The sequence below is a fragment of the Notamacropus eugenii genome, chromosome 1, assembly GCF_028372415.1.
Source record: "Notamacropus eugenii isolate mMacEug1 chromosome 1, mMacEug1.pri_v2, whole genome shotgun sequence".
NCBI lineage: Eukaryota > Metazoa > Chordata > Mammalia > Diprotodontia > Macropodidae > Notamacropus > Notamacropus eugenii.
The window spans coordinates 195,867,132-195,939,220 of record NC_092872.1 but is presented as its reverse complement, the minus strand read 5'-3'; the positions used below and the strand labels follow the sequence as shown (position 1 = coordinate 195,939,220).

At 37.1% G+C, this 72,089-nt stretch overlaps 1 protein-coding gene across 1 annotated transcript; it reads right to left on the bottom strand.

Annotated features, from left to right (window-relative positions):
* Positions 1 to 19,558: 19,558 nt before the first annotated feature.
* On the bottom strand, positions 19,559 to 68,330 carry LOC140510826 (inactive pancreatic lipase-related protein 1-like). Its single transcript, XM_072619718.1, has 13 exons — positions 67,953 to 68,330; positions 41,366 to 41,414; positions 40,766 to 40,920; positions 37,735 to 37,860; positions 36,004 to 36,138; positions 34,888 to 34,996; positions 28,950 to 29,069; positions 28,657 to 28,776; positions 27,096 to 27,214; positions 25,210 to 25,339; positions 23,622 to 23,730; positions 21,555 to 21,719; positions 19,559 to 19,683 (listed from the first exon to the last, which is right to left on the bottom strand). Exons 1-13 carry the CDS (start codon positions 68,328 to 68,330, stop codon positions 19,620 to 19,622), a joined length of 1,779 nt encoding a protein of 592 aa, XP_072475819.1. The 3' UTR covers positions 19,559 to 19,619.
* Between the last annotated feature and the right edge of the window lie 3,759 nt (positions 68,331 to 72,089).

Sequence of the window (72,089 nt, the reverse complement as noted above, 5' to 3'; positions counted from 1 at the left end):
TTCCTTTTCCAGCCCATTTTACAGGTAAAGAACAGAGGCAAACAGGATCAAGTGACTTGTCCAGGGTCACATAGCTAGTAAATGTCTGAGGCCAGATTTTGAACTCAGATCTTCCTGATTCTAGGGCCAGCACTCTATATACTATGCCACTTAGCTTCGCATATGCTACAAATATTTTGGCATAATTGCTTGTAAATTGGATCATAAATTTCAAGCTGAAAGAGACCTCTGAGGTCATCTAGTTCAAACCCTTCATTTTACAAAAGAGGAAACAGGCCCAGACTAACTTTCACAACTATTTCATCTATTGCCTATTATAGCCTAGGGCTTCTCTGATTATAGTACTAACATTTAAAAAGTAATTTACTAGAATGATTGAACAAGTTTTAGTATCTACTGTATTTTACCTGTTATGGAAGAGAGATTTAAGGTGGAACCTTTCGTGGCGTTAGGCAATTTTGCTGCTTCGGGCAGAATCATCACAATAGTGCCACTACCTTCTCTTTCCCACCTACTCCCCAATTTGTCTACAGTTTTCTAGACCAAATAGCCAATGAACGTTTGGTCCCACATACCTACATAGTGTGGTACTCTGGGTCTGGCATCAGGAAGACATGTTCAAATCTGAACTCAAACACTAACTAGCTTTGTGACCCTGGGCAAGTCACTTAACCTCTCTTTGTCTCACTTTCCTTATCTGTAAACTCCTCCAGTTATTGTGAGGATCAAATGAGATAATTGTTAAGTGCTTAACATGGTTCTGGCAAATAGTAGGGGAAGTGTTGTATATTATTATTATTCACATGACTATAAATTCCAGGGATAGGGAAAATGAAAGAAAATTCCAAATATCTGCCCCTACTCCTTTAAGGATCGCCATCTCCCCAAATCAAGGGAGATCATGGATCCTATCTTGGCAACCAACCTGTTTGACATTACCAGTAGTACCAGATAACCCTAGAAGAGCAGAATAAGCCTCACTTCACTATTGATTTAGCTGTCACATCGCCTTGAGTATCAGAAGGTCCTTGAGACTTTGACAGTCTCCTGGTACAAGGTGGGAAGAAAGAGAAGGTCAACACCTGTGAGAATAGTCATTAATCTATCACATAGAAGGCTTATCTTAATCTATTATAAAACTATTTTTTCCAGAAATAGCCAAAACCAATAATGTTAGGAGAAAGAAATCACACAAAATAAAAATCTTATGTTCTTCCCTCCAAAACAAACAGAGTTTGTCTATTTCACAGAATCTGAGTTGGATGGGACCTCAGATATTCAGTCCAACCTTTGCATTAAGCAGGAACATTCCTGATGAGGGGTCATCAGTCTCTGCTTGATGATCTCAAGATATGAGGCACTCACCACCCGCCCCCCTCACCCAAGGCAGTCCATTCCTCCAATTCTGAGGAAGATTTTGGTTTTGGTTTTTGAATGTGTAATCTTTCACTGAGTTGTAATTTGCTTCCCTGTACTTTTATACACTGGTCCTTTATGCCTGGAAACACTCTCCTCTTCACCTCTGCCTCCTGGGCTTCCTGGCCTCTTTCAAGATTCAGCCCAAATATTACCCTTTGTAGAAGGCCTTTTCTACCCCCCACCCCCCATTATCTTTGCCCTATCTCATTCTCAATGCCTTCCCTCAAGAGGTCATCTTCCATTTTTACTCTCCATGTAGTGTATCTACAATCATGTGCATGTTGTCTCCCCAGAATGTGATTCTCTTGAGGGGAGGGGCCTATGTCTTTGCCTTTTTATATCCCTATTGCTTAGCCTGGTGTTTGGCATATAATCAGTCAGTCAATTAACATTTCTTAAGCACTTATTATGTGCCAGGCACTAGGGATTAAAAAAATGTGATAAAGCAAAATACAGTCCCTCAAGGAGTTCACAATCGAGTGGGAAAGACCATATGCAAACAAATATATACAAACAAGCTAAATGCTGAGTAAATAGAAAATATTTTAAAGAAGAAAGGCACTGGAATAGAGAGGGGCTAACATCTGTTAATCCTTCTTTCCCATGATACTCCTTCAGATATGTGAAAATTGCAATCTTGTTCCCTTTTCTTTTCAGGTCTTTCTTTTCCCTTCCACCATCACCTGTTCACCATAGCCTTGAGCACCACTCACCTTCCTCCACGCCCCATTCCCTTCTTTTGAAAAGCATTTAAATGTAATTCCTAAAATGAGGTTCCCAGAGCTCAATCAAGTACTTCAGATGTGGTCACTATCACTCTAGTGTCACCTCATTCTCCACCAGTACTGAAGCTACAGAGCTTGGGCTATTATCAAAAATTCTACCAGAACCACCATATTTACAAAATCAGCTGATTGGTCAGATTTCTGAAGTATAAAATAAACACCATGAAATTACCCTGAAATCTATATTAACAAATCTTGAACACATATGGGAAGCCAACCATTACTACTATGCTTTGACTGGAAGATCCTTTCAGGGCAATTGACGATACCTCTGCAACATGATGATATAGATCAACAAGGAAGTAGATGTGAAAATAACACACAAGCAAACAAAATAGATAGTGATATGTTAAAGCTATACTAACTTCTTCTGGAGGGATCCTTTTGTCATTATTCCCTCCCAACCACCCTCAAAATAATAAAAGACCAAAATTATTCTCAGAGAGAGGCAGAGAGAATCTTTTCCATAGTCGAAAGTAGAAATAGACTATATTTAAATTTTAAATTGGTTTTATGTTCATATATTTTCTATGCCTGCGATGCCTCTACCCCCACCCCACCCCCAATACTCAAATGCCACCTCTTTCATGAAACATTCCCTATTTACTTCTATTGGATGTGATACTTACTTTATCTGATCTCATATCACTTTCATTTCCTCTTTTAAACTTACAATAATATTCTAATTTCTATTGTATTTATATCCTCACATCTTCTGTCTCTTCCATCTCCCACTAGATTTTAAGGTCCTTGAAACAGAGGATGTATTTCATTAATTCTTATCTCTTTCTCCTGCTCCATCTCTGTGCCTACCATCACAGTGCTTATCAGGTACCTGTTAGGTCAGTAATGTTTCTTGAGCAAATGAATAAATAAAATATAAATGATAAGACATACATTATTGACATTAGCTAGGCAATTCTAAATTGAAAATATTTTATCAATATGCTAGATATAGATGAGAGAAAAAGATAAAGAGAGACAGAGAAACAGAGATAAAATACAGAAAAGAGAGGCCCTTCTAGATCAGGTGACCAATAAGATGGAGAGCTTGGCCTTTTCTTCAATCCTTACAACCTCTCTAGTCTCTCCAGTGTAAGAATTATATAGAAGAGATAAACTAATTCCCATTATCTCTATGTTCTAGTCTACCAAGAACCCAATGAGGTAAAAACCTGATGAACTAACAATAGGAAAGTGTAATAGTTACTAAGTCTTAAGAAGCTGAGTCAGCATGGTCTCCCCCAGTACCTACCACACTCTCAGGAAGCAGGACTACACAAGCTAACCCAGGTACTTGAAGTAGAACTAGATTCCGTCACTACCATGCCCCAACCAGTGTAGGAGAAAGTCAAATAGGAGAAGTGTGCTCAGGCTGGTCTGGGGCAAGACCAAGCACTCTGTGCCCCAACAGAGCTCAGCCAGCTGATGCCCAGCTCAAATAGTTGAAGAACATCAGGAAATGGGATAGGACACCTATGAATGGCTAGGGGGCATTCTGCTAAGCCTAATGGTAAGAGCCCAGCATTGGCCAGCTCAGTCCACACAAAAGTCACCCAGGCTGGTGAACTACAAATTAGTTGCCCAGAGTAGAGAAGAGACTGAGATGTTTTGAAATTCAGCCCTGAGGACAACTGCCCTCAAAGCAGAGTCAAGGGTGATCAACCAAGGGAAACTAAGGGGAAAAAAAGGACTGAAATTACCTAAGATCTCAGTAGGAAGAAAACTCCAAGCATAAGCACGTAAACCAACTGGGAAGATGTTAACAGCAGAAGAAAATTTAGCCTCCATGTCTTGTAAAAGAACTCAAATATCTATGCATAAATACTACAGGACAAAGGAAAATTATTTGATCTTTAAGGAAACAGAGGACCCTGTGAATTTCAAAGAAAGTACAGAACCACAGCACACTGTTCCTGAACTGATTAAAAGAGAAACAAAATAATTGTGAGAGAAGAATATATGGCCTTCAGGATATATAATTGGCAGAATAGAAAAATGTAAATCCACGATGGCTGGTCTCACCAATGAAACAAGAGACAATAACTAATTGGGAATGCAAATACATAGAACTGAAGAACATCTGGGAGAAGAGAAGAAGTGATATTATTCTAAGGAATACTTTATCCCATAGGTGTGTCTGTTTTACAGTTTGCAAACAAGCATTGCCTGAAACAGTAGTACTGCAATCTGGAATGCCTCTAAATCAATGTTTGTCTTGAGGCACTGACCAGCATTTCAGCATTCTATATTTTCAGCTTATTGACACGAAATAGGAAACTCTTGCCTATATATTTTCCTATTGTTAGTCTATCTATTTTTAAAATGTTGACCTGAATCAATCTTGTCCTAGGTAGGTTAAGAAAACAAGCCCATCTTACCTGTCCTACTTCCAACCACCTCCCTCACATATATTTTTATGTTTGTCCTTCATTGCTGAAGAAGACCATACCATCAGAGAAATGATGACATGACTTGCACATGACTTTGTTTTGAGTGAGGGAGGGCTGTGCAAGGTCACCAGTCTCACTTCTCCTCCAGAGTCATCTGAATGCAATGACTAGATACTCATCAAGATGACTGGAGATGGCCCAGGATGCACTGGGAGACCTTGGGCCCTTTAGGCCAAGGTCTTTGCAGGTACTCAGCTAGGGTAAGGTAACACCTATTCATAGGAGTGATTTCTAACCTGAAACCTTTATTTTTAGACTAAATGAAATCTTCTCAGGGAAGGGTCAAATCTTAAGCTCTCAGTCATTTTCCCTTTAGAATATGAATGACTCTTGGCTTCTTTCTTAACAGTAAATTTTGAAAGAGGAAAATAAAAGCTTAAGAATGAATGAGTGAAAAAATTTACTATGTGCAAACCTGTTCTATGTGCTGGTCATAAAAACAGAAAAGCAAGGCAGCCCCAGCTCTCAAGGAGCTCACCTTCTAATTAGGGGAGACAACACATATAAACAGGTGTCAGCTGCAGGTCTGATGGAAAGACCTCATGATTGCTGCAGGTGAGCAGGTGGTAAGGCATTTTCTTTAATGTGATTTTCATTAATAAAATCCTGTCTGTTTATGATGTTGAACCATTTGATAGTGCCAAGAACTTTAGTATCAAGAACTTTCTGGGTCTTTAGTAGTTGTGGATGATGTAGGAGGAGGGGAGAGCTACAGTTCCGGCAGAAGAAGTGATCAGGCTATATATATCTGCAATGATGTCCTTGGACTATGGTTTAAGTGACAGGTTGAAAGTAGGGCTGGTGGTCTGAGAGGTGCTGCTAATCTCAGGGCTCTTGGACTTTTGCCTTCTTGTCAGTGGCAGTTGGCCAATGGGTGATGCTGGTGGAAATGGAGAACCCATTTTTCAGAAAAGTTGTTCCCCTTGAAGATAGTGGCAAAGGTTGAGCTAGAAGAAGAGCTGGTGGTCTGGAAAAATATGTCATTTCTTTTTTAAAATACTTCTTTATATATTTTTAGTTTTCAACATTCACTTTTATAAGATTTTATAAGATTTTTTTCTCCCTCCTTTACCTCTCCCCACCCCAAGACAGTGTGCAATCTGATATAAGCCATACATATGTAATTGTATTATACATAGTTCTACATCAGCCATCTTATAAAGAAGAGTTAGAACCAAGGGGAAAAACCATGAGAAAGGGGAAAAAAAAGGAAAACTAGTATGCTACCATAAGCATTCAGATTCTACCGTTCTTTCTCTGAATATGGATGGCATTTTCCATCATGAGTCTTTCGGAGTTTTCTTGGATCTTTGCATAGCTGAGAAGAGCTAAGTCTATCAAAGTCCATCATCAAAGATTGTGCCTGTTAATGTGAACAATGTTCTGCTTGCTCTGCTCACTTCACTCAGCATCAGTTCATGTAAGTCCACCTTATGTAAGTTCATGTAAGTCACATAAGTCAGGTTTTTCTGAAGTCTCCCTGTTCATCATTTCTTATAGCACAATAGTATTCCATTACATCCATATACCACAACTTGTTCAACCATTCCCCTATTAATGGGCATCCCCTTGATTTCCAGTTCTTGGCCACCACAGGAAGAACTGCTATAAACATTTTTGTACATGTGGGTCCTTTTGCCATTTGTATGATCTCTTTGGGATACAGACCTATGAGTGCTATTACTGGGTCAAAGGGGTATGCACATTTTTATAGCCCCTTGGGCATAGTTTCAAATTACTCTCCAGAATGGCTGGATCAATTCACAACCCCACCAACAATGCATTAGTATTCCAATTTTCTCCAACATTTATTATTTTCCTGTTTTGCCATGTTGGCCAATCTGATAGGTGTAAGGTGGTACCTCAGAGTTGTTTTAATTTGCAATGTCTCATCAATAGTGATTTAGAGCATTTTTTCATGTGCCTATAGATAAATTTAATTTCTTCATCTGAAAATTGCCTGTTCATATCCTTTTATCATCGATCAACTGGGTAATGACTTGTAGATGTATAAATTTAACTCAGTTCTCTTTGTATTTTAAAAAATGATGCTTTCATCAGAGATACTCACTGTAAAAATTGTTCCCTAGCTTTCTGCTTTCCTTCTAATCTTGGTTACATTGGATTTGTTGGTGCAGAAACTTTTGATTTAATGTAATCAAAATTATTCATTTTCATTTCATACTGTTCTTTCTCTCTTGTTTGGTCATAAAGTATTCCCTTCTCCATAGATCTGACAGGGAAACTATATCTTGCTCTGCTAATCTGTTTACAGTATCACCCTTTATGTCTAAATCATGTGCCCATTTTGACTTTTTTTAATTCCTTTATTTGTTATACAGCATACGATGTTGGTCTATAGTCTATGCCTAGTTTCTGCAATACTGCAATATTATTTTATAGTTTTCCCTGCAGTTTTTATCAAATAGTGAGTTCTTATCCCAGAAGCTGGATTCTTTGAGTTTATCAGAAGTAGGTTACTAGAGTCACTGACTACTGCATCTTGTGTACCTAACCTATTCCATGGATCTACCACTCTACTTCTTAGCCAGTACCAAGTAGTTTTGATGGTTGCTGCTTTATAATACAATTTTAGACCTGGTAAGGCCAGACCACCTTCCCTTGCATTTCTTTTCATTAATTTCCTTGATTTTCTGTAATTTTTGTTCTTCCAGATGAATTTTGTTATTATTATTTCTAGTTCTATAAAATAATTTTTTGTAGTTTGATTTGTATGGTACTGAACATGTAAATTAATTTAAGTAGAATTGTCCTTTTTATTATATTAGCTTGGCCTACCCATGAGCAACTGATCTTTTTTCGATTATTTAGATCTGACTATGTTTGTGTGAAAAGTGTTTTACAATTGTGTTCATATAGTTCCTGGAATTGTTTTGGCAGATAGACTCCCAAATATTTTCTATTGTCTACAGTTTTTAAAGGGAATTTCTCTTTCTGTCTCTTGCTCTTGGGCTAACAACATGCCATTTCTTTGGCTCTTGGGGTCAGGATCTTGGTCTATCTTCATAAGTGTCTGGGGAAGTGGGTGGAGATTGTTTAGGAAGGCACTGGAAAACTAAGGGTATTGTGGGAAATATTAGCAAGGAGAGAAAAAGTCAAAGAACCAGAATGGTGGTGGTGATCTCAAATAATAAGGAGGCACCATCTAACTCACAGTTAAGCAAAGATATTCACAAGCTAGCTAGGATAGCTTCATGATTTTCATTTCTTTATTGTTTTAGTTTTCCTTCGGTGATTGCAGAAATACTACAGTAATTCTTCGACATCGAGATGAACAGAATTATCATTGCTCACTGATGTCACACCATGACTTAGCTCGTTTCTTTCTTTATTCCCATTCCCAGCTACATCTGTCTTATCTCCTTTTGTGTGTGTGTGTTTGTCCCTCGCTGCCAAAGAAGATCATGCCATCAGAGAAATGACATGACTTGCTCTTGACTTTGTTTTGAGTGAGGGAGGGCTGTGCAGGCCACCAGCCTCACGTCTCCTCCAGAACTATCTGAATCCAGTGACCAGATGTTCATCAGGATGACTGGAGATGACCCAGGATGAGGCAATTGGGGTTAAGTGACTTGCCCAAGGTCACACAGCTAGTAAGTGTCAAGTGTCTGAGATGAGATTTGAGCTCAGGTCCTCCTGACTCCTGTACTGGTGCTCTATCCACTCCACCACCTGGCTACCCCCTTCCCCTATTGTAGGGATCACTTCAAAGGGCATATATGAAGCAGAATGAAGATTCTGTGCCCCTGCCTTCACCTGGGTCCCCTAGGCAGCTCTTCATGGATGCCAGTGACACTACAGCTCTCCTAATTCTAAAGCCTTAGTACCTCTAAGTCCCCTCTGACTCCTTCAGCTCCTTCTTAGCCATAGGTTATTAGTCATCATATTTTGTGAAGTCTTCTTATATAACATTTCTTAGATTTTCCTTCTTCCTCTCCATTTTTATTCCCATTATCCTCCTCTAGGACTAGATTATTACTATGGCTTCCTGAGCAATCTTTTTGCTTCTCCTAGTCTCTGCTTTGTCCTGTTCGTCTTGCCCCACCCACCCACCCGAGGCCAGATCAGTCTTTTTTTCTTTTTTTCCCCTCAAATTGATTTATTTATTTGTTTTTTGTTTTCAACCTTCACTTCCATAAATTTTCAATTTTCTCTGCAGCATGCAATCTTATATGAGCTCTACACATACATTTTTATTAAACAAATTTTCACATTAATCATATTACAAAGAAGAACTAAAATGAATGGGAGAAACCATGAGAAAAACTAAACAAAATCAAACATAACAAAAGAGAAAATATTCTGCTTCATTCTGCATTCCAACTCCAAGTTCTTTCTCTGGATATGGATGGCATTTTGCATCAAGTCTTCTGGAATTGTTTTAGGTTCTTGCATTGCTGTGGAGGACTAAGTCTGTCCAAAAGAGTCCTCCCACATTGTGGCTGTTATTGTGTATAATCTCCTGGTTCTGCTGACTTCATTCAGGATCAGTTCATATAAGTCTATTCAGTTATTTCTGAAGTCTGCCTGGTCATCATTTCTTATAGCACAATAGTATTCCATTACATTCACATACCATAAGTTGTTCACCCATTCCCCAATTGATGGGAATTCTCTCAGTTTCCAGTTCTTGGTCACCACAAAAAGAGCTGCTATAAATATTTTTATACATGTGGGTCCTTTTCCCTTTTTTGTGGTCTCTTTGGGATACAGTCCTAGAAGTGGTATTGCTGGGTCAAAGGGTATGCACATTTTTATAGTCCTTAGGGCATAGTTCCAAATTGCTCTCCAGAATGGTTGGATCTCACAGCTCCACCAAAAATGAATCAGTGTTCCAACTCTCCCACATCTCTAATATTTATCATTTTCCTGTTTTTTCATGGTAGCCAGTCTGATAGGTGTGATGTGGTACCTCAAAGACTTTTTGATTTGCATTTCTCTAATCAATAGTGATTTAGAGAATTTTTTTTCATATACCTACAGATAGCTTTAATTTCTTCCTCTGAAAACTGACTGTTCATATCCTTTGTGTCAGTCTTCTTATCATACAGTTCTCATGACTTCAGTTCTACCTTTAAAAACCTGCAGTGTTTTTTCATTAACTATTGAATCAAGCCCAAACTCCTTGCAGGGAGGCTGAGTGATGTAATAAGAAGCATGGTGAGTTTGGCACCAGAGGACCTGGGTCTGAATCTCTGCTTTGTAATTTACTACTTGTGTCACCTGGGGCAAGTCACATAACCAAAATAATAACAATAATTTTATTTGTGTTAAGTCATTTCAGTTGTGTCTGTCTGTCTGTGACCCTATTTGGGGTTTTCTTGACAGAGATACTAGAGTGGTTTGTCATTTCCTTCTGTAGCTCATTTTACAGGAAAAGAAACTGAGGCAAATAGAGGTAAGTGACTTGCCCAGGGTCACACAGCTAGTAAGTGTCTGAGGTCAGATTTGAACTTAGGAAGATGACTTTTTTCTGATTCTAGACCTGGTATTCTATCCACAGTGGCACCTGATAACCATAAGAATAGCTAGCATTTAATATCTTTTTAAGGTTTGAAAAGTACTTTACACATGTTAACTCCTTTGATTCTCATAGCAACACTGGGAGATAGTTGCCATTATTCTTACCATTTTACAGATGAGGAAACTGAGGCACAGAAATTTTATATAACTTGCCCAGGGTCATACAGCTTAAGTGGGGGCAGCTAGGTGGTGCAGTGGATAGAGCACCAGTACAGGAGTCAGGAGGACCTGAGCTCAAATCTCATCTCAGACACTTGACACTTACTAGCTGTGTGACCTTGGGCAAGTCACTTAACCCCAATTGCCTCATCCTGGGTCATCTCCAGTTATCCTGATGAATATCTGGTCACTGGATTCAGATGACTCTGGAGGAGAAGTGAGGCTGGTGACCTGCACAGCCCTCCCTCACTTAAAACAAAGTCAAGTGTAAATCATGTCATTATTTCTCTGATGGCATGGTCTTCTTTGGCAATGAAGGACAAATACACACAGCTTAAGTGTCAGAGGAAAGATTTGAACTCAGATTTTCCTGACTTCGTGTCCTATACTATCTCCATTTAGTCTCCAGAAAAACTCACTAGTCCTCAGTTTTCTCATGAGCAAAATAAGATGGTTATCCTATATGACAGGGCCCTTCTAGCTCTGTCTATGATTCTATTATTCTCATACTTACATAACATCAACAACCTGGCCGCTATCTATCTCCCCAACTCACTCCTTAATACATCAGGGCAGCTAGGTAGCACAGTGGATAGAGTGCCCAACCTAAAATCAGACTCAAATTCTTGAGTTTAAATCTGTCCTCAGATACTTACTAGCAATGTAACCCTGGTCAAGTCACTTAACCCTATTTGTCTCAGTTTCCTCATCTGTAAAATGAGCTAGAGAAGGAAGTGGCAAAATATTCCAGTTGTGATTGTGTTGACGGTTGTGTCCTTCATTCTCAAAGAGGACCATGACATCAGGGAGATAATGACATAACTTGCAATTAATTTTGATTTGAGGGAGGGAGGGTTGTGTAAAGTTGCCAGCCTCACTTTCTCCTCCATAGCCATCTGGGTCCAGTGGCCAGATACAGATGAGGATAACTGGAGATGGCCCAGAATACAATGAGAGACCTTGGTCCTTTTAAGGTAAGGTCTTTTCAAGTTCTCACTTTGAGTAAGGCAATACCCATTCAGTGAATAGACCTCTTTAGGAAGTGAGTCAAAGGATGACTCCTTTGATAAAAACAAAAATCAAGCTGGGAGGGGAAGACTTTCAAGGTTGCTGACCAAAAAACAGTTACATTCATTCTGAGCCCAGAGAGCCTCCAAAATAACCATTAAGTGATGCTTGGGCAGGTACCTATTGTTGTCCAAGCCACGAGATCCAGAGTAAATTGGGTTTAAGACTTGGTCTTTGAGAAAGAAATCTAGCCAGTAAGCCCCAAGTCTTCAAGGTATCTTTTCCAAGAAAATCGCAAACTGGGTCACAAAGAGTTGAGCACAACTGAAATGACTTAACAACAAAAACAGCTCCTTAACACGGACCTTTTGCTTCAGTTAGGTTGACCTACTTTCTATTCCTTCTCTATACAATACTTACTGCTCTTCAGTTCCTTTGTTCCTGTTGCTACCTGACATAGCTTCCAAATCAATCTATCTCCTCCACATCCTTTCAAAACAGCCCAAATGCCCACCATCCCCACCTCCATGAAGTCTTCCCTGACTATGGTCCTTTACAAATCCTCTAAAATTCAGTAATCAGTCTAGTACCAAATTATACACTGTGTTAGATTTTCTGAGTACGTCGTGGATTCTTAATTACACTTGAAGTTTCTTCAGTGTTAGCACAATGTAGAGCCCTCAATTGAACAAAGAAGTGTTTTAGTTTTACTGGTTGCAAAATGCTGAACATCACCTCACCTTTTTTTGTTGTTGATGTCACACTGTTATCACATCCTTTGACTCACTATTGATTCTATTTCTCCACATTATTTTATAGATACATTGCTTTGATAATAATCATCTCATGTGTGTAAAAATTGTGTAAAAATCACTTAAAATTCAACTTCACTAATAATCAGAGATGTAACCTACTGGACAGCCAAAAAATTGGCAAAAATAAACCAGACAAAATTCAATGCTATTGGTATTGTGGAACACTTATACATGAAGTATTGGAAATTCCAATTGGGAGGATCATTTTGGAGAATTGTCTGTCATTCTGCATCAAGCACTATAAAAGTAATCATGCTTTTCGACCCACTTAACTCCATTACTGGTAATAAAACCTAAAGGTGCCATAGAGAAAGAAGCAGCTGTCAGCTTGAAGAATGTATAAACAAATTATTTGTGATTGCAAGGAACTGAAACTTACCTAAATATCCAACAATTGGCCAATAGCTAAATTAACTATAACATAGCAAAGTAACAAAAGGCTATTGAAATGACAATATATGATGGATATATAAAGATATTTGGAAAGATTTACATGAAATAAAATGAAGAAAGCAGAACTGAAGAACAAATTACCTAGAAACCTGTTTGTCTCAGTTCCCTCCTTTGTAAAGTAGGAATAATAATAGCACCTCCCTCCCAGGGTTGTTGTGAGGATCAAATGGGATAATAATTATAAAGTGCTTAGTACAGCACATAGTGGCAAATATATAAATGTTAACTAATACGAACTGCTGCTGCTGCTGCTGCTACTACAATTCAGGCTATGGCTAAATGAAAGGAAAAATATGTACACATATACAGAGATGAAGATGAAAGAAGGGAATACAGAGAGAAGAACTAATGTGATGATATGGATATTCTTTTTTTTTTTTTTTTTTACTAGACCTTTGATTCATTGGAATGAGGAACTAACTGTTGAAGGGGAACTTTTTCTGCCAAGATAGTTTGATGCCTCTTTTGAAACTTATAGTCTTAAAAAGTCTATGTCCATAGAGTATAATTTTTGAATGTAAATTGTTTAAATGTATGTTTATTTGAATTGATTACTTAAAGTTAAATAGATATGTATATACAAAATTATGCTTAAATTTTATATATTGCTATTGAGTTGAATAGATTCAATGAAGACTTCTCAGATTGTAAATTCTTCTCCCAGGGGGTAAAGGAGACTGAGAGACTCAGGTTGCCATGCCTTCAGAGTGGAATATTTCCCATATAAGGATATAAATTATGTAGTGTATTAGGGTCTCAGCGATTGGATAAAACTTACATAACTTTTTGATGCCTTCATTTGAAAAGGGATTGGCTAGATTTCGAGTCTAGAATGTAAGATCATATTCTCAGCTAATGAGGATAATGGTCAGTGGGGAGGGAGGGACTTGTGTTAGAGTCTATATATGTCACTGCTTTTCCTTTGTCTTCGGCTTTTCCTGCTCCAGAGTACCCAGTAGAGGAATTGCCCCACTTCTCAAGAATCGAATAAATAAACTTTCTGTCATCACTTTGAGAGGCCTCTGTGTAATTAATTTAAGTAGGGAATCTTGTCATCCCACACACTATTATTATATGGACATAGAAATAAAATATAATAAATTATATAATTTATATTATAAAATATATTATGCATAATATACAAGTTTCTTAAGCATTTGTATATTTGACTGATATATAATATTATGTATCTTATATATGTAACTATATAATTTTTGTTATGGACTTGTTATTTTAAGGGTATACATAACTCTTTGTGAGGGAGTGCCTTCTGTCATTTAGCCAACAGGCATTTATTTAGGGTTAAGGATACAAATGTAAAAAATAAACTGGTCATTACTTTTAAGAAGCTTATATACAATGCATATTAGCAATTGCTCTGCAGTTTATGGTCTTATCTGCCTTGGCCAATAAGAGATTAAGTGACTTTCTCAAGGTCACACAGACACCTCATATTGAGTCAGGACATGAGTCCAGCTGTTCTTGCCTTGGAGACCATCTCTCTATTTGCTATGTTCCCTGCCTTTACTCAACATAACAGTAAAAATCCTCTATATTTATAAACCATTTAAAGCCTTTTCCCTTTACTATCTCATTTGAGTTTGATAACAGTCTGGTGAGGTTGCCTGGGCCAAGTTTACTGTCCCCATCTGGTAGATGAAGAAACAGTTAGAATGATTAAGTCTCAGGTCACACAGATAGAAGGGGGTGACTAAATACTCAAATCAGGGTGTTCATCATTTCTCCCACAGCTCCCAGCTGTCTCACTCTGACCACAGACATTCAAGTGTATTCTAACAAATGTTTCAGAAGCATTTTTGTGCAGCAGAAAATAACAGCTACCATTTATATAGGAAAACACTTTATAAATAATATTTTGGGAAGTGGGTGCTGGATATGCTCATTTTTTAAGACTGTATATCTAGCGGGGGAGGAGCCAAGATGGCGGAGTAGAAAGATACACATATGCTAGCTCCTAACATACAGCCCATAAAATATCTGTAAAGAAGAACTCCCAACAAATTCTGGAGCAGCAGAAGCCACAGAACAATAGAGTGGAGAAGATTTCTGTCCCAGAGAGACCTGAAAAACTGAAGCAAAAGGTCTGTCGCACACTGGACCAGAGCAGAGCCCAGCCCTGCCTTGGCCACGTCGCACCGAGGGGAGCAGATCTGAGCAGTCTTCAGGGACAGAATCTCCAGCAGCAGCACAGGTCCCTTAAGCCATAGGCGCCAAAGGTCAGTGAGAGGGTCTTTTTGGCTGGCCAAGAGGGGAGCAGGGTGTCCCCCTGACTGAGGCCCCCTTGGGAGGCAGCACCAGAGGCAGCAGCAGACAGGGGCTCCCAAAGCAGGCAAGAGCTTGGATCCATTACCGAAGGTCTTCTTGTAAACCCCCTGGAGGGAACTGAGCCCCATGTGGTGGCCCTGCCCCTACCTGAGCACCTGAACTTAATCTGACACTGAATAGCAGCCCTGCCCCCACTGAAAGCCCTGAGGCTGGGAAGCAGCATTTGAATCTCAGCCCCTAAGCACTGGCTGGGCAGAACTGGAGTCGAGGTGGATGTGGAGAGGAAACTCAGAAGTCAAGTAACTGGCTGGGAAAATGCCCAGAAAAGGGGGAAAAAAAAATAAGATCATAGAAGGTTACTTTCTTGGGGAACAGGTGTCTCCCTCCATCCTTTTGGATGAGGAAGAACAAGGCATACTGTCAGAGGAAGTCAACGGCCCTCCCTCCAAAGGGGACTAAAACTTGGCACAGGCAATAGAAGATTGCAGCTTACTAAAGGAAAACCAAAAAAAAAATGCTGAGGAAAATAGCAGCTTTAAAAAGAGGCTACTCAATTGGAAAAAGAGGTCCAAAAAGCCAACAAGGAGAAAGAGGTTTTAAAAGGCAGAATTAGCCAAATGGAGGACAAGGTTCTAAAGCTCACTGAACAAAATAATTCATTGAAAGAGAGAATTAAGTCCACGGAAAAGAATGACTATGAGTTAAACCAAGAAGTTAGTAAACAAAACCAAAAATTTAAAAACATAGAAGGTGAGGTGAAAGAACTCATTGGAAAAACAACTGACCTGGAAAATAGATCCAGGAGAAATAATTTAAAAATTATTGGACTACCTGAAAGCCATGATCAAAAAAAGAGCCTAGACACTATCTTCCATGAAATTATCAAGGAAAACTGCTCTGATGTTCTAGAATCAGAGGGCAAAATGGATATTGAAAGAATTCATTGATCACCTCCTGACAGAAACCCAAACAGAAACTCCTAGGAATATTGTGGCCAAATTTCAGAGTTCCCAGATCAAGGAGAAAATACTGCAAGCAGCTAGAAAGAAACAATTTCAGTACTATGGAAATACAATCAGGATAACACAGGAACTGGCAGCTTCAACATTAAGTGATCGAAGGGCTTGGAGTAGGATATTTCAGAACTCAAAGGAATTGGGATTGAAGCCAAGAATCACCTACCCAGCAAATCTGAATATAATACTTCAAGGGAAAAAATGGTTGTTCAGTGATATAGACAAATTTGAAGATTTCATGTTGAGGAAAAGACCAGATCTTTATTTAAAAATCTGACTTCCCAAGACAAGAATCAAGAGAAGCATGAAAAGGTAAACAGGGAAGAAAAGAAAAATCATAAAAAAGACTCTCTAAAGCTGAACTGTTTACATTACTACATGAAAAGAAAATATTTTTAACTCTTGAATATTTTCTCAGTATTTGGGTAGTTGGAGAGATTGTACACACACACTCACACACATACACATAGCTAGATAGAGAGTACAGGGTGTGTTATATTAGAAGAGATGATATCCTCATACACACACACACACAAAATAAAATAAAAATTAAGGAGTGAAGGAGGAAAATTCTGGAAAGAGAAAGGGAGTAATGGAATGGGGCAGGCTATAATTCATAAAAGAGATAAGAAAAATCTTATTCAATGGAGGAGATAAGGGAGAAGGGGGGGAATAAAGTTACTCTCCCCACATGTGGTTGAAGGAAGGAATAACATGCTCACTAAATTTGATATGAAAATTTGTATCACACCACAGGAAAGGAGGAGAGGAGGCAACAAGTGGAGCAAAGGCAATGTTAGAAGGGAGGGCAAATGGGAGAAGGGAGTCACTAGAAATAAACACTTTCTAGAAGGAACAAGGTCAATTGTAGGGGGGGAAAGTAAGGGGGATAGGGTAGGTCAGAGGGCAGTATAATTAGTATTACACAACATGATTACTCTGGAAGTCTTTTGCAGAACAACACATATTTAGTCTGTATTGAATTGCTTAATGTTTTGATTGATTTATGTTTAAAAAAAATTTTCTTTTGTTGTCCATTGCAAATGTTTTAAAAAGATGTATCACCTGACCATAAGTTTAAATTGCTTTATCTGTTATAAACTGTGTTAAAAATAACAAAATAAAAAATAAAAATAAAAAAAAGACTGTATATCTACGTGAATCTTCAAGAAGCAAATAGACAGATAGGCATCCTAAATCTAGCTCTTTGACAAAGTGAACTATATCAGTTCATTGAAGCATATGTAGGTACTGCCTTAGAAGTGTACATAAGTTTTCATAAGGCAGTCACACAATTTCATATCAAGAACACAGGTTTGAAAGAACCCTTTTAGATGTTTAGACCTTCTGCTGGAGTCAAGCAAGAGATCTGATTATGTGAGGTCAAGGCTGGGAACTTTGTTTTATAACAAAGCAGATGAGTATGAAAGTATAAAGTGGACATTTTAAAACATGGTCATCTTTTGCCATCAGAACTGGCCTCTCAGGTTTTGGTTTTTGTTTTTTCTTAGAGCAGTACTTCTGATAAATGAAATATGCACACACAAAGGGATGCAAGGACTTGAATTTTGGCACCCTGGCCCAGTTCCAACTCAGGTAATTGCAATCTGTCTCCATTTCAGCTCTTCAATTTCAGTAACATATGGCCACTCCATCATACTTCAAAACTCAGAAGATAATGGGTCTGCTCTATAATGCCTCATTTGAATGTTTATGGTGCTTGCTAATAGACTCCGTAGTTTTTATGACTGACTTCCTTCCTTCCTTCCTTGATGCTAGCTCTTCTCTCTTCCTCCCTTCCTCACCCAGACCTCTATCTGCTTTAAAGTATCCTTTTAATTTCTTGTCATCCCCCATTTCTGCTGGCCTTGGACAGAAATGGTTTTGAATACCAGATGCATGAGTTAGATAGAGTGCTGGCCCTGGGCACAGTTGGAACGTATGCAAAATCTCTGCCTTTATACAGCCCTTCTTTATTCCTGATTTTACTCATCTTCAAGTATCCAGTGTTGCCATGTTCCCTTCCTAGCAAAATCCATTGTCATGAAAAGGTATTTGAATTCCATGTCTGAGGCTTAGTTTTCTGTAAAATACACCCCTCCCAGTTTTAAGTTTTATGATCAGAAACTCAATTATTATAAAGTGTAAATGATTACCAATACTGTAAAGTACTAATGTCCAAAGCTCAGGGGAGCTACTGTATATTACCAGACATCTAAATCATGAGTCAGAGTAGTGAAGCTTCCATGGTACAACTTCAGTATATGAAAGAGATCATGGAGCCATTGAAATATTAAAATATATTATAATTGTTGTTATTATTATTATGTGGAAGAAAGAGCACTGACCTGAAAGTCAACAGAACTCATTTTTTTTCCAGCTCTGTTATCAGCTAGCCAATATGGGTGGTCTTGGGAAAGTTAGTTGACCTCTCTGAGTCTCAGTTCCTTCATTTGTAAAATGCTAAGATTGGGTAAGATGATCTCTAAAGACCTTCCCACATATAGAACAAATAACAATGATATCAAAATGCTTTGGAAAATAGTACTTGATTTTAAAAGATCCCTGATAAGAAACCTCATCATACATATAATAGAGCTGCTTATACCTAATTGTGAGAGTTAGATGTTAAATTTTAAGTGTGAGCATTCATTCCTCAGATATGAGCTAATGGTACACATCAAGGCTTGGTTTATTGTTTTGATTGTCTAGACCAACGCAGCGATGAAGAAAATGGTAATAATGCAGATTAAACTTAAAAATGTATTGTGTATACATTCCCCACCTCCTCAGAAAGCATGTTGTTAAACAACTTGCTGCATGTGCATATACTTCACTTCAAGAGGACATAATTTCATTCATGTGAGTCTTCGATATCAATGCAGCTGAAGACCCCTATATGGCCTAGTAGACAGTTTTCATGCTTATTTTTGGCTTAAACAATCCTCACCCAGCTTCACTGAACTTAATTAGGCTGGTCCTTGGATCACACAATTTTATGAAATTTGAAAATGCTCAGCTGTTGATTCCCCTTTTGCCTTAGTTTATCCCTGAAATGACTGATGTAACCAGCACTTCTTGTTCTGTGAAAATGGTCCCTTTTGGTTGTTTGTGATGTCTTCTGGTGCTGACCATGTGTCCTATGCCTGGGGAGATTCTTACTGACAAATAGACAAATGTCTTCTTCCCTTGCATGTTGTTTTGTGGCTTGATTTAGTTGTTTGTTTCTGTGTCTCATTAAAGGGGACATTCCTTGACTACTTCTTAAAGAGACCTATTCACTAAATAGGTGTTACCTCTCCCTAAGTGAGTTCCTGAAAAGGCCTTAGCCTAAAAAGGCCAAGGTCTTCCATTGCTTCCTGGGCTGTCTCCAGTCATCCTGATGAATACCTGGTCACTGGATACGGATGGCTCAGGAGAAAGTGAGGTTGGTGACCTGCACAGCCCTCCTTCAACTAAAGACAAAGTCAAGTGCAAGTCATGTCATCATTTCTCTGATGTCATAGTCTTCTTCAGCAACAAAGGACAAACCCAACAACAACAATGATAGTTTATCCCACTTTTCAATGTCTTATGTATCCCCATAGGAAAGCCCTGTCAGCAGTGACACATCTAGGAAATAAATTGATGCATAGTAGAATTTTATTAAAGTGATCGTAGTGACAACATTTGGTCACATACTTAACAGGGGGTAAGAGTGAGGTAAGTATCTTCTTTCACAGTCTCCTCACTGCAGAAATTATACCTGTGAAGAAAAACATGGATAGGGTTAAATACAATTTCTGTGCTGCTCTGTTGTTTCATTGTATTAGTGGAGAAGACAAAGGGAATGAATGACCTTTTTTGGCCTCAAAACATTCCATTAATAAATGGCCTTATAGAGTACTTGGTTTCAGGTGTAGATACCTTCTTTTGCCCAGAGAAGTAAAAGCTTCTTGAAGACAGCACTTAGAACAAAACAAAGTAGGCCTCAACAAATGGAGGGGGCCTATTGAATGATGTTATGGATAAACCTTCTCTTATTCCTGTTCTTTATTCTAACTCTCTCATAATCTTTCTCTTTTGTTCCACTATCAAACATTTTTACACACAATTTTTGCCTCTGTTTCCTCATAGCTTGTATTCTTAACACCTAGAAGTCTGGTTTTTCACCCTCTCAAAGGCCACCAGCTGTCTCCTGATGGCCAAGTGTGACAACCTTTTCTCAGTCTTTATTGTCTTTAACCTCTTTGTAGTTTTTCCATTATTAGCCTCCTCTTACTTCTACCATTAGGTTACCCAGGGGTAGGGAACCTGCAGCCTTGAGGCTACATGTGACCTTCTAGATCCTCAGGTGTGACCCTTTGACCAAACCCAAAAATCAAGACAAGTTTGGATTCAGAAAAATGGCTGCACTTGAGGACCTAGACAGCCATATGTGGCCTCCGCAGTTTCCCCACCCTGACAGCTATCCCAATTAGGATATACTGATTATGCTATCCTAATTAGACCCTCTTTCCTTTCTGCTATTTCTCTATTTTAGTGACTTCACTCTTCCTCTTTCTTCCTAATGATAGATAAATTCCAAGGTTCAGTGCTCATTTCCTCTACCTTTTTTTTAGACTTTATTCACTGAGGTTGTTATCTGGTATAGTGGATAAGAGCATGAGCCTTGGAGGCAGGATGATGTGTTTATCCTTACTTGGGCACTTTTTAGCTTTGCAACTCTAAACAAGTTGCTTAACCTTTCCTAATCTCAGTTTCTTCATTTCTAAAATGATAATAATGACATTACAGGGTTGTTTTGATGTTCAAATATAAAGTGCTTTAGAAATGTAAAGTGATAAATATTAGTTATTATTATTATTAATGCTCCAAACTTTGCAAAATGCTTTCAATACATTATTTCATTTAAGGTTCTCAGCAAGCTCATTAGGTACTTAGTACCATCCCTAATTTAGAAATAAGAAAACTGAGGGTTAGAGAGGTTAAATGACTTGATGATTGTTACAAAGCTAATTAGTAACAATATGTTTTGAATCAGAGCAGTTAGGTGATGCTGCATCAGAGCGTTGGACCTGGAATTAGGAAGATTCAAATCCAGCCTCAGACACTCACTACCTATGTGACTCTGGGCAAGTCACTTAACTCTGCCTCAGTTTCCTCATCTGTAAAATGAGCTGGAGGAGAAAATGGCAAACACTCCAGTATCTTTGCCAAGAAAACCTCAAATGGGGTCATGAGGGGTCGCACACAGCTGAAATAAATGAACATCAGCAAAATGGATTTAAATCTATGTCTTCCTGATTCTAAGTCTGATTCTAAGTCTCTCTCTCTCCACTGCTCCATACTACCTGTCTACCACCTCCATGTCAATAACTCCTCTTTAAGTTTTATATCTCTTACATTTTAATGTATCTCTCCTTTCTCTGCTCTATAGCATTCACTGAATTGTTTTATCTTGTTCAAGAATTCTATCATGAATATATGCCTTGTCTTCCTAGCTAGAGGTCAAGAATTATAATTCTCCATGGAATCCAACCTCCAATCCTCCAATCCTCCACCTAGAGGCAAATTTTCATTGCAAACATTTATCTTTCCCAATATTCTTAGGTTCATATTAATAAGCATACATACACTGTGCCATCCTCTGTTTGCACAATGACCTTTGAGGCTCCCACTTTGGGGAAGGTTGGATTGATCATGTTGTTATTCCACAGAAATTTAACTTTCTCCAGTTTTCCAACATTGACCTGTACATCGATCTCACTGGAATGAGTAGACTGTTTTATGAGCACTCCCCTGGAAAAATAAGAAGAAAGACATTCATAGTCATAGACAAATACGCTAAAGACCTTATAGTGAAGTTTTATTCTTTGCTATCTGGGGTAATCAGTCCATTTTTCAAGTGAATTACCCAGCAAACATGAAAAATGGAAAGGCAGTTGTATTTTGATGATGTTAGGATGTTTTAAAGACCTCACTGATTTCTTGAAATCCAAACTGTGTCTAATCAAAAGTAGTCTCATGAGATGAATGATAACAATAGTAGCTAGCTTTATGTAGCACCTGCTATGTGCTAGGTATTGTGCTAAGCATTTTACAAATATTATTTCGTTTGACCCACAAAGCAACCCTGGAAAGTAGGTGGTATTATTATCCCCATTTTACAGTTGTGGAAATGGAGGCAAACAGAAACTAAATGACTAGTTGGTTGTACAGCTAGTAAGTGTCTGAGGCTGGATTTGAACTCAGGTCTTTCTGCCTCTGAGCCCAGCATTCTATTCTGCTGCTTCTTAGTTAAAATTTTAAAATGTGAATTATAAAACTCACATTTTTTTTTGTACCAGATCACTTTTATTCTGTCTCAAAGCAAAAAAATTTTTTTATTTGTATATGTTCTTACTAAGTCATCACTAAATGTTTCTCAATGATTATAGAGCTGGCACCCTTAAACAAACGTGAATTGCTAATATGGCACATTGTAAGGATTCAAATGATGACTATGGGCTTTACTGACATTTGCTAAATATTTGAAATTTCTTTCAGAAGTAAACTGGCTTTTAAACACAAAGTATAGAAATTTATAATTGATACCTCACTGAAAAGTCACATATTTAAAGAAAAAACCTCCTGTAAGTTCCTAGAATTTAAAAAGCAGCTTGGTTATTTATTAAGACATGTAGAATCTACACTTAGTATTCTAGGGATTTGTGAGTAAAACTGATGTAAAACTGAGTATTTTAGTTTGTTAAATTTATTTGTTTATTTTTAGTTTTCACCATTCACTTCCAAAAGATTTTGAGTTCCGAATTTTCTCCCTATCTCTCCCTTCCCCCCCCACACCAAGACAGCACATAATCGGATTCAGGTTCCACATAAACATTCATATTAAACATATTTTCACATTAGACATGAAGAACTCACATTTCTATTGTAAAGGCTCACATAACACTTTCTTCACAACAACCATTGTTACTGTAAAATAGGTAGATATGTACATTTTACAGATAAAGAAACTGAAGTTCAGAGAGTTACGACTACCCCAAGGTCATACATTTATTAAAGATGAGAGATGAGATCTGAACCTCAGTCTCCTGAGTATCTGTATTCAATACAGTACCTCCATATCACTCTGACTTTCATTTATTGCTGTGAGTTCACATTAAAGATTCATAAATAGTGACACAGTGCCAAGCCTAGAATAGGCACTCATTAAATGCAAGTTCTGGTTGTTAGATATTTTTCCCATAGAACACTCCTAAATCTGTTTCATTATATTGTGAGCAGGAATTGTTTTAATCCCCGTACTCACATCCCTTGCACCTAGCACCTAATGGTTGGCACACAGAAAGTGCTTAGAAAATACTTGTTGATTGATTGATACCATCCATTACCCCTAGTCCTCATTGCTGAGATCAAGCAGAGTAAGTTTAATTTAAGTTTAATTCCTTTCCTTGTGATAGTCTTTCAAATGCTTGAAGAAAATTATATCTCCCTTATCTTTCTCATCATTCTGGTCTCCATCCTGTGGATACTCTCTAGTCAATATCCTTATAATATGATCCCCAGATGTGAACACCAGATATTCTCTGTCTAGGTCAGAGTATCACAGTATTATTACTTTATTCTTGGAATATTCAAGAATATTCGTATTATTATGATATTGAATAATAATATGTATTACCAATATATGAAACTTACTTAAAGATGTCATATTGTCTGGTGTTTCCATTACTTCCATACAAAGCAACTTTTATCTGGCCAGTTGCTGTTCTTCCAGATAGAGTGACAGACACCTTATATCTCCATCCTAAAGAGAAACATGAAGGCATCTAATAGATAGTCATCGAAGCTAACCAGACCAAAGCTTTGTTTCCATGGCATATCTATATCTATATCTGTATCTATCTATCTATCTATCTATCTATCTATCTATCTATCTATCTATCTATCTATCTATCTATCGAGAGATACTCAGACCAAAATGCATAAAAAGACAGTAAAGAATACTTGTTACTGAGCTAAAACTGTTAAAGAAGATATATGTATTAACTTCTAGATATGAAGTTTTTTTTAGAAAAAAAGAAAGCTCTAACAAGAAAAAGGAGCCAATTTTTCCACTTTGGGATAACTTTAGGTATATGAACTCAATGCAAAATGGTCAAGTCATTCAAGTTTCAGTTCATAATCCCATGGGAAATCTGGATAAGCAATGTCCTCTTGAAAAATAAATCTATTTCTGGGAGTTCCCATTTATAACAGCAACGAATTATGGAAACTCCACTGTTGGATTGAGTCAGTCATAATTCTGACTGAATATGTTCTTGTTCCTCTCTTTAAACCTGCTCAGTGTAAATGCATTAGGTTACTTTCCTGCCTTCATAAGAGAAAATATTGACCAGAATATAGGAAATATGTTTTGAAACCTTAACAAATTTCATTTGTTATGAGTAAGAAAGAATGAATGATTGAAGTTGTTAAGAAATGAAAGAAGCCATTTAGAGGCAAGTCCTGTGTCTCAATCATCTTTGTCTCACAACCCCACCTCTCAATCTCCTGTACCTGACAGACCCTTTTAACAGTTATATAACCAATTTTTTGAATGATTGAATGAATAAATAGGTAGCTAATACTATAAAAATACTAACAATAATGAAAGGCTCTGTGATTTCTACAATGTAGAGAAATCCCATTGTGGAAACTCCTTCCACAAATGCAGATGGCAATTAGCCTATAACTTAGAGGATAAGTCCTTAGAATACTGCTAGAGTCACAAAGAGATTAGGTGACTTGTTTAGGATTGCATACCCAGTTAAGTATTCCAAGTTAGAATTTGAGCTTCTACTGAATAGGTCATGATACCTCTGAAATAAGCAAGGTGGTGAAATAAGAAATTGTGGAAAATTGGGTCTGCATATGAAATACCTGAATTCACATAGCTAGTGTTGACATAGTCTCAAAGACAGATAAACTACCACTGCTATTTTCCCTTGTTTAATTCAAAGTAAATAAACTGCAAGAAAGATAATTTTTCTGGAGTTCTTAAGCTACAAAAATCAATTAGTCAAATGATGTTACATCTGACTCTTTTTTCTAACATCATATATTCAGGTTATAAAGGATATATTATTGGAGATGTATAAGGAGCTACTTAGTGAAGATTTTCCAGGGTCACCCAAATGTTTAAGAGGAACTTGAACATCTCAGGTGATAGATGAACTGTTCACATGCAATAAAAATTTAGACAATATAAGTTTTAAACATCTAGAGAAGCCAAATATCAACTTACGAGAAAAGTTACTTGTATCTCCAGTGTTCAGAAAGAATTTTTGCTGTTTTTGACTTGTTTTCCCAGGATATTTATCAGCATAGTGACCCATCTGTGGGCAGCCTTCACTTGGACAGGGGAAGCATTTTTCCTAAAGAGAAAAAGTGGGTTGGTTTATCAGAAAAGTTTGTCTCTTTGTCATTCACTCTTATGGCTGGGCATTCATAACTCCTAAACATCTCATTTTGATGAAGAAAATTACTTTTCTAAATACAATGTGACATGAAAATTTGACATATTAAAACATTAAAGTCACTTTCCCCTTTGAACTAAAAGCATGTAGACAGATAAGTTCCTTACATGCATTTAACAATTATAAGACTGTGTAACAATAACCCTCATGAGTTTTGATGGTCAATATCAAGCTTATTAGTCATTTTTAGAATATATTAGGGAATGTTTCAGATGTCATTGTTTTTGGTGCAAGAAAAGAAAATCAAGTTCCATAGTTAAGGCATCACATGATATAATGGACATAACTTGTGAGATATGGTTCTAGTTCTGTTCATGTTGCTAATTATGTGTGTAGCCTTGTAGTAACCATGTTCCCACTCCAAACTATAGTTTCCTCATCTTTAAAATGAAGGACTTGGTCTAGAGGTCCCTTTCCTAAAAGATCCCTTCCAAGGAATTCTGTTAAGTAGAATGTTAGGTGCTTGATGCTAGGCCATTTTTGTCTTTACATCTTCAGTACCATATGCATAGGAAATCCTTAATCAATGTTTGTTGAATTGAATTAAGAATACTAAATCTTTGACTCAGGCCCAATCCTATTATTGACTGACATAGATACTTTGGCCTACTCTGTTTCCAATCAGGTTCATTTTGTTCTTTCTTAGGTAGCCTGCCTCCTCACTCCTTGCTCAGTACCACTACTATTACCCCTGCTCCTGCAGGTTGCTGTATTTATGCTGGATTTTATCCCAAAATCTCTTTGGCAAAACCCACTTCAGCTTAGAACTCCTGAATTCAATTGATCCACTAGCTTCTGCCTACTCAATAGCAGATATTAGAGGTATATTGTCACTGACAATTGGGTTCAAATTCTTCAAACCAGTATTTCACAATTCACATCTTTACAAAAATAATGTTTGGGAAACTTTTAGGCTAGATCAATTAAAAACAAAATAAAGAATTGAGTGATATCCTGGTTGTGTATATGAACAATTGAGATGATTGGAGGTCCCATGTTAGCATGCACTGTGAATTTTCCTATCATATAGGGTTGTTGTAATTTTCTCATTCCTATAATTTATAGGATTAAACATGAACCTTATTTCCATCATATCCCTTTCTGGCTTAAAAATTTTTGAAAGATCTCCATTGTAAGAAAGTTAAGGTGCAATATTTTTTTTGCCAAGCACACATATTTCTGTTTATCTACTCAATCTTATCTCTTCCTATTTCTCAGCCTAGCTCCTCTACTTCAGTTGAGTTCCCCATTATTTCTCAAAGGTATCTTAGCATTCCAATAGCCAAACTTTTTTTTAATGTGGTCTCCCACTTGGAGTATCTTCTCTTCTCCTTTCCTCTTATCTAAATCCTACTGATTCTTCAACTAATTATCCATTTTTCAAGTCCTCCCTCCTCCATGAAGCTTCCTGCAGTTACTCTTAATTGATCCCCTCTCTGAAGTCCTATCAACTGCACCACTCATTTCCACACCTCTATTATTACTGTTGCATATTTGTATGTTTCCCCATCAAGACTGTAAGCTCTCTGAGGGTCTTCTAAGCACTTGGTAGATATTCTATTCATACATTTGGAAATGAATCAAAATCAATAACTCATGGGTTTGATTATGTGATTTCATGACATCCGTTGACCTAGACAGAAGACTAACTTACCTCTCTAAAAGTCTTATAGGAAGCACAGGGAAATGCGGTGAAACCATCAGGATTCAAGATGCTATCAGAGTAGTATTTGTAGCTCCTCAAGTGATTACAAGCCACAAAGTCCCGAGTGCCTGAGAAGAAAAGTTCAGGTTAAATTTCACAGAAGACCATAGAAGTGATCGAATTTGTACTTTCCTCAAGGAAACACCCCCACCAGGATAAAGCTAATGAGGTCTCTAGAATCCACCCCAGATTTTAGAGTCATCATTCTTGAACATCTTAAAACTATAAACTGAATTTCATGATGAAATTTATGCTTTGTGTTTAGTATAGCAAAATCTACAAAGGACAGAAACACAAGTTTACAAGTGGTCACCCCCAAGGGATTTGCTTTGACAATATATTTATTCTTGCAAATAATTTTAATTTCTGAGATTTTAAAAATTTAATTTCTGAGATTAAAAAATTTTTAAAAAATTAATTTCTGAGATTTTCATTAAAAATAATGTAAAATAGGAATAAAACCAACTAAACTTGTTTAACAATTAATTGAATGAATGTCAGTACAAAAGATATCGTAATAACTTCTTAGCCACTTCCTTTGAGTACCTCTCAGGACTCCATTTATGCCAATTCACTTTTCTTCCTATAAAATTTGGGTAGTACACATATCATTTTTCTGATCTTGCTTTTCTCTTTGCAAATTTAATAAAGATCTTTCCAGATTTCTTTGTATTCTCTATACCTACCTATGGGTCATCACGATGAACAATTTAGTTAACCATTCCCTTATTACCGAATATTTATTATAACGCTCAAATGGTTTTTTTTCAATTATATGTAATGCTGCTTTAAAAAAAATCTTCGAACAGGCAGCCCTTTTGTTTCTGTTTTTGAGAATACTTTCAGGTAATGAATGTTAGTTTGGCACAGTGGTTAGAGAAAAGGCTTTGAAGCCAGGATGACTTAGGATCAAGTTCTGTGTTTGATATATATTGGTTAGTCAATCGCTACAACTCTCAGGCAACTTTCTATGACTGTATATTGCAGAGAAGGTGTGGTGACCTGCATGTGGTAGAGGGAGTTTGCTCACCCGGGAATTCTCTATGCAAATGAAATCACATTCCCTATCCTAGTTCTTACTCCTTGTAGGTTATATTCATAAGAAGTGACTATAAGATTTTGCAAGACAGTTTGATCAAGTTTAGTAAAATTTTAAAATCCTTGTAATTTAGTCAAACAACTAGGCTTTTTGTAGAACCATGGCCACAACAATTTTACACATATGTTTTCTCATTAAGAAAATTACCAAATAATATTTCAAAACACAAAAATCAAATATATTCATGGCGTTTTTTATTCTCTCACTCTACACTAAATCATAAAGAAAAAATTGAGATTCAACTTTGGAAGAATGAAGAAACAACAAATGATGTTTAGCAATAAAGAACCTAATGCAAAGTTATGTTTTCTTAGATAAAACAAAGTATATGGTAGTGTTGTTTTTTTTAGCTATGGTCAAAGATATTGGATGATTTTTCTTCAGTGGTTATTATTTCCCAAATGGGCTTACCAGACCAGATGCCATCTATGTCCACAATCTGTGAGAGGAAGTTCTTCTTACACCCTGGCATTTCCTTTCCTCCATTTGGAAAGAAATCAAGATGACCAACTGATTGAGTTGTTCCAAAACCTGAAGCATTCCAAAGAAGGACAAGCATGTCAAAACTTATTGCTCTGAAGTTAACAATCACTCTAGTGCTGAAATGTGCTGATACTGAGTATATGGAGAGTACTGGAATATCTAGTGCTGAAATGTGCTGATACTGAGTATATGGAGAGTACTGGAATATAATGAAGCCTCACCCAAATTAGGGATCAAAGGAGCTGAATCAGTGTGGATCACATCAACAAACAGAGCATCACTGGAATCCAGTCGAACTTCCTCTGGGGCACCTTCAAAAGAAGACTCTGCAGGATCCAACCCTAAAACAAATATTGATATGTACAGGTTAATAGTTAACTCAACCCAACTCAACAAAACCAACACTTCTACTGCCTACTATGTGTCAGATTCAAACATTAAAACAAATATCTCTTCCTTCAAGGAATTTTTATTTCAGCTGCATATAAGTTAGTGTCTCTACGAGTGGAGCAAGGATAAGAAAGTGAAAATACCTGTAATCACATTGCCACACTTGACAGAGGGGTGCAGTGGTATGGATGGCCCCAAAGAAAAGAAAATCAAATATATTTATATTTTACTTTGTGATTCATTGCTAGATTTTGTCTATCAAATTTACCTGGATGAATAAACTTTGTAAATTTATGAAATAAAATATGAGAATAAGTTTCATATATTTTCCTCTTTTCTGGTTATTATTGTCTCCCCAGTTTGGGGGAGGAGAGCTATGATTTTTGTCTTTCAGATTCATTTTCTTCTTAGCAAGTCTCTTAATCAAGTGCTATCTGAAAGTTTTCTCAGGCTAGCTGAGGAGAGACAAATGATCCCTTTTAATGAAGATACAATTCTTATTCAATGAAGATGTAACTTGTAACGAGCCTTTATGAAAGATGGGGAAAAGGATATACTGTGAAGCTGTTTCTCTAAGCTGCAACTTATATGATTACTCTTCATGTCTTAGGATGCTTATTTTTTTTAGAGTTTATTAGTTGACCCTGCCTTCTTTTCATTTTTAGATTTCATGTATGACACAAGTAATCTCTAATATAATAGCCGTTTATTAAGCATTGCTATCTTTGCTTAAGGCATTTTGCTAGGCACTAGGGATACAAAGGTAAAACGAAAATCCATAAAAGAAAGTTAAATGGATAGATTATACTTTTCACCAAGCCTTCACAGCCTAGGCTGAAACTCATAGAATCAGAGAGTTTCTAAACTAGAAAGAACCATAGTGATCATTCACCTATCTCCCTTACATGACAGCTGAAGAAACTGAGAAGTAAAAACTTGTGTGATTTTGTTGAAAACATGCTGTGTAGGAGTCAGGAGAGTTAGATTTTGACCTCTGGCATTAGCTAGTTGTGCAGCCATGAGTAAGAACTAATTAATTTCACGAAGTCTCATTTGTATAAGTAATAATGATTATACTATTTACCTCACAATTGTTGTGAATAATGTGCTTTGTAAACCCTAACGTGTAATAGAAGTGTGAGTTATTGTTATTGTCACTAGTCAAAAGCAAAGCTGAGATTTAAATCCAATTCTTTTGACTCCTTGTCTAGTGCTCTTTTATGTTCATAATATCTTGGGTCTTGAGTTCACTCTGTTAGCAGGGCTAGCAGGGAACAGAAATCTCCTTGCTTTTTCACTCTTCTCCAGAGGTTACTAGCACCTTGGACAAAAATCCTGAAATCAACTTAAGACTAATTAAGTCAAGGGAGGAGGCAAGGGAGAAACACTGGGACTGTTATTGTCAGCAAGGAAAGACAAGCCTCTTTGGTCATTGCAAAGGCCCTGTTCATACTGCCCTGGGTCCAGGTAGCAGCTCACCTTAGGACAATTACTCAGATGGAAAAAGAGGGGGAGAAGGGGAGATATATTTCCATGCCTTGGGATGAAGCGAAACCATTTCACATTTTTTCCCATCCCTTTTAAAAATGTTATTATCTATTTTAAACATTCTCTTTAAATTTTAAGTTCCAAATTCTCTCCCGCCTACTCACCCTTCCTCACCCACTGAGAAAGCAAGCAATATATATCAATTTTATGGGAGATATATATGCAAATTATGCAAATATTGTTTCCATATTAGCCATATATTTTTTTTTTTAATCCAAGAAAAATAAGGAAGGGGGGAACATTTACACTTCAGTTTGTACTCAGAGTTCACTGGTTCTCTCTCTGGAGGCGGATGGCACTTTTTCTTCATGAGTCCTTTGGAATTGTTTTGGATCATTTTATTGACCAGAGTAGCCATGTCTTTCACATTGATCGTCATTAAAACATTTCTGTTATTGTGCACAGTAACATCCTAGTTCTTTTCATCTCACTTTGCATCAGTTTATATGCCTTGCTATGTTGTTGCTTTTTTTTTTTTCTGAGACTATCCCCTTGTCATTTTCCACAGCAAAATAATACTCCATTACAATCATATACCACAGTTTGTTCAGCCATATTCCAGTTTATGGGCATCTTCTTAATTTCCAATTCTTTGCCACCAGAAAAAGATCTACTATAAATATTTTTGTACACACAGGCCCTTTTTATTATCCTTTAGATCTCTTTAGTATACAGACGTAGTAGTGGCATTGTTGGGTCAAAGGGTATTTACAGATTTATAGTCCTTTGGGTATATTTCCAAATTCATCTCCAGAATGGTTGGACCAGTTTACTACTCCGTACCTATTTTTCTCTCATCCCCTCTAGCATTTGTTCATTTTGATAGGTGTGAGGTGGTATCTCAGAGTTGTTTTGAATTGATTTTCTTTTTTTTGAAAGCTGCCTGTTTATATCTTTTGACCATTTAGTAATTGAGGAATGACTCTTGTTTTATAAATTTGACTCAGTTCTACACTCTGTATATATTTGAGAAATGAGGTCCTTCATCAGAGAAACTTTCTATAAAATTATTTAATATATTTTATCTATTAAATTATATATCATATTATGTATAATATTATATTTATTTATTATATTTTAGCAAAATGTAATTTCCCTGATTGTTCTCTTTAAATCTGTTTTTGCTTTTGCTTTGCCTGAGATCATGAGTGCTACCCCTGCCTTTTTTTTAAGTTTAGCTGAAGCACTTTAGATTATTTTCTAGCCCTTTATTTTAACTCTGTGTCTTTTTGTTTCAAGAGTATCTCTTGTAAACAACATATTTTTTAGATTCTGGTTTCTAATCCATTCTGCTATCTGCTTTCTCTTTATGGTGAGCTCATTCCATTCACATTCACAGTTATGATTACTAACTGTTTTTTCCACCATCCTATTTTGTTATTTTTATTTTCTCTCTCTTTTAATCCCATCCTTCCTCAAAAGTATATTTTCCTTCTAACCACTGCCTCCCTTAATCTACTCTGACTTTTATCACCCCCACCTCCACTTTGTCTCATCCCTTTCCCCTCCTATTTCCCTGTTGGATAAGTTATATTTCTATAGACAACTGAGTGTGTGTGTATACACATATATGTGTGTATGTAATTACATATATTTATATGCACACACATATAAATATGTGTATATTCATACACATAAGTGTATATATACATATATGCGTCTATAACTAACTTCTTTTAACTGCTCAAATAATGATAAAATTCTGATGAGTTACATGGATATTCTTCCTATACAGGAATGTAAACAGTTTAACTTTCTTGAGACCTTTATGATTACTCTTTCATGTTTACCTTTCTATATTTTCCTTAAATCTTATGATTGAATATCAGATTTTCTATTCAGTTCTGGTCTTTTCCTCAGAACTGCTTGAAGGTCCTCAATGCATTTTTCCCCTTGAAAGATTACACTCAATTTTGCTGGGTAGGTTATTTTCAGATGTAGCACTAGCTCCTTTGACTTCAAGAAAATCATGTTCTAAGCCTTCTTCTTTTCTAACATGGAAGCTACTAAATCTCATGTGATTCTGACTGTGGCTCTACAATATCAAAACTGCTTCTTTCTGGCTGATTCAAGTATTTTCTCTGACTTAGGAGCTCTGGAATTTGGCTATAGTATACTTGAGAGTTTTCATTTGGAGTTTTCATTTCATCCTCTTTCAGGAAGTGATTAGTAGATTCTTTCATTTCTATGTTACCCTCTGGATCTAAGATATTGAGATAGCTTTCCTTGATAATTTCTTGAAATATGATACCTACACTTTTTTTTAATCATGATTTTCAGGTAGTCCAATAATTTTTAAATTAGTTCTCCACAATCTATTTTCTGGGTCAATTGTTTTTCCAATGAGATATTTCACATTTTATTTTATCTCATTATTTTCACTTTGTCTTATTGTTTCTTAGTATCTCATTAGCTTCCACTTGCCCAATTCTAATTTTTAAGGAATTAATTTCTTCAGTGAACTTTTGCACCTCTTTTTCCATTTGGCCTATTTTGCTTTTTAAGGAGTTATTCTTTTTAGTGAAATTTTGTGCCTCTTTTACCATCAGACCAATTGTGGTTTTTTTAAGGAATTATTTTCTCCCATATGGTGTATTTTTTACTGAGCTGTTAGTTCTCTTTTCATAATTTTCTTATATCACTCATTTTTTTCCCATTTTCTTTATCATTCTTCTCTCTCTCTCTCTCTCTCTCTCTCTCTGTCTCTGTCTCTGTCTCTGTCTCTGTCTCTCTGTCTCTCTCTCTCTGTCTCTCTCTCTCTGTCTCTCTCTCTCTGTCTCTCTCTCTCTCTCTCTCTCTCTCTCTCTTTCTCTCTCTCTCTCTCTCGCTCTCTCTCTCTCTCTCTCTCTCTCTCTCTCTCTCTCTCTCTCTCTCTCATCTCTCTAACTCTTCTGAGAATTCTTGTTAGGCTCATGTCCATTACCATTTTTGTAAGGCTTTGGGTATAAGAATTTTTACATTATTGTCATCTTGTGAGTTGATGCCTTGCTCTCGCCTGTGACTATAGTAGCTTTTTATGGTTAAATTCATTATGTTGTTGTTGTTTGCTCGTTTTTTCAGCCTATTTCTTGATTTCAAATATTACATTAAAGTTAGATTTGACTTACCTGGGGATGGGGAAGCATTGTTTCAATCTACAGCCTTTTTTGTGCTGCTGTTTTCAGAGTTAGTTCTTGAGATCTGCAAGTTTTGGGTCCTTCCAAGATGTTATTCTCAGAAAGGTATGGTCACTGCTCTCCTTGTCTGCACTCTGGTCTTTGCACAGGAATGGTCCCTGGTACTTTGCAACCAGAAGAACTAGCTCTTACTTTGCCTTGGAACTGTGACCAGGGCCCCTACTCCCTTGTGACCAACCCAAACATTCCTCTCTGTCCTGGAATTGCAACACTGAAATTCATATGGTCAGTAGTATTTCCAATCATTGCCAGCTGTACCCAGTACCAGCAAAGGGTACTCTGCAATCTCTTTCTAATCATTTTTCTGATGCCACCCCCTTTCTCTCTCTGGACTAAGAGCTCCCAAAGCTGCTGCTGCAGCAACTTTTGCACTGCCCACCAGATAGGCCTTCACTCCAGTGTCATAAGCATCTTCTACTGACTCCCTAACTTCTCTTGGGCTGGAAAAATGTTTCACCTTGATCTTTTGTTGGCTCTGCCACTCCAAAATTTGATTTGAGGTATGATTTTAAAGTTGTTTGGAGGGGAATATTGAGAGAGCTCAGCTGGGTTACCTCTAATCTTCTGTCTTCACTCTACCTCCCTATCTCTCCTATCTCATTTTTCCAAACTATCTCCTAAAAGGATGGGAACTTGATCCATCCCAATGAAAATATATCAGTTTAAGTTTGTTTTGCTTATTCATTTAGGAAAATCATTTCCTGAAAACACAATAAATTATGGGGAAAGGAGATGTAGCAATATAGTGGGAAATCTGGGACTTTCATGGACTCAAATGGGATGATATAAAACTTATTTGGGGATGAGAAACAAGACAGAGTAAAGAAGAAAGAGTAACAAAAGATATGAAAGTCACACATATTTATAAGGACAAAATAGTTACAAATTTATGGTTCCCTAAAATATTTATTCTTGACATAATTTACTTTGCCACAAGGAAATGAGGTAATTCTCCTTGAAAAATAGAATGGCATGTAATAAATTGTCCAGCGGCCTTCAGAGTGCTTTGTGATGAAGCCAGGCAATATCATCCCCTCCTACCTACCTGTAATTCGGCCCAGACCAGGTGTCCTTCGCCCAGCCTCTCCAGCTGCATGAGCTCCCAAACTGTGGCCAATGATGTGGACATTAGAAGGTAGATATTGATAGCTGGTCTAAGGGAAATACATGTTTTCAAAAAATGAACTCATTAGGTTCCTGCCCATGTTGAGTACAGAAATATTCCCCACCATTGGCAATGGAAACTGTTTGCTAGGCATGCTATGAGCTCATGGCTATGTGCCCTTGAACTTTTGTAAGGTCTCCCTGACAGAAGCTAGAAAGATTTGACTTGCTCTGGGGCTGTTTGGCAATTGGCCAGAACTAGTTAGGACCAGTAATCCCTCCTTATGGTCTCATTTCTCTGGATGAAGCCTCTTCATTATTGCAATAAAACATAATGAATCTTGGGCCTTTGTGTGCCTTTTTGCTATGAAAGAGAACATTTGGTATCTACAGACGTTGTGGGAGATTGTAGTCAATTAAACCACATAAATAAGAGTCTGGGGGTAGAAAGAAGTCACTGAAGTGATTCTGACATGATACAGTAAAGGTAAAAGAAATTCTCAACCCCACTAAATAAAGGGCATAACACAATTCTATTCTGTTTGGTTTATTTCTTTATAGCATTCCTTGGCATGGTGTATTTGGAATGGCAACAATAGAGTCTTTATTATTGGTTAGTCATTTTCAGTTGTGTCCAAGTCTTCGTGAACCCTTTTGGGTCTTCTTGGCAAAGATATTGGAGTGGTTTGCCATTTCCTTCTCCAGTTCATTTTACAGATGAGGAAACTGAGGCAAAAAGATTCAGTGACTGATCAAAGGTCACACAGCTAATAAGTGTCTGAGGCCAAATTTGAACTTGAGTTTTCCTGACTCCAGGCTCAGCACTCTATCCACTGTTCCACTTAACTGCCCTAATATGGTACCATACTATAAATTTTTATTAAACACTTCCTGCCTGAAAGGCATGGTTCTAGCAACTGGGAATACAAAAACTAAGAACAAAACAATCCTTACCCTCAACAAGTTTATATTCTGTTGGAGGGATGCAACAATGAAGATTACCCAAAGTACCTAGGCAATATAATGAGTGTGGCACACTAAGTATTTTTGTACTTACTGACAGAACTTTAATCATATTAGCGACTTCAGCCCCCACAACCCGGATGTTGTTTGCAGCTTGGGTATAGGTAGTTTGTGAACCTCTTTTCCAGTCTACACAAATGCAGTTCACCTGCTCCACTTGAAACATATTCTAAGGTTGGAATATAAAGTAAAAAATTCTTAAGGAAAAGCATTAGTGCAAAGATCCCTCAGTTTCTTTACTGAAAACCCAAACTCAGATTAGAGCATTCAAATCCTTAATAGCATCCCAGTACAACTTCTGTGTATAGAGAGTAGGCATCTTCTACCTAGCATGAAGTGCATTTCTTTTGTAAATTTCTGAATGAGCAGGCTTTATTATAGTCACAGTAATTAATAAGTGGCAGTAACTCATGTGGAAATATTCTGCAGATACAGTCTGTGAAAGTTTTTATATCCTGTAGAACTGAATAGGTCCAGCATTAAATAAATTATTTCACAAGAAACATAGCTCCAGAGATGTCCAGGGAATTGATGGGTCCTCAGTAGCCCTGCCTCATGGCACATCCAAACTCCTGGGTTTAAAATGGTGCTATATATTTTTTTTCCAAATCAGTTTAGTATCATTCTTTACAATTATATGTGATATTCATATATGTTATCATATCATACCAAGGCGATAAAAGTATTGATGGGTAGGAAGGAGCTGAAGAATCTTATGCATAGCACCGTAGAAACATGATACTTGTTTCTCTAGGGTGAAAGCAGATATAATAAGAAGAATCACTGGGAAAACTATGTCCTGAGGCTTGAGATCTTTGATTTTCTGTTTGTTCAACTTTCCTGCTTCCACTAACCATTTCAGGCATGGACTGAGTCATTAATAGATTTGAAGGAGGTTGCATTATTGAAGTGACTGTTTAGAAGGGAGAAAACAGTCCTGAATCAAGGAACTGCATTTCAAAGAAAGAAAGTTGTGTTGATCTTAGGGATAATTTCTCCTCTTGCTGCCTCCTCTTGCAACAAACATGTTTGTTACGCTTGCACCATTTCACTCAATTGTGTATTTTTTTTTTTACCCCTCATCCATCATATAATCAATGTCTCTTGTTTTTCTTTCCTTCAAATGGAAATTTAAAACATCCCCCACATTGTGGCAAGAACTGACCCAAATGGGGAAAAATAATAATTGTACTTCCTTGTAAATAGAGCTCAAAGACAGATGTGATCCCAAAAACATGTCAGCGAACTCATTTTGGGTAAAATAAATAATTTTTAATACAATTAAGAAAGTTACTATTTAAAGAAATCTTGGGCTGCATCATCTTGCCAAGTGAATAATCACACACACACACACAGTACTCTGTTATCATTCCTATTTGCCTATGTTTACACAGTCAATATGTGTCAGAGACATTGTTTGAATCTTTCTGACTCTGAGAGAAGCCCTCTGTTTATTCCCTGAAGTATCTCAATTGTTTTTACACAAATATTGTAAACAATAAGTAAATACTTTTGATTATTTATTCATTTTGGTATGTGCAATGTCCTAATATATTTTAGATCCCTAATATTTAAACATTCTCAACTTCCTCTGCAAATTTTTAATCTCTTTTGTAAATTTGAATTGTCATTTAACTGAGTCCCATAAAAAATGGTTGCCTATTTGGAGATGAGATTTTTTTGGATATTAATTCTTTAAAAACTGACAGCTAAACTGTCTTTAAGATGTGGGCTGAGGGAGTACAGGAGAAGGTCTATATTATACCTTGCACATGTCTAACAGCCAACTCTCTTCTCCTTTGTCTATGTAGCCATGGATAATGAAACGAGTCTTTCTGTCTGTTTTGAAATTTGAATGCTCAACAGTGGATGGTTCTGATGGTTGGAGTATCTGTGATAAAAAGAAAAGTATGAGATGACTATTTTGATATTAAACAATTTATAGTCTTTTACTTCATTATCCTTAAATATGGAGGACTATTTCATGGGTAGAAAGAAACATTGACTTCTAGAGGTAGAAGGGACCTTGCAGATAGTTTAGTCCTCAATGTGAGTGGATTCAATTCAATTCAACAAGTATTTATGAGGCAGGAAATAACAATGAATGTCTATTACGTGCCAGACACTGTGATAAGTTCTTTTTACAAATGTTATCTCATTTGATCCTTACAACTGCCTTGAGAGATAGGTGCTATTATTATCCCCATTTTATGGTTGAGGAAATTGAGGCAGACAGAGGGTGACTTGCTCAGGTTACCACAGCTAGTAAGTGTCTGAGGCTGGATTTGAACTCAAGTCTACCAGACTTCCACTGTGCCATCTATCTGTCTATATTATAAAAATAAAATACTGTACTAAACTGGGCATGGGAGAATAGGTAATATTTACATAAAATAGAGTTCCTGTTGTCAAAGAGCTTATTGTTTGGGTATCTGGGGGATATCAAATATATAAAGTGAATATCCAATGATAATAAAAATATACAATGATAATGCATCTGGAAGCAACAAAACAAAGTACCATCAGAGTTCTGGGGTGGAGTAGTAAGTACATAACTAAATAGGGAGTAGGGAGATGAGAGGATAATATAGTGAGAATTAGAGTGAACTTCAGATTGAACTCCTTCATTTTGCAAATGAGGAAACTCAGCCCCAGAGATTTAGTAACTTGCCCAACTACCATATAGGTAGTAATAATGGGTATTAATGTTCTAGATGGTTAAGTCAAAGTCTAGAAAGAATAAGGAACTGGAACCCATACATCCCATCTCGTAGTCCCTCACTCTCTCTCTAGGCTGGTCTCCCCTTTTTCACAGTAGGAAAATGTTGATTCAGTGTGTCTGCTAAAAGTGGCATAAGCTACCACTTCTCAATAAGTGATCAATGACTTGCGTATTCCTTGTGTATTCCATTGAAGGGAAGGAAAAAAGCTGATGAGGGAAGAGTGAACTTAAATTTATGTCTAGGGAAGCAAACTGTTATCGATTTATTGGGTTCAAGGCAACAATTTTTGAGTGCCGACATAGCCCTTGAGCATGGATTCCCTGATTTCTGACCCACAAGTCTGAAGATACATTCTGGAATTCTGAGTATCCAATTTTATTCTGTAGGCACACGGTTCTCAGAATTATTCATTTAGCCCTAACCTTTCTCTCGACCTCCAGTCTCACATTTTCAGTGGCCTATTGGATATCTCAAAATGGAAGTTGCATGGATATGTTAAATTCAAATGTCCCAAACTGAACTTACTCTCTTCTTCCCCAAACCCTTCTTCCTCATATTCCTATTACTATCAAGGGCACCACTATTTGCATAGTCATCCAGAGTCACAACTTAGGTATTATCCCCAATACCTCAATCTCTCTCACTCTCTCATATCCAATCTGTTGCCAAGACCTATTGATTCTACTTTTCCACATCTCTTGTATGTACCCCCATCTCTCCTCTGCCATTGCTACCACCCCAGTTCAGGCTGTCCTCACTTCCTGCCTGTACTATTGAAATAGCTTCCAATTACTCTCCCAGGCACAAGTCTTTCCTCTCTCCAGTCCATCTTCCACTCAGCTATCAAAGTGATTTCCTAAAGAAATGACCATGCCCCTCCATCAATCAATAAACTCCAGGGCTCCCTGTTATTTCTAGGATGAAATATAAAATTCTACTTGGCTTTTAAAGTCCTTCATAATCTGGTCACTTTCAACCTTCCCAGTCTTCTTACACCTGATTCTCATGTACTCTGCAATTCAGTGACATTGACCTCCTTGCTGTTCTTGTAATAATAGTGATAATAAAATAACAACAACCAGAATCCATGTAGCAACTTGAGGTTTGTCCAGTGTTTTATGAATATGATCTCATTTGATCATTAAAACAATCTTGTGAAGTGGATGATATTATTATCCCTATTTTTATAGATGAAGGAAACTGAAGCAGACTTAGTTGATTAAGTGACTTAACCAGGGTTATATATCTAATATCTAATCAGAGATTAGATTTGAACTTAGATCTTCCTGACTTGCAGGTCTAGCACTCTCTCCACTGATTCCCATTAACTGTTCTAGCTGTCCCTTCTATGAGACACTCCATCTCCTGAAGTCTGTACATTTTCACTGACTAGTCTTCATGCCCCAAAAGCTCTCCTTCCTGGTCTTCATCTCCCACCTTCCCTGACTTCCTTCAAGTCTCAATGAGAATCCTACCTTTTACAATGTCTTCCCTGGCTTCCTCTAATGCTAATACATTATCTTTATGATTCTCTCAGACCTATTCCATAAATACTTTGTTTGTGTGTAGTGGTTTGTGTATTGTCTCCCCATTACTTCTTAAGGGACTATTTCTGACTTTCTTTGTATTCTCAGTAGTTTGAACAGTGCCTGGCAGACAATAGGTACTTAATAATTGTTCATTGACTGACTTCCCAACTGATCCTTGGACAAATGTGAAGACAGAGAAATCAATGGTGGTGCACTAAATCCTAATGCCACTTAATAAGTGTTCATGGAATTGAGTTGAATTCTGCTTTCATTGCATCCCCACCACTTAACACACTGCCTGGGACACAGAACTTGTGCTGCACTGACATACCCTTTGAAGACCCCAGTTCACTCCATATCACATTGAGGCATCAAAGAAGCACTTTAATGGCATAAGAACAGTGATGATCATAATATGAAAATTTTGCTGTTTTTAAAGTATTCTGTTTTCAATATTCGCCCAAAAGGACAGCTTCTAGGAAATTCAAACCAAATTATTAGCTCTATTGGATGAAATAGATGCTAAAATAACCACAGTTCTTACTTGGAAGGAGTATGGATTTTCATTTGTGTAGAGCAGAAAGCGGATGTTGATTGTTTCTGGACTCCAGGGTAAAACCTTAAGTGGCCTTATTAAGGTTCCACCCCAAGGGTCATCATCTGGAAAACATCCAAGATCCCCATAGCAGACTTCCTTTCCTATAGAATAAATGAATTCAAAATTCAGTCTTAGTAATTTAAAGAGAGGACTGTTTTGTGTGTCTGTGTGACTGATGGACTATCTGGTGGCTAGGGTCAGTTCCTGGTGAATTGAGAAAATGACTCCTCTCCTTTCTTTTGTCTTCAAAACCATAACCCAAGAGGTTGTCTAATTATGGAAATATCAAATCTAAGTGAACATATCAAGCACTGAGGTAGGCCAGAAAAAAGGGTTCTCAGCTCCCCTCAAATCACATCTTACAGAGCTGTCTACCCTACCTAGCACAGAGTCAGTCAATATACTAGTTCTCTGGAACCAGATTTCCTCCATTCTGATGACCATAAGGCATATGGTATTGAAAATGAAGCTATTCTGGTTAAAACCTGCTTGGATGGGAGTGGAATGGTGCTGAATAACTTCTAAAAATGGCCAATTGTTTCATACCTCTGACTGTGCCCAGCAGGAGAAGAGTGAGAGTCCAAAGCCCCAGTATCTAAACCAATCAAGAAATATTCACTAGAGAGGTTATCATAAAATATACAGGAATTCACAACAACTTAAACTTCTCTAAATAATAATAATAACAATCAGCACATAACAAAGCAAAGATCTTCAGAATTTTTTTTCCAACAGCTATATTTAAAAAAACAAACAACACTTACCATAGTTGAATATTCAGGACCCCTGTACCAATGGGATCCAATACCAAAGCCCTTTTATACCTGTACCTTATCATTTGTACACAGCTCCAAGGGGTAACAAAAAACCTCATGAAGATAGAAAATGATGTGTGCATTTCACATTTTAATCTCCACTAATACACAAAAGAAGATTAATAATAGTGAACAGAGTTTTCCATTAACTTCAATTGTGGGAAAGCAAAGGATGTTTTAGGTGTTGTTGATAAAATGTGCCTTGCTTTCAGTCTAAGCATGACAATAATTCTAATTGCTCAGTGCTTGCTGTGCATGTGTTATGCAAATTCGCTTAAAATCCTGAGCACTAAAGAGAAATTGTTAATGAAACGGCACATTAGAATATCTGTGCTAAGTGGGAATTTTAAAATTCAGGTGACTAAATCACATTCTCTTTTGTAGATTATCCTATGGTGCTTTTCAGTTCATAGACACATTATTTAAAACTGAGAATCCTTGCATTTCAAAGTTGAATGGAACTTCAGTGACATCTTACCCAAATTATGCCTGAAAGTGAATTCTTTTCATAACATTCTTGACAAATGTAATGGTAATTTAAATGGGAAGATCTTTCTCATTCTTTAATAGGTCTATGTGACCTGCCTGGGTTACATGGAAACCTATGTCACCTGAGTTTGAGTCACATGGAGCCTGTGATGGGAGAAGTTAACTGAATGGGTGGAATAGAAAGGGTGGAACAGGAAAAGGTAGAGCTAGAGCAGAGCTGAGAGGAAATTGGTCAGAGTCTAATCAGAGTTAGGAAGGATGCAGGCAAGCAATCAGAGTTAGGAAGGATGCAGGCAAGCAATCAGAGTTAGGAAGGATGCAGGCAAGCAGGCAACTGGCCGGCATGAGTGAAAGAGCTTGTTTGTGATTTGTTTAATGGAGCTGGTTTGTGGGAAGCGTGGCAGGGGGAAGGCTTGGGGATGGTGTTGTCCTCTGCATTGCTATTATGCATAGATTTCTATGTTACTATGTGGGATTTGGCTTTCTGGTATCTGACTAAATGTTTTGGTTCTGTCTTCCATGAGGAGAGTATGTTGTGTTTCACGATTCAGAATTGTACCAGCACATTCATGGCCACCATAGGCTCTGTGAATATCACATTGGTGCTACAACAAGTCAAACTTTATTGATAATTTTCAATAAAAAGTAGCCTATGATCTTTCCCCTCATTTTAAAAACTTTAATATTTTATTTTTCCCAGTTACATGTAAAAACAATTTTTAATATTCAACTTTAAAGCTTTGAGTTCCAAATTCCCTTTCTCCCTCTCCACCCCCAACCCTGCATTGAGAGGGCAAATAATTTGATATGCATTATACCTGTGTAGTCATGTTGTGAAACAAAACATAGACCAAAAAAAAAAAAAACCCTCAAGAAAAATAAAGTTTAAAAAAAACTGTGCTTCAGTCTGTATTCAGACACCATCTGTTCTTTCTCTGGGGATAGATGGCATTTTACTCATAAATCTTTTGGAGCTGTCTTGGATCATTACATTGCTGAGAATAGCTGAGTCATTCATAGCTGATCATCTTACAATTGCAATTACAATTAGCCATGTGCAATGATTACTTTGTACATAGTACATTTCACTTTGCATCAGATCATGTAAGTCTTTCCATGTTTTTCTGAGAGTATGCCACTCATCATTCCTTATAGCACAATTGTATTCCATCGTAATTTGTTTGATCATTCCCCACTTGATGGGCATCCCCTCAATCTCCAATTCTTTGCCACTAAAAAAGAGTTGTTATAAATATTTTTGCAAAGAACAAAACAATACAATCAAGACTAGAAGGAAAGTGGAAAGCTGGGAAACAATCTTTATAGCAAGTATCTCGGATAAAGGCTTCATTTCTCAAATATATGAAGAACAGAGTCAAACCTATAAGAATACAAGCCATGGTCAAAGGATATGAATAGGCAGTTTTCAGTTGAAGAAATCAAAGCTATCTATGAATATATATGGAATATATATACATATATATATATATGAATATTAAGTGTTCTAAATCAGTATTGATTAGAGAAATGCAAATTAAAACAACTCTGAGGTATCACTTCACATCTACCAGATTGGCTGACATGACTAAAAAGGAAAATGATCAATGTTGGAGAGAATTCAGGAAAATTGGGACACTAATGCATTGTTGGTAGAGTTGTAATCTGACCCAACCATCCTGGAAAGGAATTAGGAACTATGCCCAAAGGGCTATAAAACTGTGCGTAACCTCTGATCCAGCAATACCTGTCTTATACCCTCTGTCTATATATACTCCTTCTAATTGCCCTAATAATGAGAATTCTATGTAAGAATACAAACAGTTTAACCTTCTTATGTCCCTTATGACTTCTCTTTCCTGTTTACCTTTTATGCTTCTCTTGAGTCTGATACTTAAAAATCAAATTTTCTATTCAACTCTGGTCTTTTCATCAGGAATGCTTGATAGTCCTCTATTTCATTGAATATCCATTTTCCCCGAATGGATTATACTCAGTTTTGCTGGGTAAGTGATTCTTCATTGTAATCTTAGCTCTTTTACCTTCTGGAATATTATATTCCAAACCCTCTGATCTTTTAATATAGAAGCTGCTACATCTTGTGTTAACTCTGACTGGAGCTCCACAATACTTGAATTGTTACTTTCTGGTTGCTTGCCATAGTTTTTCCTTGACTTGGGAGCTCTGGAATTTGGCTATAAAATGGTTGGGAGTTTTCATTTTGTGATGTCTTGCAGCAGGTGTTTCAGCAAGTGGATCCCAAGTTCCATTTCTATTTTATCTTCTGGTTCTAGAACAGCAAGGAGGTTTTCCTTGAAAATTCCTTGAAAGATTATATTTAGGATCTTTCTTTGATCATGACTTTCAGTCAGTCTAATAATTCTTAAATTATGTCTCCTAGATCTATTTTCCAGGTTAGTTATTTTTCTAATGAGATATTTCACATCGTCTTCTATTTTTCAATGCTTTTGTTTTTCATTAATTGTTTCTCAATTTCTCATGAAGTCATTTGCTTCCATTTGTTCAATTCTAATTTTTAAGGAATTTTTATTTTCTTCAGTAAGCTTTTGTATCTATTTTTCCATTTGGCCAATTCTACTTTTTAAGGAGCTGTTTTCTTCATTGAATTTTTGTGCCTCTTTCTCCCCTTGTCCATTTCTGCTTTTTAAGGTATTCTCTTCATTGAATTTTTTACCTAGTCTGTTTGTTTGTTTCTTTGCTTTTCAATCTTATCTGTTTTTTAAGGTATCTTTTTTTTTTTTTTTTTACTATTTGGTGTAGTCTGTTTTTAAGATGCTATTTCCTCAGCAGTGTGTGTGTGTGTGTGTGTGTGTGTGTGTGTCCTTTACTACACTATTGACTCATTTTTTGTTATTTTTTTGCATCACTCTTATTTCCCTTGCCAATTTTTCCTATACGTTTCTTACTTGATTTTCAAAATTCTTTTTGAGCTCTACCATAGCCTGACACAAATTCATATTTTTCTTTTTTTTAATTCCAATTTTTTTTCTTTTTTTTGACATTTTATTTTTTATATTTATTTTCAGGGTTCTACAATAACTACCATATAGCTTAGATTTTTCCCCCTCCCTCCCTGAGACAGCATACAATTTTATATAGATTCTACACAAACATTCCTATTAAATACATTTTCACCATAGACATATGTATAAGAATTAAAATGAATGGGAGAAATCATATAACAAACCAAAACACAATACAAAAGAAAATGATCTGCTACATTCTGAGATTGAATTTTGTAGTCCTTTCTCTGGATGTGGAAGGCATTTTGCCTTAAAAGTTCATTGGGAATTTTTCAGTCCTTGCATTGCAATGAAATTCTAATTCTACCATAAAAAACTCTCACACACTGTGGTCATTGCTGTGCACAAAGTTCTCCTGGTTCTGCTCCTTTCACTCAGCATCAGATCATAAAAGTCTTTCCAGGCCTCTCTGAAGTCTTCCTGTTCATCATTTCTTATAGCGCAATAGTATTCCTTTACATTCATATACCATAATTTATTCAGCCATTCCCCAACTGATGAGCATCCCCTTGATTTCCAGTTTTGGGCCACCACAAAGAGTACTGCTATAAATATTTTTGTACATGTGGGACCCTTTCCTATTTTTATGATTTCTTGGGGATACAGTCCTAGAAGCAGTATTGCTGGGTCATAAAGTATGTACATTTTTTTAGCCCTTTGGGCATAGTTCCAAATTGCTCTCCAGAATGGTTGGATCAGCTCACAGCTCCACCAGCAATGAATTAGTGTTCCAGCTCTCCCACATCTTCTCCAACATTTATCATCTTGCTGTTCTGTCATGTTTGCCAATCTGATAGGTGGAATGTGGTATCTCAGAGTTATTTTGATTTGCATCTCTCTAATTAATAGTGATTTAGAGCATTTTTTCATATGACTATAAATATCTTTAATTTCCTCCTCTGAAAACTGTCTGTTTATATCCTTTGACAATTTATCAATTGGGGAATGACTAGCGTTTTTGTACATTTGACTCAGTTCCCTATATATTTTGGAAATGAGGCCTTTATCACAGACACTAGCTGCAAAAATTCTTTCCCAGTTTTCTGCATCCCTGCAAATCTTGGTTGCATTGGGTTTGGTTGTGCAAAAACTTTTCAGTTTAATGTAATCAAAATTATCCATCTTGCACTTCATAATGCTTTCTATCTCTTCTTTAGTCAAAAATTCTTCCCTTCTCCATAAATCTGATACACTATTTCTTATTCCACTAATTTGTCTATAGTATCAATCTTTATACCTAAATCATGTACTCATTTGGACTTTATTCTTGTGTATGGTATCAGGCGCTGGTCTGTGCCCAGTTTATGCCACACTGTTATCCAGTTTTGCCAGCAATTTTTGTCCTTGGGTTTATCAAACAATAGATTGTTGTATTCATTGCGTACTGTGTCTTGAGTACCTAGCCTATTCCACTTGTCTACCCTTCTGTTTCTTAGCCAGTACCAAGTGATTTTGATAATTGTTGTTTTATAATACAATTTGAGATCTGGTAGCACTAGGCCACCTTCCCTAGCCCTTCTTTTCTTTAGTCCCCTTGATATTCTGGACCTTTTGTTCTTCCAGATGAATTTTGATATTATTTTTTCCATCTCTAGAAAATAATTATGATAATTTGATTGGTATGGCACTAAATAAGTAAATGAATTTAAGTAGAATTGTCATTGTTATTAAATTGGCTCACCCTACCCACAAGCAACTGATGTTTTTCCACTTACTTAGATCTGACTTTGTTTGTGCACCAATTCAAATTTTTCTTGGAGGCTTTGGATGTAGGAACTTTGACTTTGTTAGCTTCTTCTGCACATATGTTTTGATGTTCCTTGTCACCATAGTATCTTCCCATGGTCAGAATTTATTTTCTGTAGTTTGCTCATTTTCTCAGCCTATTACTTGACTTTTAACTCTTTTTTAAAGTAAGGCCCTGCTTCCAGGGTGGAGAGTGCAATGTCCCAAGCTTCAGGGGTTTTAGAATTTCTACCTATCTAAATTAGGACATAGTGATAAGTTATTCATATGTTGTATAACTCCACTCAGGTGTCTGACTAACTAAGAGAAGTGGGGCTCTCATATTCAATAATGACACAATATTACATGTGCCAAGTCAGCTTATACATCAAACTACATAACCATTACTACCCTGGATACACTTTGATGTCTAAATGATCACATTTATCTATTTACAGTTGTAGCTACATTATATTAAGACATTGATTTGAAAAATTACCTATTTACTCTCTACAAAATTTATATCCCTTTGGGCAGAGCACCCACAGGTAAGGGTATGATTCCCTATGTGAACAGAGGAAAGGATGGTGGGAGGGAGGGAGGAATGAAATTAGGGAGGAAGGAAGGAAAGAAAAAAGGAAGGAAGGAGCTGTGTTGCCCAACTGGAACTGGCCAGTTGGGTTCCCACTGGGCAGGTACTACTTACCACTGAATGAATGTTGCCTCAGACAAACTGAGGCCTGGGAAAGACCTTACCTCAAAAAGGCCAAGGCCCCCCACTGCATTGGGGCCATCTCCAGTCATACTGACCTATATTCCCAGAGGGGAGAGTGAAGCTAATAATTTTGCATTACCCTACCTCACTTAAATCCATTCCCTTGCAAATCATGACATCTCCTTCCTGATTTCATGGTCCTCTTCAAGAACAAAGGACAAATATTAACCTGTGAGTACTACTAATAACTGCCTCACTGGGGACCCAACTGGCCAGTTCCGGTAGAGCAACACTGCTCCTTCCTTCCTTCCTTGCTTCCCTCCTCTCCCTCTGTCCACATAGGTAATCATAACTACTGCAGGTGCTCTCCCAAAAGGAATGTAAATTTTGATTGCTGAAACCTAGCTAGATATCTTGGAGTTTTCAGACTCAATTCCTTTTTTATATCACTTAGGCTCTCAGCATTGGCCAACAATGAATCCCAGTCCAAGCCTCACTTTGTCATTGTTTGGATTCTGATGGCTCGATTGTTATTGTTTCTATTATAGTCAGAAACCCTGAGGGTCTTCTCCTCCTAGACTGATTTTATTTTTTTGACTAGGTAAAAGAGGTCATTCTTTGCCTAATTTTTACCTAGCCTTAATCACTGAATGTATGTTGTCTCAGACAAACAGATCTGGGAAAACCCTTAGCTCAAAAAGGCTAAAGTCTCCCACAGCAACTGGGGCCATCTCCAGTCATCATGAACTATATCTTGCCCCTGGACCCAGTGTTCCAGAGGAGAGAGTGAGTTTGATGACTTTGTACAGCCCTCTCAAACTTAAATCCAATTCACTTGCAAGTCATGACATCTCCTTCCTGATTTTATGATTCTCTTAACAACTGCCACTACCTCCCTAGTCCACACCCTTTTAAAGAATCTCTCCCTTTTTTTCTCCCTTTACCCTTTTATTCCTTATTTGACTTACCCCTCTAAGAGACCCTCTGTTATCCTTTCCCCCCACCCTCCTAAATCTTAATCTACACACTGTTTTAAAAGTCCCTCCTTTATGTCTTCTCGTCTCTTTATTTCTTTATACCTTTATAAAACTTTTATACATACATATATGTAGGTGTGTATATTGTTCCTTCTTTAACCCAGTTCAGATGAGAGTATAGTTCTAGCACTACCAGTCTTCCAACCCACACCTGCTTCTTCTGTATCATTTCTTCCTTTTACTCTTTATTTGTATGAGATTTCCTTTTACCCTTTATTTGTATGAGATTTGTTCCTTTTTTACCTTCACTTACTTGATTTTGTTTTTTAGAATCACTCCATCTTACTCAGCTCAGCTCCAACCTTTCTTTCAAACTACCCAAGTAATGATGATAGACCCAATACTGATAACATTTTCACATATAAGAAGTAAACAGTTTGACCCTATTGAGTCCCTTATAATTGGTTTTTAATGTTTATATAAATATATTCTATCAATGTATAAAAATCCTGACAATAGATGTAATGTTCCATATCTGTGAGATCCCTACTTTTGTAAAGGATTGGTGGGAGCTATTTTTTTTTATATCTCTCCTTTGGGGCCTAACTTGTTCTTTGAAGTTCTGCAGCATTAATTTTCAATTGCTTTCCAGTTGTTGTTATTTTCCATTTTGTTGTACATATTGTACATATTATTCTAAATTGTTGTATTTACTGTATATATTACTTTTTGGCTTTACTTCACTTTTGCTCAGTTCATATGAGTTTTCCATGATTCTCTATATTCAGTATATTCCTCTTTTCTTATAATACTATAATACTTCATTATGTTTCTGTACCACTAAGTTTTTTAATCTTCCTATGATTGAATGACATCTACTTGGTTTCTAGAACTTTGCTACCAAAATAATTTCTGCTTCAGATTTTTCACTATATATGAAGGCATTCTTTTCATCATCAACTTCCTTGAAGTATATATCTAGCAAAAGTATCTTTGGATTTTCAGAGATTATGAATATTTTTAATCATTTTATTTGCATAATTTCTTATTGAGTTCCATAATGCTTATACTCATTTACAGCTCCATGGAATGCTTTGGTGTGCCTGTCTTTCCACAGCCCTTCCAACATTGATTATTTCTAATTTTGGTCAATTAACTGGGTGTAAAGTGAAACCTCAGGGTTAATTTAATTTTAATTTCTCTTATGCTTAGAGATTTGGAGCATAATTTTAGATGGTTGCTAAATTTTTTTGCAATCATATTTAGATTTAGCTCCTGTCTTAATGAATGAAGGAAGTAAACTATTGACCTACTTGTAAAGTTACTGACACTGCTAGTACTTAAAAAGAATTTCTATTTCTTTCTATTCATTTTTTCCAGGATATTTGTTAACGTTGTGATCCATTTGTTGGCACATTCCAATTTGACATGGGAAGCATTTGTTCTATTGAGCAAAAAATGGATTGTTTTATTATAAGAGTTTGTTTCTTTTTTATTCTTCCTTTGAGCTCATAATTCATCCATTTTGACAAAGAAAACTTTTTTTTAACCCTTCTAAGTCTCAGGAATACCTGACATATTAAAAAAATAAAAGTACCTACTTTTTAAACTAAAACTGCTTGTAAGATTCAGCTAAGTATCTCATATAAAAATTATTAGGCTATAACTAGAGCTTTGATGGGCAATATCAAGTTTATGGGTCTTTTTAGAATACATTAGGCAAGTTCTCAGGTGTAGCTATTTTGATACAAGAATACAAACAATAGTTGACAACAGGTAGTATGATGTAGCATAAAGAGTAGATAATATCAGAGTTCCAGTACTAGTTCTAATAACTAATTCTGTTCTAGCACAATTATTAATGACCTGCATAACTTTGGAACACTACTTTTCCCACTTTTGAACCACAGTTTCTGTATCTATAAAGTGAAAAGATAGGATTAGTGTTCCCTTCACTAAAATTTTCCCAGAGAATTCTATTATTAATTAGACTATAAGCTTCTTGAGGCCAGAGGCAATTTCATTATTGTCTTTGCATCTTCACTGTGCTATATCATTGATGTAGTTGTTTGTCCTTTGTTTTCAAAGAGGACCAATGATATCACAGGATGATGTCTTGACTTAAGGGTGAATTGGATTTAAATGAGGCAGAGTTCAACAAAGTCATCAGCCTCACTCTCTCTTCTGGAGTCATTGAAGTACAGTGGCAAAACAAAATAAGGATGACTGGCAAAAGCCTGAGATTCAGTGTGTCTTGGTGTCTTCAGTGTCTGACCAAGCACCTTCTTCAGCTGCCCTCATGGCCATTGGAACGAATTGTTCTCATCTGCTCATTCCACTGGAAGGCATCTTCACATACTCAGAGTAGACATCTTCCTAATTCACTGATGAGTTTGAAGTCTGGCATTACCTTCAAGCTGGTTTAGCCCATCTATTGAAAAGTTTACTAAGGTGTGGTAACTAGAGGCATGCTACAGCTTCTTGGAGCCACAGATGAGAGTTAAGTGCCAGATGGATGCCAAACATGAATGAGGAACCCTGAAAAGTGCTCAGTAAAACCTCACACCAGAAGTGCTCATCCTTCCTGAACACCCATTCACCCCATTGAATTCAATTGAATTGAGAAGATAAAGTCTTTGACTAAGCCTGTGTAACTGACCAGCTAGTAGCCAAATGTTTTACTGGAATGACTGATCGCTAATTACTTGCTACTGTGGAAAGCACGTTGGATTTGGAGTCTGAATTCAAATCTAGCTCTACAAATTTCTTACTGTGTGACTGAGCAAATCATTTAACCTCTGAGGCCTCCATTTCCTAGTTTTTGAAAAAAAAATTGACTTTAAGATCAGTTGTAGCTCTATATCTATAAACTTTTGCTGCTATGTTGTTATAAATGTGTTACAGCACTTTTACACATATTCACATCTTAACAAAAGAACTTCAATGAATACTTTCAGGCTAGAAATTGATACCAACAAAATGAAAAGTTGAGCAATACCCTGGTGAGCTCAGGATGTATGGGTAAACAATTAGGGTGATTCAAGGTCCCACATTTGTACTCTCTAGGAATTTTTTTTATATATAATTAAATTTATTTATTTAACTTTTAACATTCATTTTCACAAAATTTTGGGTTACAAATTTTCTCCCCTTTTATCCCCTCCCCCCCATACACCAAGCATTCTAATTGCCCCTATGACCAATCTGCTCTCTCTTCTATCATCCCTCTCTGCCCTTGTCTCTGTCTTCTCTTTTGTCCTGTAGGGCCAGATAGCTTTCTATACCCCTTTACCTGTATTTCTTATTTCCTAGTGGCAAGAACATTACAGTTGATCCTAACAATTTGAGTTCCAACTTCTTTACCTCCCTCCCTCTCCACCCCTTCCCTTTGGAAGGCAAGCAATTCAATATAGGCCAAATCTGTGTAGTTTTGCAAATGACTTCCATAATAGTTGTGTTGTATAGGACTAACTATATTTCCCTCCATCCTATCCTGTCCCCCATTACTTCTACTCTCCTTTGATCTTATCCCTCTTTTGATTGAATGTCGACCTTGAATTGCACTCTCCTCCCCATGCCCTCCCTTCTATCATCCCCCCCACCCTGCTTGTCCCCTTATCCCCCACTTTCCTGTATTGTGAGATAGGTTTTCCTACCAAAATGAGTGTGCATTTTATTCTTTCCTTTAGTGGAATGTGATGAGAGTAGACTTCATGTTTTTCTCTCACCTCCCTTCTTTATCCCTCCACTAATGAGTCTTTTGCTTGCCTCTTTTATGAGAGATAATTTGCCCCATTCAATTTCTCCCTTTCTCCTCCCAATATATTTCTTTCTCACTGCTTGATTTCATTTTTTTTTAAGATATGATCCCATCCTCTTCAATTCACTCTGTGCACTCTGTCTCTATGTATGTGTGTGTGTGTGCATGTGTGTGTGTAATCCCACCCAGTACCCAGATACTGAAATGTTTCAAGAGTTACAAATATTGTCTTTCCATGTAGGAATGTAAACAGTTCAACTTTACTAAGTCCCTTATGACTTCTCTTTGCTGTTCACCTTTTCATGGGTCTCTTCATTCTTGTGTTTGAAAGTCAAATTTTCTTTTCAGCTCTGGTCTTTTCATCAAGAATGCTTGAAAATCCTCTATTTCATTGAAAGACCAATTTTTCCCCTGAAGTATTATACTCAGTTTTGTTGGGTAGGTGATTCTTGGTTTTAGTCCTAGTTCTTTTGACTTCTGGAATATCCTATTCCATGCCCTTCGATCCCTTAATGTAGAGGCTGCTAGATCTTGTGTTATCCTGATTGTATTTCCACGATACTTGAATTGTTTCTTTCTAGCTGCTTGCAATATTTTCTCCTTGACCTGGGAACTCTGGAATTTGGCCACAATGTTCCTAGGAGTTTCTCTTTTTGGATCTCTTTCATGCGGTGTTCTGTGGATTCCTTGAATATTTATTTTGCCTTCTGGTTCTAGAATCTCAGGGCAGTTTTCCTTGATAATTTCATGAAAGATGATGTCTAGGCTCTTCTTTTGATCATGGCTTTCAGGTAGTCCCAAAATTTTTAAATTGTCTCTCCTGGATCTATTTTCCAGGTCAGTTGTTTTTCCAATAAGATATTTCACATTATCTTCCATTTTTCCATTCTTCTCGCTTTGTTCTGTGATTTCTTGCTTTCTCATAAAGTCCTTAGCCTCCATCTGTGCCATTTTAATTTTGAAAGAACTATTTTCTTCAGTGAGCTTTTGAATCTCCTTTTCTATTTGGCTAATTCTGCTTTTGAAAGCATTCTTCTCCTCATTGGCTTTTTGAACCTCTTTTGCCAATTGAGTTAGGCTAATTTTCAAGGTGTTATTTTCTTCAACATTTTTTTGGGTCTCCTTTAGCAGGGAGCTGATCTGCTGTTCATGCTTTGACTTCAAGTCTCTCATTTCTCTTCCCAGCTTTTCCTCTACCTCTCTAACTTGATTTTCAAAATTCTTTTTGAGCTCTTCCATGGCCTGAGCCCACGTGGGCTGGGACACAGAAGCCTTGATTTCTGTGTCTTTGCCTGATGGTAAGCATTGTTCTTCCTCATCAGAAAGGAAGGGAGGAAATGCCTGTTCACCAAGAAAGTAACCTTCTATAGTCTTATTTCTTTTCCCTTTTCTGGGCATTTTCCCAGCCAGTGACTTGACCTCTGAATATTCTCCTCACACCCACCTTGCCTCCTGATCCTCCCAGCCAGCGTTTGGGGTCTGAGATTCAAATGCTGCTTCCAGCCTTAGGGCTTTTGGTGGTGGCAGGGCTGCTATTCAGTATGAGATTATGTTCCGATGCTGAGGTCGGGGCAGGGCCGCCTCTCAGGCTCAGGTCCCTCAGGGGGTTTATGCACAGACCTTCCACAATGGATTCAGGCTCCCGCCCACTTGGGGAGCCCCGTTCTGCAGACGCCTCTCAGCTTCTACCTCCCGGGGGGGCCTGAATTATGGGGGCACCCCACTCCCCTCTCGACCCGCCAAAGAGACTCTCTCACCAACCCCCGTCACTTGTGGGTGGACAGACTTGTGTGGCTGCTGGAGATCCCATCTCTGAAGCCTGCTCGGATCTGTACCTCTCAGTGCCACGGCCATGGCAGGGCTGCACTCAGCTCCCAGTCGCGGCGCCCAGTCTGCAGCACGAAGGACCCCCCGTGAGAGGTCTGCAGGTCTCTCTGGAACAGAAATCTCCCTCGCTCCAATGTTCCGTGGCCTCTGGGTGCAGAATTCGCCGTGAGTTACTTCCCTGTAGCCGTTCTATGGGTTGTGGGTTCGGAGCTATGTGTATGTGCATCTTTCTACTCCACCATCTTGGCTCTTCCCCCCACAAGTTCCTCTCTAGGAATTCTTCAACCATTTTTCAACTAGACTCTGCCTCGTTTCTGCCATACTATTTTTCAGTTTTCCAAGAAATTTTTGTCAAAGAGTGAGAGTTCTTAGCCCAGAAACTGGAGACTGGGTTTATCAAGCAGTAGATTACTGTAGTTATTGACTACTGTGTCTTGTGTACCTCATCTATTCCACTCATCTGCCACTTTTTTTCTTAGCCAATACTAAGTAGTTTGAAGATTGCTGCTTTAAAATACAGTTTTAGATTTGGTATGGCTGGGATACCTTCCCTTGCATGTCTTCTCATTAATACCCTTCATGTTCTGGATCTTTTGTTTTCCATATGAATTTTGCTATTATTTATTCTAGCTCTATAAAATACCTTTGATAGTTTGGTATGGCACTGATTAAGTAAATTAATTTACTCAACCTACCTGTGGGCAATTAATATTTTTCCAGTTGTTTAGATCTGACTTTATTCATGTTAAAAGTGTTTTGTGATTGTGTTCATATGGTGCCTGAGTTTGTCTTGGCAGGTAGACTCCCAATTATTTTATATTTTCTACAGTTCCTTTAAATGGAATTTCTCTACATCTTGTTTCTGGGTTTTGTTAATGTATAGAAATTCTGATGATTTATGTGGGTTTATTTTATATCTTGCAGCTTTGCTAAAGTTATTTATTATTTCAAGTAGTTGTTTCTGCTGATTCTCTAGGAATCTCTAAGTATTCCATTGTATCATCCACAAAGATGGTTTATTTCTTCACTGGATATTCTAATTCCTTCAATTTATTTTTCTTCTCTTATTGATGAAACTTACATTTCTGGTACAATATTGAAAAATAATGGTGATAATGGGCATCCTTGTTTAACTCCTGTTCTTACTGGAAAAGTTTCTAGCTTATCCCCATTATATGTAATGCTTGCTACATTTAGACAGATGCTACCTATCATTTTAAGGAAAACTTCATTTATTTCTATGCTCTCTGGTGGTTTTAATAGGAAGGGGTGTTGTACTTTGTCAAAAGCTTTTTCTGCACCTATTAAAATAATCATATGATTTCTGTTAATTTTGTTATTAATGTGGTCAATTATGATGATAGTTTTGCTAATATTGAACCAACCCTGCATTCCTGGTATAAATCCTACCTGTTCATAATGTTATCCTTATGATAAGTTACTGTAATCTCTGTACTAACATTTAATTTAAAATTTTTGCATTAATATTCATTAGGGAAATTTGTCTATAATTTTCTTTCTCTGTTTTGACTCTCCCCTATTTAGGTATCAGCACCATATTTGTGTTATAAAAAGTATTTGCTAAGACTCTTTCTTTACTTAATTTTCCAAATAGTTTGTATGGTATTGAAATTAATTATTCTTTAACTATTTGGTAGAATTCGCTTGTAAATCCATCTGGCCCTGGCAGTTTTTTCTTACAAGTTCATTAGTGACTTGCTCAATTTCTTTTTCTGAAATGGGATTATTTAAAATATTTTATTTCTTCCTCCATTAATCTAGGCAATTTATATTTTTGTAAATATTCATCCATTTCATTTAGAGTGTTGGATTTATTGGCATACAATTGGACAAAATAGCTCCTAATAATTGTTATAGTTTCCTCTCCATCGGTGGTGAATTAACCCTTTTTATATTTGACACTAGTAATTTGGTTTTCTTCTTCCTTTTTTAAATCAAATTAACTAAAGGTTTATCTATTTTATTTCTTTTTACCTAAAACCTGCTCTTAGATTTCCTTATTAGTTTGATAGTTTTCTTAATTTCAATTTCATTAATCTCTCCTTTGGTTTTCAGAATTTCTAATTTGGTATTTAGCTGGGGATTTTAACTTTGTTCTTTTTCTAGCTTTTTTTAGTTGCATGCTCAATTCATTGATCTTCTCTTTCTCTATTTCATTCATATTAGCATTTAGAGATATAAGATTTCCCCTAAGAACTGCTTGGGCTGCATTTCATAAGTTTTGGCATGTTATCTTGTTGTTGTCATTCTTTTTGATGAAGTTATGGATTTCTATGATTGTTGTTTGACTCACTCATTTTTTAGGATTAAATTATTTGGTTTCCAATTAATTTTTAGTCTGTCTTTCCATGGCCTTTTATTGCTTATAATTTTAATTGCATCACAATTTGAAAGGGACGAATCTAATATTTCTGCCTTTCTGCATTTGTTTATGAGGTTTTATGCCCTAGTTAATTTTTGTGTAGGTGCCATGTACTGCTGAGGAAAAAGTATATTTCTTTCTATCCCCATTCAATTTTCTTCAAAGGTCTACCATATCTAATTTTTCTAAAATTCTATTCATCTCTTTAGTTTCTTTCCTGTTTGTTTTGTGATTAGATTTATCTAGTTTTGAGAGGGGGAGGTTAAGATCACAATAGTTTTGCTGTCTATTTCTTCCTGTAATTCACTTAACTTGTCATCTAAGAATCTGGATGTTATACCACAGTTGCATATAAGTTTAGTATTGATATTACTTTATTGTCTATGATACCTTTTAGCAAAATGTAGTTTCTTTCCTTATCTCTTTTAATTAGATCTATTTTTGCTTTTGCTTTGTCTGAGATCAGGATTGTAACCCTGCTTTTACTTTTTTACCTCAACTGAAGCAAAATGTATTCTGATCCAGCCTTTCACCTTTTCACTCTGTGTGTATCTCTCTGCTTCAAAAGTATTTCTTGTAAACAACATGTTATAGGATTATAGTTGTTAATCCTCTCTGCTAGGTGCTTTTGTTTCATGGGAGAGTTCATCCCATCTACAATCACAATTATTATTACTATGTCTTTCTCTCCATTCTATTTCCCCCCAGTTTATACTTTTACCTTTCTTTTTACCCTTTCCCTCTTCACCAGTGTTTTCCTTCTGACCACCACCTCCCTCAGTCTGTCTTCCCTTCTATTGGCCCCTATCACTTTTTTTCCCCTTTCTTCTCCTACTTCTTCCTTCTGTACTCCCTTCCATCCACCCACTCTTTTTCTTCCCCCTTTCTCTTTTTACTTTCCTACAGAGTAAGATATATTTCTATAGTCAATTGAATGTGCATGTTATTCCTTCTTTGAGTCAAATCCAATGAGTAAGATTCAAACAATGTTGTCTCCCTCTCTTCTTTCCCTCTACCGTAAAAGGTCTTTGCACCTCTTTATGTAATATAATTTACCTTATTCTGCCTCTTCCCTTAGTACAACCATTTTTTTACCCCTTAATTAATTAATTTTTTATCATCACATCAAAATCAACTTATATCCACATGCCCTGCCTATGTATACCGATTCTAAATGCAGTAAAAAAGACATAGTTCTCAAGTGTTACAAGTATCATCTATTGTAGGGATTTAAACAATTTAACCTTATTAAATAGCATGTTTTTTTTCTTTCTTGTTTACCTTTTTATGCTTCTCTTTAGTCTTGCATTTGAAGACTGAATTTTCTGTTCAGTTCTCATTTTTTCTTTAAATGTTTGATAGAATTCACTTGTGAATCCATCTGGCCCTGGAGATTTTTTCGTAGGGAGTTCATTGATGGCTTGTTCAATTTCTTTTTCTGACATGGGGTTGTTTAAGTATTCAACTTCCTCTTCTGTTAATCTGGGCAATTTGTATTTTTTAAAATATTCATCCATCTCATTTAGATTATCGAATTTGTGGGCATAAAGTTGGGCAAAGTAGTTTCTAATTATTGTTTTAATTTCCTCCTCACTGGAGGTGAGTTCACCCCTTTCATTTTTAATATTAGTAATTTGGTTTTCTTCTTTCTTTTTTTTAATCAGATTGACCAAAGGTTTATCAATTTTATTAGTTTTTCCATAAAACCAACTATTGGTTTTATTTATTAATTCAATAGTTTTCTTAATTTCAATTTTATTAATCTCTCCTTTGGTTTTCATTATTTCTAATTTGGTATTTACTTGGGGATTTTCAATTTGTTCTTTTTCTAGCTTTTTCAACTGCAAGCCCAAGTCATTGATCTCCTCTTTCTCTATTTTATTTATGTAAGCATTCAAAGATATAAAACTTCCCCTAATAACTGCTTTTGCCGTATCCCATAAGTTTTGGTATGTTGTCTCACTATTGTCATTCTCTCGAATGAAATTGTTGATTGTTTCTATGATTTCTTCTTTAACCCAACCCTTCTTTAGAATTAGATTATTTAGTTTCCAATTGATTTTTGGTTTCTCTTTCCATGGCCTTTTATTACATGTAATTTTTAATGCATTATGATCTGAAAAGGATGCATTGATTATCTCTACCTTTCTGCACTGGATTGTGAGATTTTTATGTCCTAGTACATGGTCAATTTTTGTAAATGTTCCATGTACCGCTGAGAAAAAGGTATATTCCTTTCTATTCCCATTTAATTTTCTCCAAAGATCTATCATATCTACCTTATCCAGAGTTTTATTTACTTCCTTAACCTCTTTCTTGTTTATTTTGAGGTTGGATTTATCCTCTTCAGAGAGGGGGAGGTTGAGGTCCCCCACTAGTATAGTTTTGCTATCAATTTCTTCCTTCAACTCCCCCAACCTCTCCTCTAAGAATCTGGATGCTATACCGCTTGGAGCATACATGTTTAGTAATGATATTGCTTCATTGTCTATGGTGCCTTTTAGCAGGATATAGTTTCCATCCTTATCCCTTTTGATTAGATCTATTTCTGCTTTCACTTTGTCTGAGATTAGGATTGCTACTCCTGCCTTTCTTACATGAGCTGAAGCACAATATATTCTGCTCCATCCTTTGACCTTTATCCTATGTGTATCCCCCCGTTTCAAATGTGTTTCTTGTAAGCAGCATATTGTTGGATTATGGCTTTTAATCCATTCTGCTATCCGTCTCCGTTTTATGGGAGAGTTCATTCCATTCACGTTCACAGTTATGATTACAATCTGTGTATTTCCCTCCAACCTCTTTCCCACCATTTGTGCTTTTAGCTCTCCAGTCTCCCTTCCCTTCCTCAATAGTATTCACTTTTCTCCCCCTCCTCCTGCAGCCTTCCCCTCCTTCTTTTAGCCCCCCTCCCTTTTACTCCCCTTTACTCTTATTGCTTCTTTCCTCCCTTTTAGCCACCCTCCCCTTTCTTCCCCCTTCCCCTCCTACTACCTATAGAGCTAGTTAGGATTATCTACTTAAGATTATTGTTCCCTCCTTTGAACAAATCAGATGAGAGTACCTCTCAAACAATGCTCATCTCCCTCCCCTCCTTCCCTCTACTATAGTTTTGTACTTCTTCCTGTGATATAATTTGCCATTTTCTGCTTCCCTCTTTCCACACCTCCTATTACATTCCCTTCTCATACTTAAATCATATTTTTGACATGACATCATTTACTTTATGCCCGTTCCCTCTACATATATCCCTTTTATCATAATAGCTGCACAGTTCTCAAGATTAACAGGTATCATCTTCCCTTATAGGGAGGTAAACAGTTTGCCCTAATTGAGTAGCAAGTTTTTGTTTTTGTTTTTTCCCCTCTGTTTACCTTTTCATGATTCTCTGGAGACCTGCATTTGAAGATCAAATTGTCTATTGAGTTCTGGTGTTTTGGTCAGGAAGCTCTGGAAATCCCTTATTTCGTTGAATGACTTTCTCCTTGCCTGAAATGTTATGCTGAACTTTGCTGGGTAGTTGATCCTTGGTTGAAGTCCCAACTCCTTTGCCTTACGGAATATTGGGTTCCAGTTCTTTCGATCTTTTAATGTAGAAGCTGCAAGGTCCTGTGTGATCCTGACTGTGTGTCCTTGATATTTGAATTGTTTCTTTCTGGTTGCTTGTAGTATTTTCTCCTTCACTTGATAGCTCTGGAATTTGGCAACTATATTTCTTGGGGTTTTGAGTTTGGGATCCCTTTCGGGAGGGGAACAGTGGATTCTTTCGATGACTATTTTGCCCTCTGAGTCTAGTACTTCTGGGCAGTTTTCCTTGATGATTTCCTGGAAGATGTTGTCCAGACTCTTTTCTTCATCATGGGTTTCTGGCAGGCCAATAATTCTTAGATTTTCTCTCCTGGATCTATTTTCCAGGTCAGTTGTTTTTCCAATTAAATATTTTACATTTTCTTCTATCTTTTCATTCTTTAGATTTTGTTTGACTGATTCTTGTTGCCTCATTGAGTCATTAGTTTCTACTTGCCCAATTCTAATCTTCATCATATTGTTTTCTTCCGTTAGCTTTTGCATTTCCTTTTCCATCTGACCAATTTTTCCCTTTAAGGAGCTATTTTCTCCATTTAATTTTTGTTTTTTTTTTTCCATTCGACCAATTTTCCCAGTTAGGTTTTGGGTTTCCTTTTCCATCTGTTCAATTTTCCCAATTAGGTTTTTGGTTTCCTTTTCCGTTTGATTAACTCTTCCTTTTAGGGAGTTATTCTCTTCAGTTAATATTTGAACTTCCTTTTGTATTTCTTCAATTTTCCTTTTCAGAGTGATGTTCTCATCAGTGAATTCTTTTTTTATAATTTTAAAATCATTGGCCAGTTTTTCTTTTATATCCTTCTTCAGACGTTCCAGGTAATCTAGTTGTGCTTGCGAGAAATTCATAGTCCCATCTGAGGTTTCAGATGAAAGTACAGTCTCAGCTCTGACCTCTTTGGTGTTTGTGTTTTGGTCCTTATCCCCATAGAAAGATTCTATGGTTTTTTCACTTTTCGTCTGCTTTTTCCGATTCATGATGTCAGCTGAGTGTTGTAGCTTTTGGTTCTTTCAGTCAGAAGATACAGATCTTTTAAGTTGGGCTGCTGTGTGTCTAGGCTGAAAGCAGGCTTTTTTTTTTTTGTTGTTGTTGTTTCCCAGATCAACCCTGGGGTTAGCTTGTTGGGTGTGTGGGAGGGGTGGTCTGGTCCCAGGAGATCTCCTCAGCTGACTTGAGGCAAAGGCAAGGTCAGGGTATGGCGATCCCAGCTTCCCTATTGTCTTCCCTTTTCCCCTGGAGGGCTGGGGTACGCCTAGAAGTTAATGCGTGTTCCTGCCCCTCCTGGGGCTTGTCTCCCGGCTCTGAGGCTTGCCTGGGTCTCAGTGCAAATTTTCTCTGCCCTGGGTCGTCTGTCCCTCCAGATTGCCTCCGCCACAGTAGGAAGAATCCCCCCTTGCCACTTTTCCAGCCTCTGGTGTTGTGAGACCACCCGCCCCCTTCTACTGTTCCCGCTGATCCAGGATTAATCTGGGGAAGAATTTTATGGTTCCCTCATGGTCATCAGGGGGGAGGAGAGAGCACTTACTGATCACTCCGCCATCCCAACTCCTGGAAGTTCAAGTAGCTGACCCACCGAAGTCCAGTCTTCAGGCTGAAGGTTTTAAGGGCTGCTGCGCTGATATCTGGCGCTCAGCGGCTCTCATCGGCTTGGCCTGGCTTATCTCCTGCTCCGCTGGTCTCGCCCGCCACTCTCGGGCCCCTCAGGTCCCCTCCGCTCTGTTGCGCCGATGGCGCTGCGCTGTGCGCCAGGGTCTTACCCCCGCGGAACAGATCCCTCCTGTGGACCCTCCAGTCCAACCTGGGCTCCGAATCCGTCAAAGTCCGTCACCCACTGGATTCTATACCTCCAAAGTCTGGTCAGACTCTCCCCCCAGAGATATCCAGAGGAGTTTTTCCAGGAGCTTGGGTGAGTCGTTGCTTTCACTTCGCCATCTTGACTCCGCCCCCTCAGTTCTCATTTTTTCATCAGGAATGATTGAAAGTCCCCTATTTCACTGAATGTCAATGATTTTACTTGAAAGATTATGCTCAGCTTTGCTGGGTAGTTGATTCTTGGTTGTAATCCAAGCTTTTCTGCCTTCCAGAATATCATATTCCAAGCCCTCTGATCCTTTAATGTAGAAACTGCTAGGTCCTGCATAATTTATTCCCTGAATTATGGCATTTGTTCTGAAGCTTCAGACCTACAAATATAAGAAAATTAAAATGTAATAACATAAATATTCTAGACCCAATAGAAGCTTTAGAAATTGTGGCATTCAATACTTTGATTTGTCTTATTATTTGGGGAGTCATAATTCTTAACTTGTCTGTGTATCTTATCCTTAAGATTAATGTCCTCCCCTTTTAATGAGAACGTATATTCTTTTAGCATGATTACCTTTTGTTTCTTTTCTTTTAGATTGTCTTTCACTTAAGTATATTGTCTTCCAAATCTTTTCCTCTCTCTTTTGTTTCCTGCAAAGACTTTCCAACTGTGGATTTAAGCTATTCTACTTAGATAATTATTTCTGCTGAATAGGTCTTTATTCTCACATTTGTTTCTGTCTGATTTTCTTAAGATTTTCATTTCTCATATTAACTATTATGAAATATCCTGTCATTCCATGCCCTGTTGGGATTCCACAGGGTTCTATATCTCACTGGTCATTAATTCAATTTCCTTTGTCTTTGAATATTCATTTGGAGAAAGTTGTGTTCTTTTAGGCACTTAGCATTTATTCTTCTTTCTAATTTTAACATCCTCTCTCTTGATTTGTCTGATTGTGCTCTACGTTTTTAGTTGAATTCTCTTCTGTCAATCTTTGATGATCTTAGTCTTTTTTTCCTTATATTTCTTTGTGACTCATTTTCTTATTGTTTTCTTTTTGATACTGGGCATAATTCCTTAGACTGGAACTCAAACATTGTCTCAGCTTCCTCCCACACTGAGTAATTGACTTTTTTACAGACCTGAGTTCTTGCTCCAAGAATCTTCTGGAGAGATAAAACTGACCATGCTGAACTTCAGTCCTCTCTCAGTCTGGTTCACTCAAACAAACTATCTTCTTTGTTCAATTTCCTGAGTTTTTAATTCCCTGGCTGGATGGAATCATTGTCTGCCTTTTTCTTTTTTCAGTTGAACAGTGGGGATATTCTTGCCATAATCTCTAGAATGGTTCCTTTATTTAGAAGCTATTGTGGGTAGAAGGAAGTTGAATTGTCCTCTTCTCAAGGTCCTATTTTTCTTCCTTATTGGGGCTGGGCAAAGTTATCAATATCTATGCTTGTTATAGTGGAGTAGGGTCAGGGACTGACTTCAAGGTGTACTGGCAGAGTCTCTGTAGAAGGAGGGAAATCCCTAAGTGTGTGGCAAAGCATCAGCCTGCAACTGCAATTTGATTTATGTGACTTCCAGGGCATAGAACCTGGTGAAGGAGGGATACTAAGGGAAAATGATAGGGACTGTATTTTCTACTGTTACTTTCTTGGGCTTTGTATTTTCTTGTCCATCTATGATGCATAATTCTGCTTTTCTGTTGTTTTTTGAGAGTTAATGAGAAATGGAGAATATGTTAGATACTCCATTGTACTTATCACCTCATTGTGATTAACTTTAGACTCACTCATACAGAAGTGATCACACTCATATAAATATGAATAAAGCACCCCAAACTGGATAATGCTCAAGTACAAGAGTCTAAGATCATTCCTGAACTTCATGTTCATTCTTAGACATTAAAATTGCAGGTTGAATTTTCTGATGAATATTTTGCTTTGTGATCAGGACAGTAAGATTAATTAATATAGCAGCAATGAAAAGTGAAAAGAGAACTAGCTTTGGATCCAGGAGCCTAGAACACAAGACTGAGTGACATTAAGCAAATCATTTTATTTCTCAGTGATCTAGACAACTTTATAAGAGTATATTTGCAAGATATAAACAGATTCTTTGCTTGGGAATTCCCTTTAGACACTGAAATTGTAAGTCTAGTCCTTCTTCCTATCCTCTAGCAGGTTTATAAATATATAAAGCAGTTATCCTGAGAGATTTACTTTGATGATACCTTATACTTTAAAGACATTTTGATTTTTTAGAATTAAATGATTCATCAAAAAACAATACTAAACATTATTATCACCAACTAACTGAATATGGAAAGTATTGGAACACAGGGAGGTTTCATCCAAATTAGACCTGCTGAATTAGGATGAATCACATAAAAAAATTTTAAATTTAATCTGCATTAACACTTTCTCTCTCACTCTATGAAGCCTAGACAATCAAAAAACACACAAAGAAAACAAAACCTTGATTTTCTGTGGTATAAATGCCCACTCTGGGAATCTGACAATTGGTTCTTAAGAGCTAGTGTAACCAGGCTTCAGCACACCTGAATTCCCAGGGATATATCCTGGACCCTATATTCATATCTCTTATACTTCTTAAACTCAACATGTCCAAAAATAAACACATTATCTTTTCCCCAAAACCTTCCTCCTTCCTTACTTCCTTATTTCTGTCAAAGACATCAACATCTTGCCACGCTTATAAGTTACCAGGCTCAAAACTTAAGTTTCATCTCTGACTCCTTATTGTCTCCTAGTTCCAACCACTCCCTCCCCCCATATCCAATCTGCTACCAAGTCCTATTGATTCTACATTAGCACAGTGTCTGGCACATAGTGTCATATAAATGTTAGCTATTATTTTTATATATGTCTCCTGTCTTTTGACTGTCACTATCCTGGTGCAGGCCTGCACCAGCTCACACCTGGGCTGTGGAAATAGTCTTCTGGTTTATCTCCTTGCCTTCAGTCATTCCCTACTCCAGTCGATATTTCACTTAGCTATCAATTTGATCTTCCTAAAAGGCAAGCCTCACCATGTTACCTTACTATTTATTAAACTCCAATCCACCTAACATCAAATATAAAATCCTCTATTTTTTAAAGCCCTTTTTAACATGGCCTCTCCCTGCCTTTCTGTTTTTCTTACAGCTTACTCCCAAACCTATATACTTTATGATCCAGTGATTGTCCTCTTTGCCACTCCACATACAAGACACTCCTTACCTCACTGGGCATTGTCACTGGCTCTCTCCTATGTCTGGAATTCTCTAGCTCCCCTTGGCTTCCCTGACTTCCTATAAATGCCAAATAAAGTCTGGACTCTATAAGAAAGTTTCCCAGTTCTTAATCTTAGTGCCTTCCCTCTGAGATGATCTCTAATTTAACCTGCATATATTTTGTTTGTATACAGTGGCTTACATGTTGTCTCCCCAATTAGACTGTGAGCTCTGGTTTTTACCTTTCTTTGTATCCAATGATAGAAGAATGTCTTCGTGTTCCCAACATGTGGCAAAGGGCCTGGAGCATAGTGTAAATGCATGTTGACAGTTTGTTAGGTTCTAGTTTCTAATCCATTCTGCCATCCACTTCCATTTTATGGGCAAACTCATTCCATTCTCATTCACATTTGTGATTACTAACTGTATGGGCAGCTAGGTGGTGTGGTGGATATAGCATCAGTGCAGGAGTCAGGAGGACCTGAGTTCAAATCTCACCTCAGACACTAGACACTCACTAGCTGTGTGACCTTTGGCAAGTCACTTAACCCCAATTGCCTCATCCTGGGTCATCTTCAGTCATCCTGATGAATATCTGGTCACTGGATTCAGATGGCTCTGGAGGAGAAGCGAGACCTGCATAGCCCTCCCTCACTCAAAACAAAAGTCAAGTGCAAGTCATGTCATCATTTCTCCAATGCGAGTGAGGTTTAGACATTGCCTACCCACTCCTCTTTTTCTGTCCACTGGAAAAGGTTTTCCTTGTATGTCCCTTCTATGTGAAATAATTTCTCCCATTCTAAAACTCCTTTCTCACTTCTCCTAGTGCATCCCTCTTTTTCACTCCTTTATTATTTTTTGGATATCATTTCAACCTACTCAACTCACACTCATGTGCTCTGTTATGTAGATTACTTTTAACTGATTTAATAATGATAAAGTTCTTTACATTTATCACCTTCCTGTATAGGAATGTAAACTTGTGTTTCCTATATGTTCTTTTTCACGTTTACTTTTTTATGCTTCTCTTGGGTCTTGTGTTTGAAAATCAAATTTTCTATTCAGCCCTGGTCTTTTCATCAAGAATGCTTGAAAGTCCTATATTTCATTAAATATCCATTTTCCTCTGAAGAATTGGCTCATTTTTGTTGCATAGATTATTCTTGATTTTAATCCTACCTCCTTTGTCTTCCAGAATATTCTATTCTAAACCCGCCAATCCTTTCACGTGGAAGCTGCTATAAATCCTGTGTGATCCTGACAGTGACGTCACAATATTTGAATTGTTTCTTTCTGGGTATTTGAAATATTTTCTTCTTAACCTGTGAGCTCTGGTATTTGGCTATAACATTCCTGGAAGTTTTCATTTTGGGATCTCTTTCAGGAGTTGATCAGTGGGTTCCTTCAATCTATATTTTGTCTTCTGGATCTAGGATATTGGGGCAATATTACTTGATAATTTCTTGAACTATAATATCTAGACTCTTTTTCTAATGATGGCTTTCAGGTAGTCTAATAATTCTTAAATTATCTCTCCATCTATTTTTCAGGTCAGTTTTTTTTTTAATGCAGTGGTTCACATTTTATTCTATTTTTTATTCCTTTGACTTTTGTTTCATTATTTCTTGATGTTTCATGTAGTCATCAGCTTCCACTCATCTAATTCTAATTTTTAAGGCATTTTTCTTCAGTGAGCTTTTGTACCTTTTTGGGGGGCCAAAGTTGTTCAGGTTTTTTTCCAGAAATTTTTCCACTGTGAATTTTTGTGCCTCTTTTATCATTAGGCCAATTCTGTTTTTTTAAGTTGGGTTTTTTTGTGTGTCTTTTACAAAGCTTTTTTCAACTGGACCAGTACTGGCCTCTAACCTGTGGGTGGCCAGAGCCAAAACAGAGCAACTCAAAGACAGGAGAGACAGGACACAAGCAGAAGTTTAATTAATTTCAGAGAAAAGAATATTTAGACATTCTTGAGTCCTATGGGAATAGTCTTTGTCTCAAGTCTTAGGGACCATGACCCCTTTTGGGGTACAGAATAAGAGTTTAGTAATGGGAACAGGAACATAGTACCTGGCAGTTACAAGGAAGAGGGATTGTTAACATGTCAATCAATGTGATGGATGTTGGCTCTTGGGTCCCAGGGAAATAGGGGGAGCTAAAATCATAAATCCCTCAATGAACACCTGGTGTTAGTCAAAGCTATACACAGGCTGAGATCATCCAGAGTTCAAAGAATTATTATTATGTCAAGTTCAGGGCATAGCCTGTTCTTTGGAATTTAGCACTGAGAAACAAATTATTCCAAAATATTTTGAAATTAATTCTTTCACAATTTTTTTTTCCATCACTCTCATTTGTTTACCTGATTTTCCTCTATCACTCTATTGCTTTAACTCTTCCAGGGATTCTTTTGGAGTTCCTCTCCAATTAGCAATTTTTCTTTGATATTCTGGTTGTAGGAATGGTAATGTTGTCATCTTCTGAGGCTGTTTATTGGTCTTTCTGGACACTCTAGTAGCTTTTGATGATCAAATTCCCTTTTTTTCTTTCTCATTTTCCAGTCTATTTCTTGACCTTGAGCTTCATGTTAAAGTTGGGTTTTGCTTATGGGAGCATGAGAAGGCACTATCCCAGGCTTTAAGTCTTTTTTTTTTTTTTTGCTTCTGTTTTCAGAGCTATTTCTGGGGGTCTGCAAGTTTTCAGTGCTTCCAAGGTGATGTGATACAAGGAAAGGTGTGGTCACTGTTCTCTTGGTCTGCACTCTGATCCTTACCCAGGATAGGCCTCTGATCCCCTGCAGACTCAAGTGATACTGCACCTGTTGACCCTGGAATAGTGACAAGGTCTCCTGCTCTCCTTGAGTCACAAGTACTAGTGCTCTTCTCTGCCTTGGCACTGTAACCAGGGCTCCTACTCCCTTGTGATTGACCCCCAGAACTTCCTTCCACAATGAAACTGCTACCCAGAACTGCATATGGGCAAAAAAGTTGCCAATAAGCACGAGCTGCAACCAGTGCCAGGCAAGAGTCACTTGAATTCTCTTTCTGACCATTTGTCCATACTCCTTGCTATCTCTGGATTGAGAGCTCCCAAAGCTGCTACTGCCACTGTCATAGCCACCTTTAACGCCTGCTGTTGGTGCTGCTGCCATGCTCTAGGCCAGCTCCCACCCCACCATCACAGATCTCTCCTGTTTACCTCCTAAATTGTCTCAGGCTGGAAAAAAAAAAGTCTCATCCTCATCTTTTGTTGACTCTACTGCTCCAAAATTTGATTTGATTATATTAAAGTTGTTTGGAGGGGAATGTTGGGAGATTTTGACTGGATTGCTGCCTTTAATCTGCCTTCTTGACTCTATCTAAAGTTGTAATTTTGTTTCCACTTTGCCTGTACTCATTCATTCAATTTCTTTTTCTTCCTTTAGCTTTTGTAGAACAATATCAAATAATAATGATGATCATGGACAACCTTGCAATATCTCTGAATTTACTGGGATGGCCTTTATTTAGAAACACATGAATAGGAACAAAGGTGCTCAAAGTTGGGAGCAATCTAAGGTTGAAGCCTGCCAGGCAAGATCAGCTACTGGATAGGGAATCAGGTACAAGGATAGAGAATACTGTCAAGTTGAACTATTTCAACAAGGGATCAAATGGAAAAGGAAGGAGAATGTAACCAGCATAAGAGTAATGGTATTGGGAAAGAATGAAAGGATGGAAGGACTGGAGATGACAGTGAGGACAAAGAATAGGGCTAAAGAATGTCAGGGAGGGGAAAATAGGGACTGATAAAAATTGTGATCAAGAAATTTTACAGTTTATGACTATGAAAATGAAGCGCTTGTGGGTAATAGAATGATCAAGGATATGACCATGTAGTTGGAATGGAGTGGAAGAAGTCAAGGAGGATGTTAAAATTAAGATACTGGGAAGTTTTGGGTTTTGTGGGCACTTTAATATTTATATTGAGGTCCCAGACGTAAAGAAAACAATGGGGAGGAGAGGAAAACTGAATGAGCTTAGCACTGAAATAATTGAGAGAGGAAGGATAGTATCCTGGAGAAGAGTAGGTAAACTTACCACAGTCTTGATGTGTGATAAATAATGACTGAATGAGCCTCAAGCAAAGAGAGGCTACTAAGCAAAAGTGGTAGGGGGGAGTCTAGATGTTACAGTGGGGAATAAGAAATCCTCTAAATCCCTCAGTATGACAAGTAAGTGAATGAGTGTGAATGAAAACGCATCAGGTGCCATCTTTAAAGTGTTAAAGAAGCCTTAACATTCAGTTTAATATTTCATTGTCAGTATTCTCAAAATGGTGCAGAAATATTTGAGAATTAGCAGCTTATATAAATTATATCTGTGACACAAGGTATTTGGTGTTGGGACGAGAGAGGCATTTGGTATCCTAAAGAAATACAAAACACCAAAACCTTCAAAAAGTAGCCAGAATGTCAATATTTTAGTGCCAATGTTATAAAAAGCTAAGTCTCCTGCTGACTGTTCATGTTTCAAGAGTGGAATGCTCTAGTTTGACTTGTCATAATCCTTCACCATTTAGATGAACTTTCGCATTATTACTTGCACCCAGTATTCTTGGAAAAGCTTATCATTGAATCATATGTTTACAATATAGTTTTTTGAGAACTCAGTGGTTGACCTACATCAAAATCTTCAGAAAGTTAAAATATTGGATGTTTTATAATTACATAGTTAATAAAGAAGTCAGAACACATTAATCTTTTACTGGCTAAAAAATTAGAAATTTGACATGATGAAAACATATTCTGGAATTTGGGTCAAAGCTTTTTACTATATCTGAAATATCAGCAACAATTGGGTCAACTTAGGTTACTATCAAGAGCTTCCCAATAGCAGTGGCAGGTGATGCTGGTAGGCAATATTTAAAGATATCAGAATAGTACAGATAAAGTCCACAGATTTGACAGTTAGAAGTTGAAGAACACTCATCATCATAAAAAAAAATCTCCAAGAATGAAATAAATATTAAGTGTCTACTATGTGACAATCACTGTGCTAAATGCTAGGGATACAATTAAGAAAAAAGAAAGAGTCCTTATTCTCAAGGATCTCACAATTTAATGGAGGAGGGAAGACACAGAACATAAAAGAGAGTCAGGAAAGTGGTTGTGGAAATTCTAAGGGTTATTGGGCTAAAGGTTATAACTTTTGAAATATTTATTTATCTATTTATTCTTAGTTTTCTACATTCACTTTAAAACGTTTTGAGTTCTAAAATTTCCCCCCTTCTCTTCTTCCTCCTTTTCCAAGATGGCATGCAAGCAGATATAAGTTGCATACGTGCAATCATGTTAACCATATTTCCACATTAGTCATGTTATGAAAGAAGAATCAATTAGAGCAATAGGGAAAAACTACAAGAAAGAAAAAAGAGAGAATATAATGTGCTTCAATCTGCATTCAAATTCTGTAGTTCTTTCTCTGAATGTGAATAGCATTTTCCTTCATGTATCTTTTGGAATTGTCTTAGATCCTTGCATTGGTCAGAAGAGCTAAGTCTAATAAAGTCAGTCATTACACAATGTTGCTGTTACTGTGTACATTGTTCTCCTGGTTCTGCTTATATCACTCAGCATCAGTTCACATAAGTCTTTCCAGGTTTTTCTGAAGCTCACCTGCTCATCATTTCTTCTGGAACAATGGTATTCCACTACATTTGTATACCACAACTTGTTCAACCATTCCCCCAGTTGATGGGCATCCCCTAAATTTTCAACTCTTGGCCACCACAAAAAGAGTTGCTATATTTTTGTACATGTGTTGCTTTCTAAGGGCTATATCTTGTTCTGTGGAACTGAAACCAGGCATAGCAGGGGTGAGGTAAAAGTCAAGTTTCTGCCCTTTATCAAGGGAGGCAGAAGTTTGGTACTCCTCCCTTCACCCCTTCAATCAAAGAGGAGATATAATTTGAATGAAATTGTCTCTTATTTTTTCCATTCCTAAGACCGTCTTACATGTATTCTGCTAGCAAAGTTGGTCAAGATCCTTCCTGAGAAGACATTTCTTAATGAAACAATTTAAATTACAACTAGCGGTCATTCTTTTTTTAAAAGACATATTTCCATATTAGTCATGTTGTGAAAGAAGAAGAGGAACAAAATGAAAAAAAAATAAAGACTGAAAATAGTTTGCTTTGATCTACTTTCAGATTTAGTTCTTCCTCTGGATGTGGATAGCGTTTTCTATCATGAGTCTTTTGGCCTTGTCTTAGGTCATTGTATTCCTGAGAAGAGCTCACTAAATCACAGTTGATCACTGCCCAATGTTAATGTTACTATATGAAATATTTCCCAGTTCTTCTCACTTCACTTTGCATCAGTGCATCTAAGTCGTTCCAGGTTTTACTGAAATCTGCCTGCTCATCTTTCTTATAGCACAATGGTATTCCATTACATTTATATACCACAACTTGCTCAGCCTTTCCCCAACTGATAGACATGCCCTCAATTTTTAATTCTTTGCCATCATAAAAAGTTACTATAATTATTTTTGTACATATGAGTCCTTTTAACTTTTTTAATGATCTCCTTGGTGCATAGACCTAGTAGTGGTATTGCTAGAGCAAAGGGTATACACAGTTTGATTGCCCATTAGGCTTAGCTCAAATTGTTCTCCACAATGATTGGATCAGTAAACAACTCCATGAGCAGTATGTTAGTGTCCCAATTTTCCCAGATTCCTTCCAACATCAATTATTTTCCTTTTTTTGTCATAATAGCCAACCTGATTGTTGTGAAGTGCTACCTCAGAATTGTTCTAGTGTGCTTTTATCTAATTAGCAGTGATTTATAGCATTTTTTAATCTGAATAGAGACAGCTTTGATTTCTTTGAAAACTGCCTGTTCATATAATTTGACCATTTATCAATT

Coding starts and splice junctions, on each gene's coding strand:
- LOC140510826 (XM_072619718.1), bottom strand. CDS start 68,330: ATGGCAGCAGCACCAACAGCAGGCGTTAAAGGTGGCTATGACAGTGGC. Junction 41,415..67,952: donor GGATCAGAGGCCTATCCTGG/GTAAGGATCAGA, acceptor TGATTGGTTTAG/ATACTGGGGCTTTGGACTCT. Junction 36,139..37,734: donor GGCTGTTAGACATGTGCAAG/GTATAATATAGA, acceptor TTCCAACCTTAG/AATATGTTTCAAGTGGAGCA.